Source organism: Hordeum vulgare, chromosome 1H (genome assembly GCF_904849725.1).
Source record: "Hordeum vulgare subsp. vulgare chromosome 1H, MorexV3_pseudomolecules_assembly, whole genome shotgun sequence".
NCBI lineage: Eukaryota > Viridiplantae > Streptophyta > Magnoliopsida > Poales > Poaceae > Hordeum > Hordeum vulgare.
In genome coordinates, this window is record NC_058518.1 from 494879291 (window position 1) to 494951379 (window position 72089).

General features: G+C 42.8%; 1 protein-coding gene and 2 long non-coding RNA genes across 6 annotated transcripts; 1 reads left to right on the forward strand and 2 right to left on the reverse strand.

Annotated features, from left to right (window-relative positions):
* Positions 1-8077: 8077 nt before the first annotated feature.
* LOC123418619 lies at positions 8078-8326 on the reverse strand. Its single transcript, XR_006617863.1, has 2 exons — positions 8247-8326; positions 8078-8124 (listed from the first exon to the last, which is right to left on the reverse strand). It is a non-coding gene; the product is annotated as an uncharacterized LOC123418619 (long non-coding RNA).
* A 10824-nt stretch (positions 8327-19150) lies between these two features.
* On the reverse strand, positions 19151-25945 carry LOC123449588. 4 transcript variants are annotated; one of them, XM_045126890.1, is made up of 3 exons: positions 25570-25658; positions 20118-20201; positions 19151-19963 (listed from the first exon to the last, which is right to left on the reverse strand). In XM_045126890.1, the coding sequence occupies exon 3, from the start codon at positions 19605-19607 to the stop codon at positions 19326-19328; it is 282 nt and encodes a 93-aa protein (XP_044982825.1). In that variant the 5' UTR covers positions 19608-19963; positions 20118-20201; positions 25570-25658; the 3' UTR covers positions 19151-19325. The 4 variants fall into 4 exon arrangements, with proteins under 4 accessions (XP_044982825.1, XP_044982817.1, XP_044982809.1 ...); XM_045126874.1 differs by having other exon boundaries at positions 19636-19963; positions 20087-20201; positions 25570-25945; XM_045126882.1 differs by having other exon boundaries at positions 19151-20201.
* Positions 20210-22433, forward strand: LOC123449616. Its single transcript, XR_006632030.1, has 2 exons — positions 20210-20947; positions 21236-22433. It is a non-coding gene; the product is annotated as an uncharacterized LOC123449616 (long non-coding RNA).
* Positions 25946-72089: the final 46144 nt, after the last annotated feature.

The following is a 72089-nucleotide window of genomic DNA, read 5'->3' on the forward strand; positions in this document are numbered from 1 at the left end:
TTGAGTAGACGGGATTCTGGTTGAGAGTTTATCACGAGTGATGCGAGAATAATTTAATAACCAAGACCGGTTAAGACAAGATTTTCAAGACCTCGGACGCAATGCAACTCTGGGTGAAGGACGGTTGATCGGCTCCCTGGAGAACCCAGTGGATGACCCGGGATGCTGGGGACGGCCATGACATCCTGCGGAAAGCTTCACCCAGGCTCAAAGAGACAGACGGATATTTTCAAGACCCAAGGCTTACCTGCACAGCCACAAGTCATTATGGGCTCTGGCTTGGTTGGACAACGCGGCGACTCTGGACAGGCGGTGCTAGCAGATGTAGAAGAACGGTAGGAATGGATGGGCACCAACAGGGATTCAGAGGGACCCATTGAAAGACCATGTTTTGATCATCCGGTCTTCAAACACCCTGAAGTGCGAGGACGAACCCGGAGGCAATCAAATCTTGTGGGGAACGTGTGCAAAACTCTGCAGAGTACTCAAACCTAATCGATTAGCCGTGTCCACGGTCATGGACAACTTGAGCCAAAGGAACTGAAGTTATCTGGATTTCTCAACACCAATAAATATATTTTGATGAGGGTTATTATTGACAACATGGGTACGAGAATTGGTTGGTGGAACCATCTCGTTAACAACCAACAATGTAGTAACATTTTGCTTTTAGCCCTCTCTTGATGTAGGAGAAAACTTGCTTTTCGCTAAAAACTTATAGCCCCACCTGCCATATATGCATATAATATAAATGATTACTTTTCACCCTCTCTTATGTGACTTGCCGGCATATTCAATATGCTGACCTACACGGCTGCAACGTCTTATGTTGCAGATATTTTTCTTCGACGAGTAAGAGTACGATTCAAGGTTACGGTCTACACTCAACTTGCCGTTGGTGTTTATTGGGACTCCACTCCCTTGACTGCTTCCGCTGAGATATTTAAGGTATATATCAGTTTTACACTATTTACATGTGATTGCACTTTGATATATACATTGATGTACTGTGTGTGCCAGCATACTGATCCAGGGATGGCACAGAAACACACAGGCTTGACTCGTCTTGAGTCGGGTCGCTACACCCCTCCTCTGTTTCGCCTATACTGGCTCGAATCTCGATTTCTTCAGATACTTTCAAGTAGAGAGGAAAATTTCTTGTGAAGTGCACCGTAGCTTCAAGCTTCAGTTCATCCTGATGAGCATCAAAGGGGATATTTTGTTGGTCGAGTCATGGGGGCTCCTGCTCTGCTCATGTATGTGCTCATGTATGTTCAGAGAGCAGGATCTGAGGGCGTCTTTGCTAATCTTTGCTCATGGTTTCCCTTTCTCCTTCATTTCTCAAATCTTTGCTCGCAGTCTTGTTTAAGGAGCTGCAGATTCTTGAGTTGCAAAATTATAGTTTGGCTTACACCGCTGAAAAGCAAAAAAATTGCTTCTACCGATTCATTCAGGCCTCGCAACCTTTGCAGTGTGTTCTCCCGTGAATTAAGCTTGTGATCTTTGTGCAATTTGGGTTGATCTGCTTGAAATATCGTGCAATCTTATTCTTATGCTATGTGCACACTTTGTTTTTTTAGAGGAAATTCTATACAGACTGCACACTCATGTTCTGAACATTTGACAAATGTGTATCTGTGTTCTTGCGCGGTTGGCCTGTTCCTGGGAGCCGTCACCGGCGGGCTCATCGGGCTGGCCACGGAGAGCGGCCTCTTCCGTGGCACCGGAATCGGCGCCATCACCGAGGCGCTGGTGTCCATCGAGGTCGTCGACTCCTCCATCCACCTCTGGCGCTCCCGCCGGTCCGGGATCTGGAGCATCTTGTACGTGGTAAGCACCAGAAATTGAGATGCTTGATTCAGTCCTTGGTTGGGAGCAAGTAGCTAGGAGCAGGACAGCAACTCTGCAACCGACACGCTTGCTTGCCTGCAATGGACTTCCTTTGTCAATGTATCCAGACTATCAATGCGTGTTGCTTGATTTATATGGACTACTTGTTGCTCTCTAACATTAAAAAAATGTTTCTGTACAATGTTCATCCCGAAGTCAAAACCATTGATACTAGAGTATGAGAATTGATTAGTGCAAAATAGTGGATTGATTTATTCGGGTGTCTGTTGCGCTGACTTTGACGACCTCTCAGTTTAGGGTTGAAGATCGCGGGTTACCTTTAATACTATTTATGATATCTGATTTATTCAATAATACTTATGACAATTCATTCCCTGGCCCCCATGTAGGCGCCATGCGCCCTCCGCTGCTGTTGTCGACGCCTCCACTCCCTTTTCAGCCGTGGTAGAGGACGAGAAGGTGAGGGGCGGCGCCCGTGGCCCTGGTCGCTGACGGGGCAACATGAAGGGGCAAAGGCGGCCAAGGCAAGGAAGCACGGGTATCGGCCAGCCAAAGGGTGGATGAAGCAGAGAATGACGAGAACGCAAGGATGCACATGCTTCGGTTAGCCAAGGTGCGACCGGAGCAGAGGACGATGAGGGGCTGTAGACCAGGGTTGTCGAGGGGGTCGGAAGCAGGGACGATGAGAGGCGAGGACGGAGCGGCGCGACCGCAAGCGCTACTGGTGGAGGGAGAGCATGCATCGAGGAGGCAGGGTGAGTACCCGTCGACCAGTGCCGACTGAGAGCACGCCGTTGTGACCTGTTCGCCACTGGCAGAGCCTTCTCGTGTTGCCATGTCTGACTTGGATTGAATTCGTGACGGTGTCCTTCTCCAACACAAAACAATGGATTGCTCGACCAGGGTCCAAATTGTTCATGAACTAAATGAAATAAGGAGTTTCAATACCCAACTATGCGAGCAAGGTCCAAATTATAGTACAGAAATCCTCCGAGAAAGGAAATATAGGCATTGTTCAATTCATTATATGTATGAACAACTCTTTCGGCCATTTGGACTTAATTGAATATATTTAAAATATATAATCATGCAGGTCATCTTATGATCTATGGATATTAAATTTTACGAAAAAAAGTAAAATAAGACTGCTAAAATAATGACCATTGGAATTGCTATATCTCTTACAAAAATCAATTTTTCAAGTTTTTGCCGAGAAGTTTCTGCCTTTATTTACAACTTAACTTTCAATTGTAATGATACAGATGCAAGTAGCTGTTCTTCGGAGCTGCTGGGCAGCCATTCATATGGAGGAAATTGTTTCTATTAGTACCTTTTTTTTTGCTTGGAGAGTTTGTATAGGTATTAGTCGCTACTATATATAATCATTTGTCGTATGTTTACATACCTACTTGCATTTCAAAGACGGTGCCGAGTTCAAGTAAATGTTGATGAAGAACATGATGGGAGGGGGGTCAAATACGAAATACATGATCCAAAAATCGACAATCTAACCCGATGCAACGCACGGGCACTTTTACTAGTCTATACCTACTTACTAATAAAACAAATAATGCTTCTGTCGTCCGTCATGTAATTTACCCCTGTATTTCGTATGATTTACCCCCCTATGCCATTGGCAAGTGCAGAAAACGTTTCGGTGTTATAAGTCGGTCGTTACATTTGAGTCAAGAGGTAGTTGTCCCTCATTTAAACACAAGTTCCTGCCCAACAGAACTGGTTTGCTACTTGCTCTTCCGCCCGTGGGATGTAGGTTCGAATCCTCATTTCTCCCCAAGCACGGCTGTTTCTTTTCTATATTTGCTTTGTTTTTTATTTTGGCTTTATTTAGATATACTTTAAATATTTAAATTATAAAAATCTTCTATATGTAAACTTATATTAATCCCGCATGAAAGAAATACCAAACTTGAATAGAAAAGTTCTCCATTATATACAGAAAATGTAAAATACATATTGATAATTAATACATATTTTTTCTTTCTTTTTAAATTTTTTTATCATGCGTTTATTTTATTTTAATGTGCATAGAAAATGTTTTTGATGTATATAAAAATGTAGACAAAAGTGTACAATGTGTATGAAACAAAGTAGACGTAAAAGGTATAAGTTTAGAAAAATGTTAACTGAATGCCAAACGTGTATATCAAAAATGTTCTTGAGGTATACAAAAAATATAGAATGTGTACTAAAAAGTTAGACATCAAAACTAAATATATTTTGAAAAATGTTCACCATGAAATAGAAAAATATTAAACGCATCTCTGGAAAATGTTTCTAAATGTATTTAAAAATGCACAATGTTGCTGATACAAGCTTTATGTAAACCAATGGCTTTAACTTTAATTTCATGTTGTTTTAAATAAATATAATAATTTTTAAGACCTAACAAACTTGCCCGTGGGTCACAAAGTAGATCATTTGGTATGCATGTTCTTACAAATTTACTGTTTTTGATGAAGTTGCCTAATATGTTTAGAATCAAACGACGCTATCAACAACCGAGAGAAGAGTTAAGTTGGCATGCATCTTTCTGTATCTCGTCGGAGCCGCTCGTCGGCGCAGTCGCTGGACGCAAATCTTGCTCGCCTTCCTTGGTAGCAAATTTCGTTGTCGGTCATAGCAAATAGAAACAACGATTGCAACAAAAAGTGTTGTCATCCTCGCCGACGGTTCTAGCTCACCATTGCAGGTTGCCGCATTTTGCGTCAAAATGAATGAATGTAGCAAAAATTATTGTCGGACATATTAAAATTCTATTACGGTTACAGTAAAAACGTCATTGACATTGTTGCGGGGTCGCACCTCAGTCTTGAACGTATGTAGCAAAAATTAAAAGGGTTATAGCAAAGAGTGACATCAGTTGTAGCAAAAATGTGACCTCGATTGTGCATTGTAGTAAAACATGACAGTAAAACATGACGCTGATGGAAGTTGTACACGATGCCGTTTATAGCAAATTCTGACCCTGGTTGAAGCATGTAGCAAAAACTGTGACGTTAATTTTTCCTCGGACGAGCGTTGCTCGATCCTCGCTATACTGCAATCATTATGCTCATTGTCTCATGGCCGGTCACAGCCTTCCCAAACACCGGTTGCAGTCATTCGTGAATCATGCGTCGCTATGAACCTTGGCTTATTTTAGAAAGAAAGAGAGATGTATTTTGAGAAAGTATATGTGTGAAGGAGGACGACTCAAAGCACATAATGTAGGTTGCAACGGACGTGGGACCATCAAAACACGTGGTTTCTGAGCGAGGGACACATGACGTGAGATGTACGATGCACACAATTGAACGATGCACGCTGGATCGGCTGAGCGTTCCGTTGCAACGCACGGGCATTTTTACTAGTAATAGTAAACCATAGATCGCTTCTGTCGTATGTCGTGGCATTTTTATAAAAAAGTCTCTGAGGTTTATCGAAATCAACCCGCGGTCCTCCCTGAAGCTGGGGCTCGTCTACCTGCGTGCGTGCAGAAACAAAGAGCTCGCAGGTCCTGACCGGCGACGTGAGCTTCGCAGCAGGGCTCCGGCGTGGCGAGGAGGGCAAGGAAGGTTGGATCCACATCGGAGTTCCCCGGATCCGTCCATCCCCGGTGGCTAGCAGGCGGACAACAGGCGCAGGTCGCGACGAGCAGGGCTGGGTGCTCGAGGGGCTCCTCCCCTCGATCCCAAAGGGGTTGGCTGGCGGCGGCGCGCCATGTGGCTGTGGCTGCGGGAGCGGGTGCCGTCGTGGGTGAAGCGCCCCGGCGAGGAGACGAGCGCGGGGTCGACCAGGAGCTCGGGGTCGGCCATGCTTCTTGCGGGTGAGGCTGGCAGCACGGGAACGGCGGGGATGGGGTCGGCTTAGGGCCCGGAGCAGTTGCAGCGCCGCCAAAGCCCCTTGCAGCTCACTGGTGAGACCCTCCTCGCTGCCCTTTTCTTTTCATTCCTCCATCTTCCTCCAACTCCTCTCTCTCTCTCTCTCAACCCCCTCTGGTTTGTGAGCATGATAGCCCCCGCGCAGCAGCTTCACGGGGCTCGAGCGCGTGATCCTCCAAGCTCTCCTCATGGATCTAGGGAGAGAAGCTCCTCCCATGGACCTCATGCCCAGCTCCTTCTTCCTATCTCTCTGTCATCTTGCTTCCCCCTGCTTTCCCCTACGAATCTCACGTACAAGATATGCCAGGGCCACCGCCGCCGGTCACCAAGGCCCCGATCTGGATCGACCCGGTCGCCTTCGGTCAGGACCCCGTCGCCCTCGCTCGGCGAGAATGACGCCAAGGCGCTGTTGCCGTATTGCCAGGGCCTCGAGGTTGGTTTTCATCTCATCGTTGCTGTAGGAGACTATGAAAATTTTCAGTTGATGTTGTTTGGCACCGTGGCTGGCCGCTTGTTTCTGGATTGTAAATGTTTCTGTTATTGCTCAGAACTTCATATGTAGGCAATGAATGTGAATCGCAACACATGGACGCAGAAATTTCCAAAATTGTCCATTTAGCAGATGCTGGCCGTATTGTCCTGCTCGATCTTTGTATTTTGTGTTCATACAATTCTCAATGGAGTTTTGACCTTACCTAAAAAAGGAAAAAATCTCAGATTGCCTAGATTGCCGGAAAGAGAATATCAGAAGACATATGATTGTAGTAATAGCCCACAATCGTAAGCACGTTATGCTTGGCATTTTCACAATTGTAAACTTTGACAAATATCCAAATCCTTGAGTCTGAGAGGTAACCGGACACTTATATGATCTCCTAGAACCATTGGAATTAGGAAGGAGAAAAAGAAAAACTAGATAACTCCATATGAAAATCGAGCAGGGGGTGTAATAGTGATGAGCACTGACCAGAGTATAGCAATATTCGTGTTAGGTTGTGAGCACTTTGGTTGGCATAAAAGATTGGATCTGAAATCTGACTAGGGCTTCAGTGTGTTGGTATCATCTGCTCAGCACCTAGAATCCTACTTGGATGCAAACACAACCAAAATAAATTGTAAGATTGTGAGATATTGGCAATTGTGTTGGCCTTGACCAGTTTGAGAGGAAGACCATCATCATTGTAAGATGGAGAAGAAGACCAGCAACTTAGTTAGTATTTGTGCCAATCCAATGGACGAGCAGCACACTGCACAGCTTCGGGACACTCCGCCGGCCCATCACCGTCATGGCCGGGGGTGGAGCAACTTGGAGGAACAGGAAAAGAATGATCTCTTGCTTGCTATTACCGGCGGTTTTCCCTTTCATCATCACTATCTATCTCTCTGTCTCTCTGGCATGAGCTGAAAGCCACATTCTAAATGCCATCTCCTTGTCATGACAGTGACATCAACCAATGACACATGGCCATTACAGGGACAAGTACAGGCCCGTAACGGGGATCACAGATAACCCCCCCCCCCCCCCCCCCCCGTTTGCATGTGCAAGTCGCTGACCTCTTCCGCAATTCCAGCTGCAAAAAACGATCAATTCCGATTGGTTTCAGCAACAGCGCCGCATCATGAATTCATGATCGGGTGACAATTGGCAACGGCAGCGAATTTTCTTCCCTCATGGAACTGCAGCGAGATGGCGAGAGAGCACGGAAAATTTGCAGCTTCGAGTGGTGCGCATGGTCAATGATGACGCGACGTGCAGCATACGGAACTGACCTCCACCAGTTCATCGACACAACGTAACTTCAGAGAGAAAATAGAGGTTCAGAAGCTTCTGGATGATGCAGCGGGAACGAACAGAGCCTGAAAAATGCAGACCCCACATTCTTCCGGAGGAGCGCTGCATTTCTCGGGATTACAGGTACTTAAGATGTTATTAAGCTGAGCGCTACGATCAGTTGTAGCTCTGCATTGATACCAAGCGACGAGTTATGGGGGCTTGGGAAAACATTTGAACACTATATTTCTCGAACAAACCATCCGATCGCCTTCATTACAAAAGATTTTTACATGTATTCTCTCTACAAGAGCTATGGTGACAACAACCGACAACATCACAAAAAGGAAGAAGAATGATCATTAACCACAAGACAAAAGAAGGAGGGATGGGGGGGGGGGGGCAACAGCAAAATCAGGGGAGCCATATAATGAGCAGCGGTAAAATTAGAACCAGATACATATTTTTTGGGTCCACGGTTACTTAATGTCGTCTTGTGTTTGCACCCCGTATTGTAACACCATGTAAAAATTTGGTAAACCCAAGAAAGTTTAGCTTGCCATCTGTTTTTCTTATCCAATCTTGCACGATGGAATAATGAGTCGGAGCAAGATTTAGTTCCTGCGTACAAACGGGGAGGAGGCCAGGTTAGCTATTGTGCGGCACGAGAACCAAAAGCTCTATCCTACGCTCCCAAGCCCGGCTGAGACAAATGTTGTTTAAATTACTGTCACCGTACATACCTGTGCCAACTCCTCGACTGATATGACTCGGTTGCCCTCCTGTTCAAAGTGCTGAAAAATTGTTCCAGCAATCTCCTCCCATCTGTCGAGAGCCTCGAGCTCGTAAGGGCCGATAGCTGCGACGCAGAATTCTTTGAAATCCATACTCTTGTATGCAAGTGGTTCCAACTGAGAGAGAAACAAGAACAAGGTCAGCAACTTCAACTACTAATTACACAATGTTATAACAGGGAAAACAAAAACAAACAAAATAAAATTTGGAAAAGAAGCTCAACCAGAAACAACTACATCAGGTATTAACGCATAGCTTTCAAAATTGTATTAACAAATGGAATTTGTCCAGTAATATGAATAGTAAAACAGACATGTTGACTGAACGGTTGCATAATTCATGTTATCCAGAAAAATTAATCAAAGTATGACTACAATTATGATCGGTATTGAAAAGGCAACCCGTGTCTACATGTAAGATGTCAAAGGGAAACCATTAATTCACACCAGCACAGGGTGATCAAGAACTCCCCTTGCTGTCAAACTCATAAATTCATGAGGACTTGATAGAAAACACCTAAGATGATTCATGAGGACTTGATAGAAAACACCTAAGATGATTCATGAGGACTTGATAGATTCCAATTACTCATTTGAGTCTTCTTCTGACTGTGACACTTGGTTTTACTTAGTAATCTTAAGCTCAATATTCTTTGGATTTATAACTATATTTATAGCACACGACCCGACCTTGCATGTGGCCGGTGTAATTTGTTTACTAAGAAATTAGTTTAAGAAATTTCACAGGTTTACACATGTTTACACTATTTTTGTTTAAAAAAAATGTTTGCACTTGTTTTAAAATCGTAAGGATTCTAAAAAAAATCTATCTTTACTCGAAAATTCATTTCGAAATGTACAAAAAAATCAAAACATTCTTTAAAGAAAAAACATCAGTCAAAGGATGTGTTTTTTAGAGAAATGTTCTAATTTTCATAAACATTTAAGATTCTTAAAGAAGTGTTTCAATTTTTATGTAAACCTGAACTTTTATTAGCAGTAAGGAAATTTTCATGTTTACCAGAAAAGCCCTCAAAAAAATCATTGACAAACTATTCGATGCAAAACTGCTCTTGCATCTGATGAAGAATGCTAAGTTGGCTTCTTCACGTCCAAACTTGATTATACAAAAAGCAATAATCAGTTTTACCTTATTATTGACGTCTATTAAAATGATACACAATGCAATATAAAGCTGGTTGTGCCTTTTCTTCGTCCGGTGCAACGCACGGGCATTTGTACTAGTACTAATAAAGCACGGATCGCTTTTGTCGTACGTCATTAAATTTACCCCTAAAGTTGACCAAACTTACCCACCAATGCTACCCGTAAGTGACAAAAACGATTCGTTTTTTAAACTTCGATTCAGTTGTTCTTTCTAATTCTAAAGATATCGGTTCCTCTATTTGATCTCAAGTGTGAGGCTAGCCCAGATGGTTTTGTCCTGGTCGTCCCACCTAGCTAGGAGACCCAGGTTCGATCCCCGGGGCGGCCTACAACCCTTTTTTCTTATTTTTTGCACTTCCTCTACAATTTTTTTCTCTTTTGGTTTTATTTCGATAAACTTTGCACAAATGTTAATCATGGATTAAAGAAATGTCAGCTTTGTAGACAAAAAAATTTCCATATATACAAAAAAATGTAGAGTGCGTTTGGATAATAAATAATATATTTTTTGTTATATTTTGAAAAATATTGATCATGTATTTAAAAAAACTTTAAATGTGCATAAAAATGTTTCCATTGTATGAGAAAACATATACAAAAATATATAATGTGTATGGAACAAAGTAGACATAAAAATAGAATTTTTCATAAATGTTAATCGTGTATTCGGATAATGTAAAACATTTATATAAAAACGTTCATGATGCATACAAAATATGTAAAATGTGTATTAGAAAATTGGACATCAAAACTAAATAAAGTTTCTGATTTCACACGCAAAAAAATGTATCTAATGTATAAAAAGTATGCAATGTTGTTTATACAAGCTTTACGTAAACAAATGGCTTAGCTCTGTTCTTTCATTTATATAAACTGTTTTGCTAATATATTTTTAAAAATATTGATGTTGATATGCAACCATGAACATTTGGTATACATGTACTTGCAAATTGATTATTTTCGATGGAGCTGCCTAATATGTTTGCAATCAAATTAAGACTTGACTTAGATTACAAATGCAAACACATATATCAACAACATAAAAATAATGATCTTATGCATATGCTATCATTAATTAACAAAACATACTTTGCCATCTTCATCATAATGCAGATATTTGTTGGCATCATCGAGGGGAACAGAGACCATGCAACTTGAAACATCAAGTAAGATCATGTCCATGTTTACTTATTATATGTTCATTAATAATATAAGTTCACAAGACATGGATTTAAATTGTTTGGAATACTTGTACTCAATGTTCTTTCATGCTTTTATTTCTTGATTTGTTCATTAAATATGCATCGAGTTGGTGTATACTCCCTCTCTAACTAAGTATACTGAACATATTGAATGTTTTTCTCAAAGAGAGAGAAGAAGAGAGATCTTATGACTGACCACAATCAAACACGTTTTCATTGTATGAGCATTGAGGCCATTGTTGACAACACAAATGTGATGCCATGTGGAACTGAAAAACGTGGGCCTATTAAGGTCTTGAGTCGTGGTTATTGGGTTAAGAGTGTGTGTTATTTTCTCTCCCGTTGCAACGCACGAGCTCTTTTGCTAGTTAGTACAATAGAATAAAATTCACTGCTCCTACTTTAGACACACATACACACACAAAAATATAAAAGAATCAGCTCCTCTAATTTGAGAACGGCATATGCATTTTATTATAAAAAGGATTTTTCTTCCACGTCAAGAAAACCTTCATTATCAACGCAACTCAAGTTCGCATATGAACATAGAGGCTCTCGCATGCCTCGCTTCGGGACTGTCGCTCTCCCTCGCGTTGGTGCCACGGGTCTTCTTTATCGGTTTGGCCTCCGTCTTTTCGACGATGTACATCTCGTCACTCGAATTTTTAGATCTGGAATAAGGCAGTTGCAACGGAATGACTTACGTTCATATACATATGAGACCTTGTTTGCTCTACGACTTCAACTATTTATGTGTTCAATTCAAACTCTTAACTTATACATTTAACTATTTAAGTTCAACACTTTGTTGTCAACTACTGTTTCTCCTTCCGATTAGTGGCTTCATTGTTGAAATCCATCACTTGCTCATCGTCGTGCCCCGCGCCCTCAAAGACACACCTACAGAGCTCAACCACTCAAGTGAGTAGCGAGTACTCATCTATTCTTAGGTATGTGCAAGTCTCATGTGTTTGGAGATTTTTTGTTCTTCAAGAAAACACAAACGATTACACTAGCAACATTTTAAAGGCATTATGGAATTGAGATTTCCCACATTTATCCAAGCCTTAGAGCATCTCTAGCACACCCTGCATAACATCGACCCACAAAACGCGTTTACACTTTGCGAAAAACGACTTTGTGAGTCGGCGCGGGCGAAGGTAGAGTCAGACCCCGTAAAAAAGGATATTCATAGAAGATGCTCTTTTATGGGTCGGCTACATGGAGTCTGCTCAGGCACTGCCGTGTCGACCCGCAAACTGAAAATCCCCAATAAACGAATTTGACAACGATTCTGACAAATGAGTTTAATTTCAAACGATAAAACATAGCTCGCGCGCAAATAAAAGCATAGTTTTGTAGGACGAATGCAAAAGGACTTCATGCAAAATCGGCGACCACGTCCATCATCATCTTGGTCGCTCTTCACTTTGCACCGCATCCATCGAGGTCATCGCCGCCCCCGAATCCATCGTCGGCACTTGTTCCAACTCCGGCACCGAAATCATCGGCTACATTGGTTCCAAATCCCGGTGAGAAAACATCATCGGCACTGTAACACACACCGGTCGACGCAAGCATCCTCCTCTCCGAGATGTCTCTCCTTGCCATATCATGTCATTCTTTGCTGGTTTCGTCCATGTCATTGTGGTTCAATGTCATGATCATATTCTCTTCGGCAAGAAGCTAGGACATGGCTTTGTTCTCAGTGTCACATGCGCTTCTCTCCTCAATGGCCACCTTGCGCAACTCCTCGTCCTTAAGCATTTGCCACTTCTCTTGCTTCTCTCGTGCGTTCTTCTCGGCCAACTCTTTCTTTGTCTCCAATGTCTTCGCTAGCATCAACTCATTTGATTGCACCATGGCATCTATATTGTCCCGCAAGCTCGATGCCTCGTGTTCCCTCTTGTTCTTCTCCTTTGTCTTCTTGTCACCATCGATCTTCTTGTCACCATCGAGCTTGTTCAAGTTTCTTGGACCATCATCATCTTCATCTTCATTCATGATCGTAAGTGAACCTCTCTTCGATGGGGATTCTTTGTCAATTAACTTCCACTTGTCGCGGTCTTTGAGCATATCCCAACAATGCTCTTGGATGTTTGAGACATACCCGTGCGAGCATCCATAGACACCCCAGTCCAAGCCTTGATCAAGATTTGATCTTCCAAGATCGTATAGTTCTTCGATCTCATGCTTTTTTTTGCTTGCGCTTGCTCATACACCCCCTCATCTACCTCCTCTACTTCATATTCACCACCGTGATCATCGATGCCACCCTCCATTTCATTGTAACCAAAATCAATGAACGGGCCTTGATCGATGTCGACGGCGTTGGTGTCCAACAAGTTAACGAACTTGACAACGGCATTGTTCGAACCACCGCCACATTGAGTGACATCAAGTCACGAGCTACTACAATGGCGAAAAGCGAAGCAAGAACAAGGGATCGAAGATGCATACCTTCCCGCCATTTCATCAAACACCTCGCCTGCGGTGGAAGCTGCGCCGTTGAACGACATCGTCGGGGAACATATCACTGGGGCAGATGGAGTGGACGAAGGCGTCGACCTTTTTGTAGGAACCTTCTTCCGCTTCACGCCCGGAACCTTGCTCACTGTAGCGACCCGACCTGAAACGGTCAAGTCTTTAGTGTTTCCGTACCATCACAAGATCATGCTAGTACACGCACAATACATCAATGTATATATCGGGAGTTGAATCACAACTGCTTTATTAATCGAAATCTCATATCGAGTCCTTTATTACAATAAAGTGGCTGAAGACCAACTCATGAGATAAAACTAATCGAAAACTAGTGGAAGCTTTAAAGGTAGCCGAGTCCATCTAACTCTAAGGGCATGTCACCAAGCATAGAGCGTCTCCTCACTCCTGATCCGAAAAGTACTCCGTAACATGACACTTTGCAGTCGCGTAGGTCAGCATATTGAATATGCCGGCAAGTCACAAAGGAGAACAGGTAGAAATCATCCTCTAAATCTATATGCATATAAATCTATATGCATATATGGATGGTTAAGAACACGCCAAGTGACAGCGCGTGAAGTGATCACCGAAAGTCTTCCAAAGGAGTGTTTACTAACTAGTTGCTATCATACCCTTGTCCACACCTTTGTCGTGGCCTCTGATCAACAAAAAGAACACATTCACGACAGTCCACAAAAGTATAAAAATAAGAACACACATGGGACCATGGGATAGGAGAACAAATCCTATGCACCCAATGCAGGAGTAGCTTTTAGGCCAATAGATGAAAAAATAATGGCCTACATTTGGTCACAAGTTATATTATACCAGTTTTTGCAGAGACAACCCTTCACTTTACAAAAATAAACCCGAATTACATATCTTTCTCTCCTGTTAGTAAACATTTACATTCAGTTTTTTTATGGCTCAAGCACAAAACGGTTGGATTCTGGATCGGTTTTGATTGACATATTTGTCCTGAAGAGACCTTTGAAACAAAACCAATGCTGATTATAGTCTAAAAATATGCTTTTAATTGCTTTTTAAATTCTATTCAAAACTTGATGCGCAGTCAAAGAACAAAAATGTCATTAAAAGGTTCCGAAATCGGACATCTAATTCAAAACACATGACCGTGTTTTATTTGGACAAAAAATAAATACGCAAAGAACTTTATTGGTGGAAGCTGAGAATGTGAGACATGGATGCGCGTTGATTTCTAAACAATAGAAGGTCTATTTTGCAAATGTAGCAACTATCCATCTCCATGACCACCTCATCTCCCTCTGTTCTCCATCCAATGGCTCATCTACCATCGGAGCATTGGGCATGAGTTACGTCGGTGCACTGGATACGTCCTCGAAGAGAGATCAAGTGTATGACTATGTAGAGGCAAATAGGTGGGGAGGGTGGATCCGTGTGCAATCATTATTTTAATGAAACACATTTATTCTCTCACAAGGTTTTAGTGTAGAATTAACATATCTATAACTAAAAATATTTGCCTTTTATATAGCATAAGACTAGCTAACTAGTTCGACCGATTTGAGCAATTAATTCGGTTCGCCAACTCCAGACACACGACTTCAATATACTTGTACCTACAATCACTATTCTTATCCTGACTAATTTCCTTCTACCTCATCGCATGCCACTAATTGGTTGTGCCACACACATCGATGGGCTCCGTACGGCTCGGATCATCACATAGGAGACTATCTCATCAAGGATGCGCCTAGATTTTTGGCATTGTCATGAACTATCTGCTTTCAGTCAATTGAGGGCGAGTCACCATGTCGACGTCTCGAGCGATTCATTCTTCTGCATGCTCGATCTCGACCACAAACTCGTCGTCAACTTAACCTCTTGCACATGCACCACAACCTCCGATTATCCACGATTTTGCGAGTAGTTGAATTAACAAATTTATTTTCTAATTAAAGTAAATTTATGATTATTACCTATTTTTCAGATGAAAACGGTTTGTCTTTCTTCCCAATACCAAGACTTTGCATATTACTCTTCCACTAAAGATTACCACTATTACTCATTGTCAGCATGATGTATATTTTGTAAGATAAACTATTTATGTTAAACTTTTTTACTTTATTATAATAATGATAACGGTGTCATGAAAAACATTTTTTTACGAATACAAACTTTGATATATTGTATTTAATAATATTTTAGGTACAACTAGCAAAATCAACAATTTAACACATTTACGTATTAAGGTACATAATTTCATATCGTTCGAATATTTACCATTGAAAATATATTTTTTAGGTCTAAATGAAATAAAATGTATTGTATAGAAAGGATTTTGTTTACTATGGAAAGACTGGCAAAATCTTTTGTTACAATAGTATTTTTGTAAATCTAATAAAACCAATATTTCTATATAACTCCACAATATAGCATGGACATTAATTATATATATCACGTTTGTAGAATCCTTAAATATCTAAGGAACCATCAGTAAAGTGTTTCAGAGGGTTTGAATCTGGCGAGTAACATGACAAAGATTTTAAAAGTACAAGACTATTAAAATTATGTGTAACAAATTCAATAATCCCAGATTGTATGAAGTGTCAACGGTTTTCTTTGATCTTTCTTTCACTGCTGCTTCTTGGCGGTATTCATTTCTGATCAAGTTGTGTGAATATGTAGAATTTAAACTTATGTAAACTGGAAATTTTGTACTTGATTTTTTGCTTCGATTTCCTCAAAACAAAAGCATGTGTAACTTCTGTAAACTGCGTACCCATTCCGGAAATACCTTCTAACTCGCTTGAAACCAGTCCAGTCTGCATATTCAATAAGATTTTAGTATCATATACGCTAATTTCATAAAAGGTCATGTATTATGTCTGTGTTTCAAGTCTATAGACTATAGAAGAGAAGTCTATAGAATAGAAGATTTGTTCTCTTGTAGTGTAACTTCCTTGACATGCCTCAGGTGTGTAGAAATAAATCACCTAACCGAACACAGAAAAAAGGGTAGTATCGGAATCTGAACATTAGACCAGTAATAGAAAACTGTTTTATCTTTTATGAGCATTGGAAGGGAGCTGAGTTAGACGAGCTTGGCATTGAGCTAGAAGAACTCACGGTGAATTGAACAAAGGAACCACCATCATCATCTGATAATAAATATAAAAAATACCATGTAGCAAATTAAACAGGAAATGCATTGTTAGCCAAGCTTAGACTCAAGAGAAAATATGCTTCTCCACGAAATGATGATACATAATCTAGAACTTCGGTTTACAAATGTGTTCATATGCACATGACAATTGAAAAGCATTAAACAAGGAATAATAACTAGCAAAAACTATGGGATACTCACAGCCATTTTCTTTCAGTCTGTCATTGCTCAACGAAACATGACTTTCTGAATCCTGGCTTATTATGCACTCAACCCTACAAGTACTACATTGGTTAGACATGCTAAGATGGAACCTGGTCCATATGCATGTGGATTTTTTTTTCCAACCGGGCTTTCTCCCCTTTCCATTACTTTCATAACGAAAATACAATGTTTTAGGACCAGAAAAGAGAGGGAAAGGGAAAAAAGCGAGCTCGGAGCAATATCAGGAAACCCGTCATTGACGCCTGTCGTCAGGAACATGAATCACAGAACGAAAACCTGATATCACCCTAAACTACACAGCAAGGAATACAAGTATCAGTACCACAACATCTAACACCAGACGAGGCGCACCAAAAGAACAACAGAGACCAAACTAAAAAGAAATTTCGAGCACCACCATGGACAACAGGTCACCATCATCGCAAATCAGCATCACCATTCATCCCAGATTTCTTCATCCTCAGCCTGCTCGTTTGCTTCTGCCCGCGGCGGTTGTCCAAATTAAACCAATGGCCCTTAGCATAAGTGCTAATCACAGTTCGCTAATGCGCTGTTGGAATCAAACGGATCTGAGATTTTGGTCTTGAGCGTCGCTGCATGCTCTACTAAGCAAATAGCTTAATGCAACAGAAGTTGGTAGAAGAAGCAAGCAAGCACGATATAGAATTAAAAGCGAGCAGAAGAATTTGTGCAAACATGAAACACACAAATCAAGTACTACCTCCGTCTCAAAATAAGTGTCTCAACTTTGTACTAGCTCTAGTACAAAGTTGTACTAAGCTTGAGACACTTATTTTGAGACGGAGGAAGTAATAGCGAAATGAAAAACTAGTTGTGCCAGTTTTTACTGGGTAGTTGGATAATGCATATTTCGTTTGGAGATATGCGCGTAAAAAATCAGATACGGAGTATTTCACTCATTTTGCTTTGACACATGTGATTTCTTCTTCTTTTTCTCTAACCCAATCATTGTTTGACATCAGTAATTTATTGCACTCAACATATTATATTCTTTCAGTCCAGGATCACTCATCCATACTTTTAGATTGATTCCACACTCCGTAACACTCTTATCTTTTGAAGCAATGATCCGTTTTTCAATCGGCTTTTAGATCTGGTTTCATGACATTTAATCTTTAAAACAAGATCAATTTTGGTCATGGTTTGAGCTAGTTCAAAATTCAGATATTGATACAATAATGAAACTTACATGATACACCCTGCATCCACATATATAGAGTCTAATACGTCTTTCGAGGTAGTTTTTGACCAACGATAAAATTATTATATCATCACAAACTCTTTTCAGAAATCCGAGGTATGCTTGTTTAACATGCATGTCGAATAATATTGTGGATGGACGGAGTATGCCGGATGGTACATGACATTTAAATCTTTAAAATAAGATTAATTTCGGACATGGTTTGAACAAGTTCAAATTCGAATGTTGATACAATAATGAAACTCATATGATACTCTTTTCAGTTTTTAAAGTGTTTTATCTTTTAAATGAAAAATCCAATTAAAGATCTGTTTTCATCATTAAATCCATCGCGACGAGATCTTCGAAACTAGATCTCGTATTAATATGTTTCGACGATTTATTTTTTGGATTAAAAGTTGTCATATCTATTATGCATGAATTGCCATGGTGTTTACATTAAAGTTGTCATGATATGTTTCAACTATTTTTTTTCTACCTTCAAAAGTAATTTTAACATAGCCATGATGGATTATCAAAAATTACCATGATCCATGCATTAAATTTGTCGTGGTTAATTACTAAAAATTACCATGGTCAGTTAATAAAAATTGCTGTAAAAAGTTGTTGAAAATGTAACGATAGCTTTGAATCTAGAAAAAAATAGAACATATCATGACAACTTTAACGTAAACACTATAAAATTACCGTTCGAACATCATGGTAACTTTTGGCCAAAAAATATTTCATCAAACATATCAACATGACACCTAGTTTTAAAAATCTCATTAAGACGGATTTAATAATAAAAACAGATTTTAATTAGAAGATAAAAAATTTAAAAGTCAAAAAAAAATCACTGATGCCATTTGTTTTGACGTGGCAAACTAGATGGTAATAAATGCATTTGAATCATATTGCTTGGTGTTATACATACGGGCATATAGACATTAGCTTTTCCAGAAAAAATCAATACGTAGTTTATGCAAAAAATCAATACATAGTATATGTGGGGCCAGGGGCGAGCCACATGAGGCCATTTGCCGCTTCCAACTCACTGCCATGTGGGGCCGAGCTGCAGCTGTACGACAACAAGCCCTCCTCTACGTGTGCCTGTTCTTGGGTTGTGTAGCAGGCTGTGATCTACTCCCTCGGTTTTTAAATATAAGTCTTTTAAGAATTTTTAGTAAAAAAGTACATACAGATGTATATAGACATACATTAGAGTATAGATTCGTTCATTTTACTTCGTATGTAGTCCTTTAATAGAATCTTTAAAAAGACTTATATTTAGGAACGGAGAGAGTAGTGTGAGAGTAGTTAGACAGCTAGCGAGTTGTAGTCCACCACTTTTCGGATTGTGCGGTCTCAGTTCTGGAGTAGTTTGACGTCGTCGTCAAGCCTTAAAACCTAAAGCTTATCCGAATAATCACGGCGAAAACTGGTTTCTTGCTCGCTCTGTACTCTGTACAACACGGGGCTTCAGTCAGAAGCACAACAAACGAACACGCCGATCGTACGGTGATCGGACTAAGAAAGAGCTAGTCTCGCACGCACGCGCGGCTGGACCAGGAGCAGCTCGTGATTCACTCACTGATTGATCAGTGGCACACGATGGTCTCGAAGCAGTCGATCCCGTCGAACTCCGGCGCGAGCCGCGGCAGCCGCAACGTCGGCGACTTCCCCTTGCCCGGCTGCTGCTCCGCCTCCGTCGGCGGCCCGCCCTGCTTCTTCCCCTCTTGCCCTGCTCTGGCGCCCTGGTCCTCGTCCCGCAGCTTCCTCCCCTTCCATGAGAACCGAGCCCGGCTGGTGCCGGAGCCGGCGCCGGCGGCGATGTCGGCCGGCGACGCGCTGAGGATGGAGAAGGCCAGCACCTTGTCCATGCTCGATGCTCGATGGAGAAGGCTAACACCTTGTGCAGCTCCGGTGGCCGATGCTTTTTCTTGCACGCACCCTGTATGACTTTGCTTGAATCAATCAATTGGCTTTGCTTGCTTGCTTGCTCGGATTGGTGAAGGGAGGGAGGGGACGCGACCCGGCTTATATACGGCGGAGCATGGTCATGGACATGGAGCAAGTTTTGGGCAAGTCGGTTTCTAGCGCTGGAGGAGACCAGAACATTCGTGGACGCGGTCGGGGTAGCGACCTCGTGACGCACGCGGTGGCGTGGTGGACGTTGCAACCGTCTCGCGGTTTTCCCACGTGTTTATGTCGTTTTCCTGCTGTGCTGCTTTCGGTTCTGAGATTTCAGGGGCAAGGGCAAAACTATTAATCTTTTCGATTGATTGCAAGTTATTATTACTGCATGGGGAGTCTTTTGAAAATATAAAAACATTTGAGAGGATGGACATCAGATGCTCACTCTGGAGCAGAGCAAGGGACAGAAACATCACCAGAAGAGGAGATGACTGCCTCCATTGTTCGTTGAAGGACGTCAGAGCATTATGATGGCAACGAGTATCCATTATCCGCGTATCCTATGAATAAAAACTTTATTATGATAAAAAAAATATTAGATAAAAGTTTATTCATGTATATACTATATAGAAAGGGTTAATTATGCTTTTGCCCTCAGTGGTGTTCATTTGATCAGTTTTGCCCTCAATTGCGAATCGTGCTCAGTTTTGTCACTAGTCAGTGCGCAACTACTATGACGAAGTCAAACAGGCAGTTTTGAGTTCATTTCGTCCGCCGACGTTAGTGGTAGTGGGTCCCGATCTTACACGTGGGACCGTGTGGACGTGGGTCCGGAGCTGACATGTGGGACCGTGCAACAACGTCCCCAAATCAAAGCGGCCACTCGACGCCACTCTGTCCCGTCACCGCCCACCCGTCCTACGCCGCCGCCGCCACCAGACTATGTGCGCTGGTTTTTTTTAATGAATTTGTTTTGATCATTTGAATTCTGGTCAAATCTAACTTTGATCAACATTTAAAGAAATCTAAAACATCAAAATGAAAACTAACCCTGAATGCTTCTTAGTCACTTCAAAATGAAGCTGTGGTGCGATATTTGAAAATTTCATGTTTCAAACCTCAAACCACTTCTCTTCATTTCATACGTCAATTTTTTGTCATTTGAACATATGTAGTACTTGTTTATCAACTTAAATTGTTAGTATATGACATAAGAAGACTATGTACGCTGGTTTTTAATTTTTTTAATTTTTTATGTCCATTTCAATTATGGTCAAACCTAATGTGCTAAAAAAGAGCTCCAAAGGTAGGGTAAACGGCCTCATTTCTAAGCAAGGTTTTTTTTGACCTTGTCTAAATCAGCCAAATAACTTTCCTGCACGTATATTCTATACACACACTTTTCTTTTTTTGAATTTGTTTTGCTCATTTGAATTCTGATCAAACCTAACTTTGATCAAGATTTAAACAAGTCTAAAACATCAAAATGAAAAATTAAGCCTGGATTCTTCTTAGTCACTTCAAAATGAAGTTGTGGTGAGGTATTTGAGGTGTTTGAAATTTTTATGAGAAATGTGCTAAAAGAGCTCCAAAGGTAGGGTAAACGGCCTCATTTCTAAGCAAGGTTTTTTTTGACCTTGTCTAAATCAGTCAAATAACTTTCCTACACGTATATTCTATACACACACACTGTATATTCTATACACACACTATGTGCGTTGATTTTTCTTTTTTTGAGTTTGTTTTCCTCATTTGAATTCTGGTCAAACCTAACTTTGACCAAGATTTAAACAAGTCTAAAACATCAAAATGAAAAATTAAGCCTGGATCCTTCTTAGTCACTCCTAAATAAAGTTGTGGTGAGGTATTTGAGGTGTTTGAAATTTTTATGAAAAATGTGCTAAAAGAGCTCCAAAGGTAGGGTAAACGGCCTCATTTCTAAGCAAGGTTTTTTCGACCTTGTCTAAATCAGTCAAATAACTTTCCTACAAATATATTCTATATATACAAACTATGTGCGCTGCTTTTCCTTTTTTTGAATTTTTTTTGCTCACTTAAATTCTGATCAAACTTAACTTTGATCAAGATTTAAACAAGTCTAAAGCATCAAAATAAAAAAAATCAAGCCTGGATCCTTCTTAGTCACTCCAAAATCGTTAGTATATGACATAAAAGACTATGTGCGCTGGTTTTCATTTTTATGATTTTTTTTTTCATTTTTAATGCCCATTTCAATTCTGGTCAAACCTAACTGTGACCAACATTTAAACAAGTTTAAAACGTGAAAATGAAAAAACTAACTCTGTATCCTTCTTTGCACTCCAAAATGAAGTTGTGGTGAGATTTTTGAATTTTCATGTTCATTTCCACAAAACACTTCTTTTCACTTCATACAAAAGAGTTCGAGATACTTGAAATATCACATAACACACATGGACTTGTCGTTTTAATGTATGTAGACCTTGTTTATCAACTTAGTATATGACATAAGAACACTATGTGCGCATGTTTTTGATTTTTTAAATTTTTTTATGCCCGTTTGGATTCTGGTCAAACCTAACTTTGACCAACATTTAAACAAGTTTAAAACATGAAAATGAAAAAACTAACCCTGGATCCTTCTTAGTTACTTCAAAATGAAGTTGTGGTGAGGTTTCTGAAATTTTCATGTTTATTTCACCAAAACACTTCTCTTCACTTCATACAAGAGAGTTTGAAATACTTGAGATATTACATAAGACAAATGGACTTGTCGTTTTAATATATGTAGACCTTGTTTATCAACTTAAATCGTTAGTATATGACATAAGAAGACTATGTGCGCTCGTTTTTCATTTTTCTGATTTTTTAGAATTTTTTATGGCCATTTGAATTATGGTTAAACCTAACTTTGACTCCCCAAACCCCGCTAACCCTATCGCTGAACAAGGACCGTCCATCTAACCCTAGCATCGAACAAAGACCGTCGATCTGCGAGGAGGAGGAGGGCGATCCGCGACATACAATCTAATTGGCTGTGCGATTTCCACGCCTGCATGCGGGGGAGGCGTACGTGGGCATGCATGCGGGGGAGGCGGACGTGGGCATGCATGCGCGGGAGGGGTTTCTTCCTCCGCCACCTTCTTCCTCGACTACCGCACACTGAGATCGCCGCCTTCTTTCTCGAGTATCGCGCCCGCTGACCAGCCGACCGCCTCGCGTGGCGGCGGTGCCATCCTCGACAACCGCGCCCGCTGACGAGCCGGCCACCTCGCGTGTTGCACGCTGGCACCGCCGCCTCGCCTACCGCGCACTGGCACCGCCGTGTGCAGTAATGCCGCAGTTCGACCGCCTCGGCTGTCGCGTGCATCAATGCCGCGGTTCGACCGACCCCGACGCCTCGCCTATCGTGCGCATTAAAGGTATGGTTCTGCCGCCCGACGCCTCGCCAAAGTTCGTTAATGCAGTTATCCGTTGCTTTGAGTTCATACTTTGAGTGGGGCTCGCAACTTAATACCTGTGAGATGTTCTGGATATATATCTCAAGGTGGATGATTAGAGAGTAGATGCTGATGGATAAACGGTCTACTTGTCTTGGCGTACTGCCCATTACTTTTGAGCCTCTAACTTTCTTGTAGCATGATTAGCCGCGTTTATAATTCTGTCAAATGCCCAGCTGTAATTTGTTTACCTAGCATAGTTGTTTATCGTATTTTGGGAGAGAGACATCACTAGTGAACATCATGAGACTCTGGTCCATATTACCACCATTATTTACACCTCCATCATTTACTATTTTTATTTACTTTTCCGTTGCAATCACTATCGCTATTCCTGCTTGTGTTTTTCTCCTTTGCAAACTACAAGGCCGGAGAGATTGATAAACTCTCTGAACTCATTGAGAGAAAAGTTATTTATTGTGTGTGGAGGTCCACATCTTCTGCTAGCGCCAGAGCAACGGACACCTACTTGTTGATCCTCGGAGTCCTCCTGTTCGATAAACCCTACAGTCCTTGTGTAAAGGAAATTTGCTGCTGACTACATCTCCACCTTTCACTTGAAGAAACCAACGAGGGGCGAGAAGTATATCCATCAACTCGTCATCACGCGTCGCCCGTGGTCTCCCCGCCGGAGACATCCCGTGAGAGGCCGGCCCTTCCCGTCGTCGCGCGCCCGCCACCCCTGGCCCTTCCCATCGCCGCGCAGCCGCGTTCACCACCCCCAGCCCTTCCCGTCGCCGCGCATCCGCGCTCGCCGCCCCTCATGCCTCGCCGGAGGTCCCGCTCCCACCGGAGCAGGCAACGCTGCACCAGGACGACGACCCCGACGACACACATCGGTTGCTGGCGGCGCTGGCGTAGTCGACAGAGGAGGCCCTACGGGCGGGTGTGGAGGAGGCCTTAGACGAAGCGCAGGTCGTGGCGGGGGTGGAGCAGGCCGTGGCGCTGGAGGCGGCGGCGGAGGAGGACTACTGGCTTCTGAGCAGCGACGACGACGGCGCGACGGGGGCGACGGTGGCGGTTACGCGACGGTTATCGACCCCACGGACGAGGATTACATTAGTATTTTTATATAAAATTCCGTTCGAATCGATGTAATATATCCTAAAAATGAATGGAATTTGAATTGTTCCTTTATAATTTGCTTTATACATTACACCCACGGTTCTTTGCTGGGTCCCACAAGCCACAAGAGCACCGGTCTGATCGCGTAGCGCGTTTGTACCGCCTGATCCCACCTGTAAGAGCTGAGTCAAAACGTTGACCTGACGGAGACGACAATGTTCATGGAATGAGTTGGTATGGACAAAATAGGGACAAAACTGAGCACGATTCACAACTAAGGGCAAAACTAAGCACGGAGACACCACTGAGTGCAAAAGGATAATTATCCCATATAGAAAAGCATGTAACCCAACGCATACATCGGATATGGGTGTGAGATTATATAACCCATAGTCCCATACCCATATACCCATTACTCATATAAAGTCTATGTAAACTCAAAATTATCACTAAGCCTACAATACGTCAAGAACTTTAGAACTGAAAATGCATGACTATGGGTTGTTATTTATGACTTATATAATGTTGTTTATGTAGCGACCTCGTCACGCATACGGTGGCGCGGTGGAGGTTGCAACCGTCTTGGGGTTTTCGGTTTTCGCACGTGTTTATCTTCTTTTCTTCCTATGTTGCTTCCTTTGCATGTGATAATTAACAAATCTAATACTTCCTTTGTTCATTCAAAAATATTTATCTTTATCTCTTTATCTAATTCTAATCTATACGTAATAATAAAGCGGTTATTGTTTTTTCGAAAACCCGTCACGTCATTTTTACAAAAACACCCGTGCAGTTTTATGTATTCAACCCGCAATCCTTACGTAAGTTGATCTGGAAAAAACTTTGGCAAATTAACCCCTGCATTATGTAATAATTCCGTCTGTCCTCCTTATCCAGTGGAGGAGAAGGTGGAAGGGGTGGGGGCATTTTTGGCTGGGCGCTCGTCGTCGTTGGCCGGCGGCCGACACAACCCCTCCGCCTCCGACCCTCTTGGCCTCTCTAGGTGGGCGTCAGCGCGAGTGACCGCATCTTCCCCGTCCCGCCAAGGGGCGGGCATTAGCTAAAGCGCCAGGAAAGGAGTCAACCGCTCAGAACAGAATTAAAGGATGGATGAGAGCGAACAAAATACTAGAACGGAACGAAGGTTGCCGTGGGTGCCGTGCTCGCCGGAGAGGAAGGCAACGACAAGGCCGAGCGGGCGTCGGATTAGAGGAAGAGAGGGGCATCGCATGCACTCGACGGACCCACGATTTGCCAAAGCAGACCGAGCCGGTGTAAGATCAGAGGAAGAGAGGGTCACCGCGTGCACTCCCACGATTTGCCAAAGAGCAATGGCGGGATATCACGAGGCTGGATCTCGGTGCCGCTCCCCCACACAACTTACCTTGGTATGCCCTTGCAGACCTGGACGCTGCATGCCTACTCCGGCTTCCTCTCCTGGCCCAGGTCCGGACACCGCGGTCGTGGAGTGCATCATCGGCCTGAAGAGGTGCCCCCAAGAGGGAACATCAGCGGTGCGAGGGAGGAGCTTACCGCGCGCATCCATGGCTCACTGTCAAGGGCTGGTTGTTTGTGGAGAAGAAGGGAACAGAGAAGGGGGGGAGGGGGAGTACGCGGGCTGGAGCACGAGCGTGTGTATGTGTGTGGCCTGGAGCACGACCAAGCACCATGGACGGGGCGGAGAAGAGGACTAGAGTAGCGGTGTTTTGGATAAGGGCCACATAGTGGGATAAGCTCTCGATGGAGATTTTTGTGTGTTGTTGCTTTGCTTTTTTAATGGCCGCGCCCACAGCTGGTGGGTGTTGTTATGTGTTCTAGCACAGATTAAAAAATTTGAATGAGCACAGATTCTTATTACTTTCTACTCCCTCCGTTCCTAAATATAAGTCTTTGTAAAGATTTCACTAGTGGACTGCATACGAATATATATAGACATACTTTAGAGTATAGATTCAATTATTTTGCTTCGTATGTAGACCCTTAGTGAAATCGCTTAAAAGACTTATATTTAGGAACAGAGGGAGTATATTTTAACATAGTACACTCAAAGTCCCTACGAGAATACATTCACACTAAGAAACACACATCCCATTCCTATGAACATCTTCAAGGGACTAAACTTGCGCATCATTTTTAGATCGAAGAATTTGCGAGAGACGGCTTCGTAGTCGACGAAAACGTCTCCTTTCATTGAAATACATTAACATAGAATAAATCCAAAAAAATACGAGTGAAAGCACATCGTCAAAAAACCTGAAATAAATCGAGAGAAATGCAAGCACCAATGTCAAATCTGGGGCTTAAGTTGTGATGGAGAGGAGATATCACGGTCCTCCTAATCATCCAACCACATGATTATCGTTACTTTTTGTTCTTAGTCGTTACTGTCACACCTTGGTGTTCATGCCTACCACATTTTATGAAACATTACAAGGTACAATAATTAAAAGTGAGTGAATTATTGAAAATAAATATTTCTTAAGGGAGAAGATATTTTGAGCTCATCACGACTTGTCGATACTTCAAGTATTCCTCAACTTTGGATGTCACCGGTGTCGTTCTTTTGTGGGAAGAGTGTCACCGATATCATTGGTGATATTGTGAGGAGAGAGGGAGGGATGAAGAGTAGAGAGAATGCGACATCGATGCATCTTGCTCGCGTCCTGTTTCGTCCGCACGCTAGCTGGAAGATTTGCTGATAACTAAGATATTCGTAAACTTTGATGTCACTGATGTCGTTGGTGAGATAGGGAGGAAAGGGGGATGGATGAAGAGTGGAGAGAATGTGATAATAGTGCAACTTGCACGTGTCCTGTTTTGCCCCGCACACTAGGTGGAAGGGGCACTCCCCTCCTTTTTACCATCTTTCTCGCAGCTGTGCGTACCGTAAGTCTGATCTCCAATGAGTCTCGATAATGATGTCCACGGAAGTGGCCATTGTGGCGTTGGGGGGGGGGGGGCGCTCCTACTCTTAGCGGCAACATGTCAACAAAAAAGCGCCAAACATTGTAAACTCTTTACGTTTCAACCATCATGTTTTTCATATTAAACCCCGGAGTTACCTATTATCGATCAAGTCAATAAGTCGGCTTGGGACTCAATTAGCGGAGTATGAGGATGATGACATGAGAAGAAGAGAGTGAGTAATGCTACATTAAGGAAGAAATATGAAGTCATATGTGGGATAATTATGTGGTGCACAATTAAACAGTTCAGTACATAATTAAAGGAGGTTGCATATCTGCGCATATTCGGATACAATAAGTGGTGTGTCGACGGAAGACTTCATTGATGAATGCAAAAAAAGCTCGTTGTCTGGGATACTAAAGAAACTCTTTGAGAGACAAGAATAATAGTAGGACGAAACAGACGAAAATAAGTGAACGCGTGTGACACGTAACAATGTCTCCCGTTGCGATACATGAGCATTTGTGCTAGTAATACTAAAGTATCTATTGAATCTGTCAGAATACCCGTTGCGGCATTTTTACAAAAACGTCTTCCTCTTTCATGGTAATTGAACCCGCAGTCCTGTTTTTATTTGAGATAACGTTTCACTTTTACAAAAAGCAACCCCTATCCAATCCAGCCCGTGTTCATCCCCTTCATCTTATCCACTCCCAGGCGACCGCCGACAGCTCTCTCCGGCCTCTGCCGGGGCCTAGCCTGCCGACAACAGTAGCACCAGCAAGGGACAGGAAGAGCGGCCGAATTTTCTCGAAGAGGGGTGCCAAGATGATGGCCAACATTGACTACCATGTGATTACTAAGTGTTGCAAATTCTCAAGTGTGTTGTCGCAGGTCACACATGGACTTTTCGTAGAAATCTCACAATGAGTACCATCTTCTGAGACAGCTAAATTATTTGTACACAACTTTTTTTATTTTTTTACAAATAACCATTTGAAGCAATTTTGTTATTTTATTGCTACATATTTGATATATTGTCTTGGGTACTATTTTTAGGCAATGTAAACAAATTTTGTTATATTAAGAAAAATATTTCTAATAAATTTCTAATATTTATCATTATGATTTTGTAGTATAAACGGAAGTATATTATATATCGCAAGATACTTTTTTTACCATGAATTTTCTACGAAAATCTCTTGTTTCTATTTGTTAAAAGTTCACAAAACCCAACACTACTCCACAATATATATATGTGCATGTATTATATGTATAGCTCTTGTAGAATCCTAAAATATTCAAAGAATAATTGATGGTGCATATAGAAGTCTTGGAGTCTAGAAAATAACTTGGCAAAGGTTTGTAAAGTAGAAGACAATTAAGTTTATGTGCAACTAATTAGATAATTCTAGATTATATGAAGTGTTAATGCATGTACTTTCATTCTTCACTTCTAGCCGCTTGCTGGTGGTGTCCATTTCTTGGTCCAATTGTGCGCATATATAACATTTAAACTTTTGTAAATTCCAAACATTTGCAGTTGAATTTTGCTTTGATTTAATTCAAAATAGAACTTGTGTAAGCCGTGTACCCAATCCGGAGATACCTTCTAACTCACTTGATGCCAATCCGCTCCTCCAAGGCTAACCCTAACCCGATTCATAAGATTTTTGTATCATGGCTAGGTTAATTTTATAAAAAAAAAAGACACGTACTACCTCCGCACCAAATTAAAGTTCTTGCTTTATCTTTACTCTTTAGTTAAACTTAAGTTTTACCAAGTCTATAGAAAAAGTGTGGAGACATCTGGTTTTCTCTTTTTCATTTTTCTTAGAATATGGATATAGTTTACGAGGTTTGGTAGGGAAGGGGGAGCAGGATAAGGGGAAAATGTCGAAAACTCACAAAATAATGTTTGAGTTATGTGGAAGAGTATAGTTGTTGTTTTTGAGCAAAGCGAGGCTGAGCTCGTGCGGCTCGGCACGAGAAGGCTAGTTTTGCCACTCGTGAATATTTACTAAACATCCACCACCTCGGCAGCCGTTCGATCTCGCGTAGTCGTCCGATCCGCTCCCGGACTTAATTCCTGAAACGACGATCGAGTTGCAGAAACAATCGCTTTGTTGCAAAAAATAAAATTTGGATCTATTAATTCCTGAAACAACGGTCGAGTTTCAGAAATAATTGATTTGTTGCAGATTTTTTTCCTGCGCCTTTTTGCACCATAGGTACTCGTGCGGAAGATTTTTTTTTTTGCAACAAAGGTCATGTTGCAAAAAACGTTTGCAACATAGGTTAGGTTGCAATTTTTTTTTCGTCATAGATAATGTTGTGTCCTATTCCTGCAACAAGACATTCGTTGCAAAAAAAATCTTGCAACACACATGATGTTGCAGAAAAAAATTCTTCCTCCGCCTGCTCCCGGCGGTGGGCTTCCTCCTCTTGTTCCCGGCGACGGGCTTCCTCCTCCTGCTCCCGGCGACGAGCTTCCTCCTCATGCTCCCCGCAGCGGCGCTTGGACCGCCTCCTCGCGAAGAAGACGAGCGCCACCACGACCGCAGCCGCGACTCCGACGACAATCGGAGGGCGTCCCCCCGCCCCACGACGACGAGGAGGAGGACGACATGGACGGACGCCGGCGGGGGGATGGATATCGTCGGCGAGGTGGGGATCTGGCGATCCGACAAGGTGGGGATCTGGCGATCCAGCAAGGTGGGGATCCGGCGCGGGGCTGGATCTTGTCGGCGAGGTGGGGATCCGGCGAGCTGGCGAGGACCGAAGGCGACGGCGGTTCGTCGGACTCCGGCAGGCTCGTCCCCGGTAGCAGAGGAGCCACGACGAGGAACCTGGAGTGCTCCAGCTTCAGCCCTCGTTCCTGAAACAATGCTCCAGTTTCAGGAACGGGCGCAACCAGGTCGTTGTCGCGTGCTACGTCAACAAAAGTCGTTCCCCGGCAGTGGTGCCACAGATCCTTCTGTCGTCTCTTGAGCTCGCGTTGGTTTTTCCCTTGAAGAGGAAAGGGTGATGCAGCACAAGAGCAGTAAGTATTTCCCTCAGTTTGAGAACCAAGGTATCGATCCAGTAGGAGGGTCTCGTCAAGTCTAGAGTACCTGCGCAAACACAAACAAGCTTGCACCCAACGATTCAAAGGGGTTGTCAATCCCTTCAAGATTGTTTGCAAAGTGAGATTTGAAGACGGAAAGTGCAACGAAGTAAAAAGTGTAAGGCTGGAAATATGGTGTGTAGTAGACCCGGGGGCCAAAGTGTTCACTAGAGGCTTATCTCAAAATAGCAAATATCACGGTGGGTAAACAAATTATTGTCGAGCAATTGATAGAACCGCGCAGAGTCATGATGATATCTAAGGCAATGATAATACATATAGGCATCACGTCCGAGACAAGTAGACCGATACTTTCTGCATCTACTACTATTACTCCACACATCGACCGCTATCCAGCATGCATCTAGTGTATTGAGTTCATGACGAACAGAGTAACGCCTTAAGCAAGATGACATGATGTAGAGGGATAATCTCAAACCAATGATGAAAACCCCATCTTTTTACCCTTGATGGCAACAACACGATGCGTGCCTCGCTACCCCTTGTGTCATTGGGTGAGGTCACCGCACGGTATGAACCCCAAACCAAGCACTTCTCCCATTGCAAGAATCATAGATCTACTTGGCCAAACAAAACCCACAACTCAAAGAGAATTACAAGGATATGAAATCATGCATAAGAGAGATCACAAGAAACTCAAATAAGATTCATAGATAATCTCATCATAAATCCACAATTCGTCGGATCTCGACAAACACACCGCAAAAGAAGATTACATCGTATAGATCTCCATGAAGATCATGGAGAACTTTGTATTGAAGATCCAAGAGAGAGAAGAAGCCATCTAGTTAGTAGCTATGGACCCGTAGGTCTATGGTAAACTACTCACGCATCATCGGAGAGGTCATGGTGTTGATGAAGAAGCCTTCCGTATCCGAATCCCCCTCCGGCAGGGCACCAAAACGTGCCCCAGATGGGATCTTGCGGAGACAGAAGCTTGCGGCGGCGGAAAAGTACTTTCGATGATCTCCTGATTTTTTTGGAATTTTTAGGGAATTTATAGGCGCAACCCCTAGGGCAGAGGGCGACCAGGGGGCCCACAAGCCTATGGGCCGCGGCCTCTCCCCCTGGCCGCGGGGTGGGGGCTTGTGGGGCCCCTGGGGGCCCCTCTGCCTTGGCTCTCAAGTCTCCTGATCTTCTTCCGTTACGGAAAAATTCTTTTCGGGGATTTTATTCCGTTTGGACTCCATTCCAAAATCTCCTCTAAAAGGGGTCAAAAACATGGAAAAAACAGGAACTGGCACTTGGCACTGAGTTAATAAGTTAGTCTCAAAAAATATATAGAAGACATGCAAAACATCCAAAGTTTGACAAGATAATAACATGAAACCATCAAAAATTATAGATACATTGGAGACGTATCAAGCATCCCCAAGCTTAATTCCTGCTTGTCCTCGAGTAGGGAAGTGATAAAGAATGAATTTTTGATGTGGAATGCTACCTAGCATAGTTGTCCTTTGCAACTTATTTCACGTGACATGAATGTTCAGATCCGTAAGATTCAAAACAATAGTTTTCTATTGACGTGAAAACAGTAATACTTCAAGCAAACTAGCAAAGTAATCATGAACTTTCAAAATAACAAGGCGAAATAAAGTTATCCCTACAAAATCATATACTCCCTCCATCACGGTTTACTCGGCGCGGTTGAGATTTCTCTGCGACCAAGGTGCTCGCGGATTGGGCAAAAAAATAGGATCTCTTGTTACTCCCTGCGCCTAATTACCGGAGAGATTAACTCTTAGTTAACTCCACGTCCAATGAACGTTTGGTAGCCCATGCAACCGTCATTTAATAAGGCAGTAGTACTCCGAGTAGTACGCCCAAGCGCACTCCTTCCTTTCTTCTTTTCTTCTTTCCCGTGCGTACACACTTGCATGTAGCCATAATTAATCGGGGATTAGACCCGGCGCCCACCAGCCCTAATCAACCGGGCATTAAACGGCGCCTAAATCATCTCGCATCTGAAACTGCATGGGCTTAAAAACGCGCCCAGTAAACCGTGATGGAGGGAGTAGTCTGGCTATGCTCCATCATCCCCACACAACTAACGTAAATCATGCACAACCCCGTAATTGGCCAAGTAATTGTTTTCACACTCTTACTTTCTCAAACTTTTTTTAACTATCACGCAATTAATGAGCGCGAGCCATGGATATAGCACTATAGGTGGAATAGAGTGTGGTGGTGGTTGTGAGACAAAAAAGGAGGAGATGGTCACACTGACTCGGTGTATCAATAGGCTATGGAGATGCCCACTAATAGATATCAGTGTGAATGAGTAGGGATTGCCATACAAGAGATGCACTAGAGCTATAAGTATGTGAAAGCTCAAAAGGAAAACTACTGGGTGTGCATCCAACTTGCTTGCTCACGAAGACCTAGGGCAATTTTGAGGAAGCCCATCATTGGAATATACAAGCCAAGTTATATAATGAAGATTCCCACTAGCATATGGTAGTGACAAAGCAAGAAGCTCTAAATCATGAAGAACGTGGTTCTATTATGAAGCACAAGTGTGAGAAAGATAGTAGCATTGTCCCTTCTCTCTTTTTCTCTTTTTTTCATTTGGGCTCTTAGGCTCTCTTTTTTTCTCTTTTTTTGGGGCTCTTTGGCCTCTTTTTTTTTATTTCCTCACATGGGACAATGCTCTAATAATGATGATCGTCACACTTTTATTTACTCACAGCTCAAAGCTCACAATGATGATGACTCTATAGGAAATGCCTCCGACAGTGTACCGGGATGTGCAACGATCTAGCATGGCGTATGACATTGAAAACATCTTGCTAGCTATCTTACGATCATGCAATGGTAATATGAGAGTGACGACACAAGTCATGAGACGGAACGATGGGAGTTGCATGGCAATATATCTCGGAATGGTTATGAAAATGCCATAGTAGGTAGGTATGGTGGCTGTTTTGAGGAAGGCATATGGTGGGTTTGTGCACCGGCGAGAATTGCGCGGCACTAAAGAGGCTAGCAATCGTGGAAGGTGAAAGTGCATCTATACCATGGACTCACATTAGTCATGAAGAACTCACATACTTGTTGCGAAAGTTTTTATTAGTAATCAAAACAAAATGCCAAACGCATACTCCGAGGGGAAGGGTTGGTAGGTGTTAACCATCGCGCGATCCCGACCTCAACACAAAGGATGACAATCAATAGACCAATTATGTTCCGACTTCCTAACATAGCGGTTCACCATACATGCATGCTACGTGAATCACTAACTTCAACACAAGTATTTCTAGATTCACAACACCCTACTAACATAGCCTTAATATTAGCAAATCCACGTCTCAAAACTAATTGAGAGGAATCAAGACTTCTCTTTCTACTCAATGCACATGAAGATGGAGGTTTTTGCATCCTCTTTGGGTACCTATCACATTTGGGACTACTTTCATAGCATAAGCCAACTACCAAATCACGCACCGCCGTGCTCTAAAAGATATAAGTTAAGCACATAGAGCAAAAGTATCTAGCTTAAAAGATATAAGTGAAGCACTATGAGCATTCTAGCAAAATCACGATGAGTGCATGTCTCTCTCTCTCAAAAAGGTGTGCAGCAAGGATGATTGTGACACAACAAAAATAAAAGACTCCTACGATACAAGACGCTCCAAGCAAAACACATATCATGTGGTGAATAAAAATATAGCTCCAAGTAATGTTACCAATGGATTGAAGACGAAAGAGGGGATGCCTTCCTGGGGCATCCCAAAGCTTAGGATTTTTGGTGTCCTTGAATTTTGCTTGGGATTCCTTGGTCATCCCCAAGCTTGAGCTCTTTCCACTCCTTATCTCATCATCCATGAGAACATCACCCAAAACTTGAAAACTTCACAACACAAAACTTAAACAGAAACTCGTGATAACATTAGCACAAGAAAGCAAACTACCACTTCTTTTGGTACTGTAGCAAACTTGAATTCCATCTATATTGGTGTTGGGCTACTGTATTCTCACTTTTCCATGCCTAGTACCCCCCGATACTAACCATAGTTTCATCAAAACAAGCAACCAACTCAACAAAAACAGAATCAGTCAAAAACAGACTAGTCTGTAGCAATCTATATACTTCATATACTTATGGTACCTTACAAAATCTGAAAAATTACGACTGTATGGGCAAAAGGCATATCAACCAGCAGCAAAAGGAATCAACTCAAAATCTCTTTCTGAATAAAAAAGAAAAATCATCTCGTGAGCGAAAAGTTTCTGTCTTTTTCCAGCAGGATCAAACAACCATTACCAAGACTAGTCATAAAGGTTTTGCTTGGCTCAAACACAAAAAGAAACACAAAAAACACAATCACAACAGAATTGTGATGGTGTGGACGCAACAAAACAGGAAGAAAAAGATAAATTCATTGGGCTGCCTCCCAACAAGCGCTATTGTTTTAACGCCCTTAGCTAGGCATAAATGCGATAGAATCACGTATCATCGTCTTTGGTGCTCAAACCATAAGTAGCGTGATCACTTATCATCTTAAGATTTTCATCTTTCTTGGTAGATGATTCACCACTATTTTTGGGAACAAAAACAGACTTGGTGACCTTATTATGGGCAAAGTTTGGAGTATTCTGCACAATGGCAAAAGCGGAACCCAAGTTGGTTATAACATCCTATAGTTTGCCAATCCTAGCGGAATCATGACCTAGTTTTTCGTTAACTATGGGTTCCTTCTCCTTTAAGTTTTTCAAAACCATTCCCACCTTGGATCCGTACTGAGTGATTTGACTGTGGATCTTTTTATCCAAATTCTCAATGAGTTCTATCGTAGCAACTTTATTTTCAATGACGTCCAGCCTACGCATCACATGTTCCAGAGTTAAGGTAGTTCCATTAACCATGAGTGGGGGTGAGCCTACCAAATTTATGACAGCTCCGAAAGAATCAACGGTGTGGCTACCCAAGAAATTTACACCTACGATGGTGTCAAGAATATACCTATTCCAAGGAGAAACACCCACATAAAAAACTACGAAGCAGGACGGTAGTGGATTGCTTATGAGTAGATCTACTCTGTGTTGGAAATATGCCCTAGAGGCAATAATAAATTAGTTATTATTATATTTCTTAGTTCATGATAATCGTTTATTATCCATGCTATAATTGTATTAATTGGAAACACAATACTTGTGTGGATACATAGACAAAACATTGTCCCTAGTAAGCCTCTAGTTGACTAGCTCGTTGATCAAAGATGGTCAAGGTTTCCTGGCCATAGGCCAGTGTTGTCACTTGATAACGGGATCACATCATTAGGAGAATCATGTGATGGACTAGACCCAAACTAATAGACGTAGCATGTTGATCGTGTCATTTTGTTGCTACTGTTTTCTGCGTGTCAAGTATTTGTTCCTATGACCATGAGATCATATAACTCACGGACACCGGAGGAATGCTTTGTGTGTATCAAACGTCGCAACGTAACTGGGTGACTATAAAGATGCTCTACAGGTATCTCCGAAGGTGTTCGTTGAGTTAGTATGGATCGAGACTGGGATTTGTCACTTTGTGTGACGGAGAGGTATCTCGGGGCCCACTCGGTAATACAACATCACACACAAGCCTTGCAAGCAATGTGACTTAGTGTAAGTTGCGGGATCTTGTATTACAGAACGAGTAAAGAGACTTGCCGGTAAACGAGATTGAAATAGGTATGCGGATACTGACGATCGACTCTTGGGCAAGTAACATACCGAAGGACAAAGGGAATGACATACGGGATTATATGAATCCTTGGCACTGAGGTTCGAACGATAAGATCTTCGTAGAATATGTAGGATCCAATATGGGCATCCAGGTCCCGCTATTGGATATTGACCGAGGAGTCTCTCGGGTCATGTCTACATAGTTCTCGAACCCGCAGGATCTGCACACTTAAGGTTCGATGTTGTTTTATGCGTATTTGAGTTATATGGTTGGTTACCGAATGTTGTTCGGAGTCCCGGATGAGATCACGGACGTCACGAGGGTTTCCGGAATGGTCCGTAAACGAAGATTGATATATAGGATGACCTCATTTGATTACAGGAAGGTTTTCGGAGTTACCGGGAATGTACCGGGAGTGACGAATGGGTTCCGGGAGTTCACCGGGGGGGGGGGGGCACCCACCCCGGGGAAGCCCATAGGTGTTTAGGGTGCCGCACCAGCCCTTAGTGGGCTGGTGGGACAGCCCAAGAGAGGCCTATGCGCATTGGGAAGAAAATCAAAGAGGAAAGAAAAAAAAAGAAGAAGGTGGGAAAGGGAAGAAGGACTCCACCTTCCAAACCAAGTGGATTTCGGTTTGGGAGGGGGAGACCTTCCCCCTTGGCTCGGTCGACTCCCTTGGGAGTCCTTGGACCCTAAGGCAAGTATCCCCCCTCCTCCTCCTATATATAGTGGGGTTTTAGGGCTGATTAGAGACAACTTTGTCATGGCAGCCCGACCACATATCTTCATGGTTTTACCTCTAGATCGCGTTTCTGCGGAGCTCGGGCGGAGCCCTGCTGAGACAAGATCATCACCAACCTCCGGAGCACCGTCACGCTGCCGGAGAACTCTTCTACCTCTCCGTCTCTCTTGCTGGATCAAGAAGGCCGAGATCATCGTCGAGCTGTACGTGTGCTGAACGCGGAGGTGCCGTCCGTTCGGCACTAGATCGTGGGACTGCTCGCGGGATAGTTCGCGGGGCGGATCGAGGGACGTGAAGACGTTCCACTACATCAACCGCATTCACTAACGCTTCTGCTGTACGGTCTACAAGGGTACGTAGATCACACATCCCCTCTCGTAGATGGACATCACCATGATAGGTCTTCGTGCGCGTAGGAAATTTTTTGTTTCCCATGCGAGGTTCCCCATCAGTGGCATCATGAGCTAGGTTCATGCGTAGATGTCTTCTCGAGTAGAACACAAAAGTTTTTGTGGGCGGTGATGTGCGTTTTGCTGCCCTCCTTAGTCTTTTCTTGATTCCGCGGTATTGTTGGATCGAAGCGGCTCGGACCGACATTACTCGTACACTTACGAGAGATTGGTTTCATCACTACGAGTAACTCCGTTGCTCAAAGATGACCGGCGAGTGTCGGTTTCTCCAACTTTAGTTGAATCGGATTTGACCGAGGAGGTCCTTGGATAAAGTTAAATAGGAATTCATATATCTCCGTTGTGGTGTTTGCGTAAGTAAGATGCGATCCTACTAGATACCCATGGTCACCACGTAAAACATGCAACAACAAAATTAGAGGACGTCTAACTTGTTTTTGCAGGGTATGCTTGTGATGTGATATGGCCAACGATGTGATGTGATATATTGGATGTATGAGATGATCATGTTGTAATAGATAATATCGACTTGCACGTCGATGGTAGGGCAACCGGCAGGAGCCATAGGATTGTCTTTATACTAACGTTTGTGCTTGCAGATGCGTTTACTATTTTGCTAGGATGTAGCTTTAGTAGTAATAGCATGAGTAGCACGACAACTCCGATGGCGACACGTTGATGGATATCATGATGATGGAGATCATGGTGTGACGCCGGTGACAAGAAGATCGTGCCGGTGCTTTGGTGATGGAGATCAAGAAGCACGTGATGATGGCCATATCATGTCACTTATGAATTGCATGTGATGTTAATCCTTTTATGCACCTTATTTTGCTTAGAACGACGGTAGCATTATGAGGTGATCTCTCACTAGAATTTCAAGACGAAATTGTGTTCTCCCCGATTGTGCACCGTTGCTACAGTTCGTCGTTTCGAGACACCACGTGATGATCGGGTGTGATAGACTCAACGTTCACATACAACGGGTGCAAAACAGTTGCGCACGCGGAACACTCGGGCTAAGCTTGACGAGCCTAGCATGTGCAGACATGGCCTCGGAACACATGAGACCGAAAGGTCGAGCATGAATCGTATAGTTGATATGATTAGCATAGAGATGCTTACCACTGAAACTATTCTCGACTCACGTGATGATCGGACTTGAGATAGTGGATTTGGATCATGTACCACTCAAATGACTAGAGAGATGTACTTTTTGAGTGGGAGTTCTTAAGTAATATGATTAATTGAACTAATTGTCATGAACATAGTCTAATGGTCTTTGCGAATTAGGATGTAGCTTGCGCTATAGCTCTACTGTTTTTATATGTTCCTAGAGAAAAGTTAGTTGAAAGTTGATAGTAGCAAACTTTGCAGACTGAGTCTGTAAAACCAAGGATTGTCCTCGTTGCTGCGCAGAAGGCTTATCTCCTTAATGCATCACTCGGTGTGCTGCACCTCGAGCGTCGTCTGTGGATGCTGTGAACATCCGACATACACGTTTCTGATGACTACACGATAGTTCAGTGCAAAATACTTAATGGCTTAGAAGCAAGGCGCCGAAGACGTTTTGAAACGTCGCGGAACATAAGTGATGTTCTAAAGAGATGAAATTGCGATTTCATGCTTGTGCCCTTGTTAAGAGGTACAAGACCTCCGACAAGATTCTTTGTCCACAAAGTAAAGGAGAAAAGCTCAATCGTTGAGCGTGTGCTCAGATTGTCTGAGTACGACAATCGCTTGAATCAAGTGGGAGTTAATCTTCCAGATGAGATAGTGATGGTTCTCCAGGGTCACTGCCACCAAGCTGTGAGAGCTTCGTGATGAACTATAGCATATCAAGGATAGATACGATGATCTTTGAGTGATTCGCGATGTTTGACACTGCGAAAGTAGAAATCAAGAAGGAACATCAATAGTTGATGGTTAGTAAAACCACTAAGTTTCGAGAAAGGCAAGGGATAGAAGGGATACTTCGTGAAACGGCAAAAAGTTGCTGCACTAATGAAGAGACCCAAGATTAAACCCAAACCTGAGACTAAGTGCTTCTGTAATGAGGGGAACAGTCACTGAGGCGGAGCAACTCTAGATACTTGGTAGATAAGAAGGCTGGAAAAAGTCGAAAGAAGTGTATTTGATATACATGATGTTGATGTGTACTTTACTAGTACTCCTAGTAGCATGAGGGTATTGGATACCGGTTCGGTTGCTAAGTGATTAGTAACACGAAATGATAGCTACGGCGTAAACGGAGACTAGCTAAAGGCAAGGTGACGATACATGTTGGAAGTGTTTCCAAGATTGATATGATCAAAACGTCGCACGCTCCCTCTACCATCGGGATTGGTGTTAAACCTAAATAATTGTTATTTGGTGCTTGCGTTAAGCATGAACATGATTGGATCGTGTTTATTGCAATACGATTATTCATTTAAAGATAATAATGGTTACTCTGTTTGCTTGAATAATCACCTTCAATGGTTTATTGAATCTCGATCATAGTGTTACACATGTTCATAATATTGGTGCCAAAAGATACGAGGTAATGATGATAGTACCACTTACTAGTGGCACTGCCGCTTGAGTCATTTTAGTATAAATTGCATGAAGAGACTCCATGCTGATGGATCTTCATACTCACTTGATTTTGAATCACTAGTGACATGCAAATCATACCACATGAGCAAGGCCTTATTTTCATTGATATGAAACAAGATAGTAACTTGTTGGAAGTGATACATTTTGATGTATGCAGTCCAATGGGTGCTGAGGCACACAGTGGATATCATTATGTTCTTACTTCAATGACGATTTGAGTAGATGCAAGAGTATTTACTTAATGAATCACAAGTCTGAAATGTTGAAAAGTTCAATTCCGTTTTAGAGTGAAGTTCGTCGTAACAAGAGGATAAACTGTCTATGATATGATCATAGAAATGAATATCTGAGTTACGAGTTTCGGTACGCAGTGAAGACAATGTGGAAATTGTTTCGCAGTTCATGCCACCTGGAACATCATAGTGTGATGATGTGTCTGAACGTCATAGCCACACACTGTTTGGTATGGTGCATGCTATGATGTCTCTTATCGAATTACCACTATCGTTTATGGGTTATGCATTAAAGACAACTGCATTCACTTTAAATAGGGCACCGCGTATTTCCGTTGAGATGACACAGTATAGACTGAGGTTTAGAGAAATCTAAACTGTCGTTTCTTGAAAGTTTGGGGCTTCGACACTTATGTGAAAAAATTTCAGTCTGATAAGCTCGAATCCAAAGCGGATAAATGCATCTTCATAGGATATCCAAAACAGTTGGGTACATCCCCTATCTCGGATCCGAAAGCAAAGTGTTTGTTTCTAGAAACGGATCCTTTCTCGAGGAAAGGTTTCTCTCGAAAGAATTGAGTGGGAGGGTAGTAGAACTTGATGAGGTTATTGAACCATCACTTCAACCAGTGTGTAGCAGGGCGCAGGAAGTTGTTCCTGTGGCGCCTACACCAATTGAAGTGGAAGCTGATGATGGTGACCATCGAGCATCGGATCAAGTTACTACAAGTCTCGTAGGTTGACAAGGTCGCGTACTACTGCAGAGTGGTACGGTAACCCTATCTTGGAGGTCATGTTGTTAAGCAACAATGAACTTACGAGTTATGGAGAAAGCGATGGTGGGCCCAGATTCCGACAAATGGCTGGAAGCCATGAAATCCGAGAGAGGATCCATGTATAAAAACAAAGTGTAGACTTTGGAATAATTACTTGATGGTCATAGGACTATTGAGTAAAAATGGATCTCTAAAAGAAGACAGACGATGATGGTGATAAGTCACTATTAAGAAAAGCTCGACTTGACGCAAAGATGTTTTCGACAAGATCAAACAGTTGTCTATGATGAGACTTTCTCACTTGTAGCGAAGCTAAAGGTCTGTTAGAATTATGTTAGTTGTTGATGCATTATTTATGAAATATTGCATGTAGGATGTCAAAACATTGTTTCCTCGACGGTTTCCTTGAGCAAACATTGTATGTGATACAACCAGAAGGTTTTGTCGATCCTAAAGATACTAGCAAGTATGCAAGATCCAGTGATCCTTCAATGGACTGGTGCAAGCATCTCGGAGTTGGAATATACACTTTGATGAGATGATCAAAGATTTTGGGTTTGTACAAAGTTTATGAGAAACTTGTATTTCCAAAGAAGTGAGTGGGAGCACTATAGAATTTCTGATAAGTATATGTGGGTGACATATTGTGGATCAAAATTAATGTAGAATTTCTGTAAAGCATACAAGGTTGTTTGAAAGAAGTTTTCAAAGGAATACCTGGATTGCGCTACTGGAACGTTGAGCATCAAAGATCTATGGAGATAGATCAAAAGCGCTTAATGAAAGTTTCAATAAGATGCATGCCTTGACAAGTTTTTGAAAGAGTTCAAAATAGATCAGCAAAGAAGGAGTTCTTGGTTGCGTTGTGAGGTGTGAATTTGAGTAAGACTCAAAACCCGACCACGGCAGAATAAAGAGAATAGACGAAGGTCGTCTTCTATGCATTAGCCTTAGAATCTAAAGTATGCCATGTTGTGTACCGCACCTGATGTGTGCCTTGACTCAAAGTCTGTTGAGAGGTACAGAGAGTGATCCATGATTGAATCACTAGCAGCGGTCAAAATTTATCCTTAGTAACTAATGGACTAAGGAATTTTCCTCGATTATGGAGGTGGTTGAAGAGTTCGTCGTAAAGGGTTACGTCGATGCAAGCTTTGACACTAATCCCAATAACTATAAGTAGTGAAACGGATTCGTATAGTAGAGTAGATATTTGGAATATTTCCGAATAGTACATAGTAGCAGCATCTATAAGATGACATAAAGATTTGTAAAGAACGCACGGATCTGAAAGTTTCAGAACCGTTGACTAAAACCTCTCTCACGAGCAAGACGTGATCAGACCCCATAACTATATGGGTGTTGGATTCGTTGGAATCACATGGTGATGTGAACTAGATTATTGACTCTAGTGCAAGTGGGAGACTGTTGGAAATATGCCCTAGAGGCAATAATAAATTAGTTATTATTATATTTCTTAGTTCATGATAATCGTTTATTCATGATAATCATTAGGAGAATCATGTGATGGACTAGACCCAAACTAATAGACGTAGCATGTTGATCGTGTCATTTTGTTGCTACTGTTTTCTGCGTGTCAAGTATTTGTTCCTATGACCATGAGATCATATAACTCACGGACACCAGAGGAATGCTTTGTGTGTATCAAACGTCGCAACGTAACTGGGTGACTATAAAGATGCTCTACAGGTATCTCCGAAGGTGTTCGTTGAGTTAGTATGGATCGAGACTGGGATTTGTCACTCCGTGTGACGGAGAGGTATCTCGGGGCCCACTCGGTAATACAACATCACACACAAGCCTTGCAAGCAATGTGACTTAGTGTAAGTTGCGGGATCTTGTATTATAGAACGAGTAAAGAGACTTGCCGGTAAACGAGATTGAAATAGGTATGCGGATACTGACGATCGACTCTCGGGCAAGTAACATACCGAAGGACAAAGGGAATGACATACGGGATTATATGAATCCTTGGCACTAAGGTTCAAACGATAAGATCTTCGTAGAATATGTAGGATCCAATATGGGCATCCAGGTCCCGCTATTGGATATTGACCGAGGAGTCTCTCGGGTCATGTCTACATAGTTCTCGAACCCGCAGGGTCTGCACACTTAAGGTTCGACGTTGTTTTATGCGTATTTGAGTTATATGGTTGGTTACCGAATGTTGTTCGGAGTCCCGGATGATATCACGGACGTCACGAGGGTTTCCGGAATGGTCCGGAAACGAAGATTGATATATAGGATGACCTCATTTGATTACCGGAAGGTTTTCGGAGTTACCGGGAATGTACCGGGAATGACGAATGGGTTCCGGGAGTTCACCGGGGGGGCACCCACCCCGGGGAAGCCCATAGGTGTTTAGGGTGCCCCACCAGCCCTTAGTGGGCTGGTGGGACAGCCCAAGAGAGGCCTATGCGCATTGGGAAGAAAATCAAAGAGGAAAGGAAAAAAAAAGAAGGAGGTGGGAAAGGGAAGAAGGACTCCACCTTCCAAACCAAGTGGATTTCGGTTTGGGAGGGGGAGACCTTCCCCCTTGGCTCGGCCGACTCCCTTGGGAGTCCTTGGGCCCTAAGGCAAGTATCCCCCCTCCTCCTCCTATATATAGTGGGGTTTTAGGGCTGATGAGAGACAACTTTGCCACGGCAGCCCGACCACATATCTCCACGGTTTTACCTCTAGATCGCGTTTCTGCGGAGCTCGGGCGGAGCCCTGCTGAGACAAGATCATCACCAACCTCCGCAGCGCCGTCACGCTGCCGGAGAACTCTTCTACCTCTCCGTCTCTCTTGCTGGATCAAGAAGGCCGAGATCATCGTCGAGTTGTACGTGTGCTGAACGCGGAGGTGCCGTCCGTTCGGCACTAGATCGTGGGACTGCTCGCGGGATAGTTCGCAGGACGGATCGAGGGACGTGAAGACGTTCCACTACATCAACCGCGTTCACTAACGCTTCTGCTGTACGGTCTACAAGGGTACGTAGATCACACATCCCCTCTCGTAGATGGACATCACCATGATAGGTCTTCGTGCGTGTAGGAAATTTTTTGTTTCCCATGCGAGGTTCCCCATCACTCTGAGCATTGCAAATCCTATACCAAGCGTCCTTTAAGTTTTCTTCCTCAATTTGTTTGAAATTGAGGACTTCGATCTCGGGAGTATCGTTCGAAGTGGTGGATCTAGCCATGACTTCAACGTCGCTTTGAGCGTCATGGAGCATATGAGATGTTCGAGGAGTTGAAGTTTATCTTTCAGAAGAACGCCCGGATCGAGAGGTATGAGACCTCCCATAAATTCTATGCTTGTAAGATGGAGGACAATTCGTTTGTCAGTGAACATGTGCTCAAAATGTGTGGGTACTCAAACCGTCTAGCTGAGCTGGGGATTGAACTCCCGCAAGAGGCTATCACTGACAGAATTCTTCAATCACTGCCACCAAGCTATAAGGGCTTCGTGTTGAACTATAACATGCAAGGGATGAACAAGTCACCCGGCGAGTTATTCGCGATGCTGAAAGTCGCAGAGTTAGAACTCTGTAAAGAGCATCAAGTGTTTATGGTGAATAAGACCACTAGTTTCAAGAGAAACGACAAAGGAAAGAAGGGCAATTCGAAGAAGAGCGGCAAGCCTGTTGCCAATCTGACAAAGAAACCCAAAGCTGGACCTAAGCCTAAAACGAAGTGCTATTATTGCAAGGGTATGGGTCACTGGAAGCGCAACTGCCCCAAGTATCTGGCTGATAAGAAGGCGGCCAAAGAAAAATCATGTATATTTGATATACATGTTATTGACGTGTACTTAACCAGCTCTCGTAGTAGTGCATGGGTATTTGATACCGGTTCTGTTGCTCATATTTGCAACTCGAAACAGGAACTGCGAAATAAGCGAAGGCTGGCGAAGGATGAAGTGACGATGCGCGTGGGAAATGGTTCCAAGGTTGATGCAATCGCCGTCGGCACAGTTTCACTTCAGTTACCCTCAGGATTAGTTATGAACTTAAAATAATTTTTATTTAGTACCTGCGTTAAGCATGAACATTATATCTGGATCTTGTTTATTGCGAGACAGTTACTCGTTTAAGTCAGAGAATAATGGTTGTTCTATTTCTATGAGTAATATCTTTATGGTCATGTACCCAATGTGAGAGGATTGTTCATATTGAATCTTGATAGTGATAATACACATATACATAACATTGAGACCAAAAGAGTTAGAGTTAACAATGATAGCGCCATGTTTTTATGGCACTGCCGCTTATGTCATATTGGTGTAAAGCGCATGAAGAAACTCCATACCGATGGACTTTTGGAGTCACTTGACTTTGATTCACTTGACACGTGCGAACCATGCCTCATGGGTAAGATGACTAAAACTCCATTCTTTGGAACAATGGAGCGTGCAAGTGACTTATTGCAAATCATACAAACCGATGTGTGTGGTCCGATGAGTGTGGAGGCACGCGGCGGATATCGTTATTTTCTCACCTTCACTGACGATTTGAGTAGATATGGTTATGTCTACTTGATGAAGCACAAGTCTAAAACATTTGAAAGGTTCAAGCAATTTCAGAGTGAAGTTGAAAATCATCGTAACAAGAAGATCAAGTTCCTACGATCTGATCGTGGGGGTGAATATCTGAGTTTCGAGTTTGGCGCTCACTTAAGACAATGTGGAATTGTTTCATAGTTGACACCGCCTGGAACACCATAGCGTAATGGTGTGTCCGAACGTCATAATTGTACTTTATTAGAGATGGTGCGATCTATGATGTTTCTTACCGATTTGCCGTTATCGTTTTGCGGTTATGCATTAGAAACAGCTGCATTCACTTTAAATAGGGCACCATCAAAATCCGTTGAGACGACACCATACGAACTGTGGTATGGCAAAAGACCAAAGTTGTCGTTTCTTAAAGTTTGGGGATGTGATGCTTATGTCAAAAAGCTTCAGCCTGAAAAGCTGGAACCCAAAGCGGAAAAGTGTGTCTTCATAGGTTACCCAAAAGAGACAGTTGGGTATACCTTCTATCTCAAATCCGAGCGCAAAGTGTTTGTTGCTAAGAACGGAGCTTTTCTCGAGAAGGAGTTTCTCTCGAGAGAATTGAGTGGGAGGAACATAGAACTTGATGAGGTTGTCGAACCTCTCATCCCTCTGGATGGTGGCGCGAGGCAAGGGGAAACCCGTGTCGTTGCGACGCCGGTTGAGGAGGAAGTTAATGATGATGATCATGAAACTCCAGATCAAGTTCCTGTCGACCCTCGCAGGTCGACGAGACCGCGTACTACTCCAGTGTGGTACGGTAATCCCGTCTTATCAATTATGTTGTTGGACAACAGTGAGCCTGCGAATTATGAAGAAGCAATGGTGGGCCCAGATTCCAACGAATGGCTGGAGGCCATCAAGTCCCAGATAGGATCTTTGATAGTACTACCTGAAGGCCATAAGGCTATTCAGAACAAATAGATCTTTAAGAAGAAGACGGACGATGACGGTAATGTGACCGTTTATAAAGCTCGACTTGTGGCAAAGAGTTGATCACAAGTTCAAGGGATTGACTACGATGAGACATTCTCACCCGTAGCGATGCTTAAGTCCATCCGAATCGTGTTAGCAATAGTGCTTTTTTCGATTATGAAATCTGGCAGATGGATGTCAAAACAGCGTTCCTTAACGGTTTCCTTAAGGAAGAGTTGTATATGATGCAACCCGAAGGTTTTGTCGATCCTAAAAATGTTAACAAAGTGTGCAAGCTCTAGCAATCCATTTATGGACTAGTGCAAGCATCTCGGAGTTGGAATAAACGCTTTGATGAGGTGATCAAAGCATTTGGGTTTATACAAGTGGTTGGAGAATCTTGTATTTACAAGAAAGTGAATGGGAGCTCTGTGGCGTTCCTAATACTATATGTGGATGACATATTACTGATTGGAAATGGCGTGGAGTTTTTGGAGAGCATAAAGGATTACTTGAATAAAATTTTGTCTATGAAGGACCTAGGAGAAGCTGCTTACATTCTAGGCATTAAGATCTATAGGGATAGATCAAAATGCCTGATAGGACTTTCACAAAGCACATACCTTGATAAAGTTTTGAAGAGGTTCAAAATGGAACAGTCCAAGAAGGGGTTCTTGCTAGTTTTACAAGGTACGAGATTGAGTAAGACTCATTGCCCAGCAACTGATAAAGATAGAGAGCATATGAGCACCGTCCCTTATGCTTGAGCCATAGGTTCTATCATGTATGCAATGTTGTGCACTAGACCGGACGTTAGCTTGGCCATAAGTATGGTAGGCAGGTTCCAGAGTAATCCAGGAGTGGATCACTGGACGGCGGTCAAGAATATCCTGAAGTACCTCAAAAGGACCAAGGAGATGTTTCTCGTATATGGAGGCGACAAAGAGCTCGCCGTAAAAGGTTACATCGATGCAAGCTTTGACACAGATCTGGACGACTCTAAGTCGCAGACCGGATACGTATTTATTCTTAATGGGGGTGCGGTAAGCTGGTGCAGTTCCAAGCATAGCGTCGTAGCTGATTCTACATGTGAAGCGGAGTACATGGCTGCCTCAGAGGCAGCTAAGGAAGGTGTCTGGATGAAGCAGCTCATGACGGATCTTGGAGTGGTGCCGAGCGCACTAAATCCAATAACCCTGTTTTGTGACAACACAGGTGCCATTGCCTTAGCAAAGGAACCACGGTTTCACAAGAAGACCAGACACATCAAACGACGCTTCAACCTCATCCGCGACTACGTCGAGGAGGAGGACGTGAATATATGCAAATTGCACACGGATCTGAATGTGGCAGACTGATGACCCACAAGTATAGGGGATCAATCATAGTCCTTTCGATAAGTAAGAGTGTCGAACCCAACGAGGAGCAGAAGGCTTTGATAAACGGATTTCAGCAAGGTAATAACTGCAAGCACTGAAAGTAGCGGTAACAAGTGATTGTGTAGCGAGGTGAAACGTAGCAAGCAAAGAGTAATAAGTAACAAGTAGTAGCAACGGTGCAGCAAGTGGCCCAATCCCTTTTGTAGCAAGGGACAAGCCTGAACAAAGTCTTATAGGAGGAAAAACGTTCCCGAGGACACACGGGAATTTCTGTCATGCTAGTTTCATCATGTTCATATGATTCGCGTTCGTTACTTTGATAGTTTGATATGTGGGTGGACCGGCGCTTGGGTACTGCCCTTACTTTGACAAGCATCCCACTTATGATTAACCTCTCTCGCAAGCATCCGCAACTACAAAAGAAGAATTAAGACAAAGTCTAACCATAGCATTAAACTAGTGGATCCAAGTCAGCCCCTCACAAAGCAACGCATAGACTGGGGTTTAAGCTTCTGTCACGCCAGCAACCCATCATCTACTTACTACATCCCAATGCCTTCCTCTAGGACAAAATATGGTGAAGTGTTATGTAGTCGACGTTCACATGACACCACTAGAGGAAAAACAACATACATCATATCAAAATACCGAACGAATATCAAATTTACATGACTATTATCAGCATGACTTATCCCATGTCCTCAGGAACAAAAGTAACTACTCACAAGACATAATCATAATCATGATCAGAGGTGTAATGAATAGCATCAAGGATCTGAACATAAACTCTTCCACCAGGTAATCCAACTAGCATCAACTACAAAGAGTAATCAACACTACTAGCAACCTTACAAGTACCAATCGGAATTGCGAGACAAAGATTGGTTACAAGAGATGAACTACGGTTTGGAGAGAAGATGGTGCTGATGAAGATGTTGACGAAGATGCCTCCCCTCCGACAAGAGGAGTGTTGGTGATGACGATGGCGACGATTTCCCCCTCTGGGAGGGAAGTTTCCCCAGCAGGATCGTCCTGCCGGAGCTCTAGATTGGATCTGCTCAAGTTCCGCCTCATGGCAGTAGAGAAACCACGAAAAAGCTCCCGATTGATTTTTTCCAGACCAAAACCCTTCATATAGCAAAAGAGGGGGGCTAGTGGGCCGTCAGGCAGCCCACAAGCTTGCCCTGCGCCACCAGGGGGGTGGTGGCGGTGGTCAAGCTTGTGGAGCCCTGGTGGCCCCCCTCCGGTAGTTCTTTCGCCCAGTATTTTTTATATATTCCCAAAAAATTCCACGTAAATTTTCAGGGCATTTGGAGATGTGCAGAATAGTGGACTAGGATTTGCTCCTTTTCCACTCCAGAATTCCAGCTGCCTAAATTCTCCCTCTTCAAATAAACCTTGCAAAATAAGAGAGAAAAGGCATAAATATGGTACCACAAGTAATATTACAGCCCAAAAAGCAATAAATATCAACATGAAAGCATGATGCGAAATGGACGTATCAACTCCCCCAAGCTTAGACCTCGCTTGTCCTCAAGCGAAAACCAAGTTCCATAAACATGTCCACATGTTGAGGGACGAAGGTGTTGATAAAACATAATACGGACATGAGGGCATCATGATCACACATAGAATAACAATATATCATAAAGATTCTTATGGGAAAGTAACAATTCCTTCACAAAGCAAAAACCTTACCGAGAAGTAACCAACAATAGTCCATAGGCATTGACGCAATTGCAATTTATCACAACATCAGAAAGAGTCAAATAAGAGCTTGTAAGGCAAACCCACATACTCAATCATCTCTTTTGTTTCCACAATTGTTACAACTCACGTGGTACTCATGGTGTCAAAGTTTCAGCTGGACACAGAGGAAGATAGGGGCTTATAGTTTTGCCTCCCAACCATTTACCTCAAGGGTAAAGTCAACAACAATAAAGCATAAGTACTCAACTCCAAGTTGAAGTATGAATATAGATCTTTCCCAAGCATGTGACGGTAGCCAAGACAAAGGCAAAAAAAGGGAATTGGTGATGATCACCATGACTCTTACAAGGGCAAAAAGTAAAGGTACAAGATAGGACCTTCGCAGAGGGAAGCAGAGGTTGTCATGCGCTTTTGAGGTTTGAATGTGTGTCCTCTTAGTGCGGAGGAACGTCACTTTATATTGCCTCCTGTGATAAAGAACTTTATTATGCAGTATGTCGCTTTTATGTCTGCCTCATCACAGGTTCGTACAAAGCTTATTTTCCACACACTAATAGATAATACATATTAGAGAGCAATTTTTATTGCTTGCACCGATGACAACTTACTTGAAGGATCTTATTCAATCCATAGGTAGGTATGGTGGACTCTCATGGCAAAACTGGGTTGGAGGTTTATGGATGCACAAGTAGTATCTCTACTTGGTGTGGGAGTTTTGGCTAATATGAGGTGGAAGCAATCGTCACATGCTAAGGGATCTCTAATCATATAACATTGTTTGGAACCAAGCAAACACAATTCATTATGTTGTCTTCCTTGTCCAACATCTACTCCTAAGCATGTAATAGTTTGGTGAGTGCTCACAATTGCAAAAAGTGTCTAAGATGATATATTTATATGTGAACCTCTCTTTCCTTATTACTTCTTATTAGTTGCAACAGTGACTGAGGTCTATCTTGATTTATTCTCAACAAGTTTCAATCATCATACATGTCATAAGTGAAGTTATCACTTTTCATAAGATCGTCTCATGATCTTTCATGCTATCGTTCTTTTCATACTTTTGATCATGACACAAAGCAAAGCCCTTAAATAAGACACTCTTTATTATATAGCTCGTAAGCTCGAATACATCGGGGGAGAGACAAAAGCAAAAGACTCAAACTAAACACTAAAGACTTATTCCTCTAAAAGAAGAAATAAAATTTGAAAAAGAAAGAACTAAAACAAAGGTAAAAGCAAAAGATATAAAGGTGATACGATACCAGGGCAACTCCCCCAAGCTTGGCAGAAGCCAAGGGGATTGCCCATACCAATGCTTAGTTGTCTTCCTTTGGTGGTGATGGTGGTGTTGTTGGAGCAGTCTTGAGCTTGTCTAATTTCCACTTGAGAAAAAAATTGCTCCCTTAGATCGTCATTTTCCTCCTCAAGTTTCAAAACTCTATGGCAAAGCTCCTGCTTACTCTCCTGCAAGAAACGAGAAGGGATAAACAAGGTCTTAGGCTTCTTCCTATGGTCAGCGAGGCTTGACTTCTTGAACTCCACATGGGTGTTTGCAGGTTGAGGTAGAGGAGCCTCCTCTTCATCGGAACTTGTTTGCTCCTTCCCTTTGGGCTCATAGTCCTCTTCCTCATCAGTGGTCCAGTCATATGGTTCCAAGTCTACATTAATCCTAGAATTAGCACGATCATCGGCCACATAGATCTCTTCTTCTGAATCTTGAGAAGACATCTTGACCTAAATCTGCGGTAGACAACAAGCTTGAAACGAAAATAAAGGAAAACTACGCGATACGGAAATCAAAACCTTCGAGCGACTATATATTGATTTTTTTCTGGGCCAGAAGGAGTCCTCCGCAAGAAAACGGAGTCCGGGAGGCACACGAGGTGCCCACAAGCTTGCCCTCCGTCACCAGGGGGTAGGGGCGGTGGCGGGGCTTGTGGCTGCCTCGTTCGCTCTCCGGACTGCTTTTTATTTTTATAATTTTCCAAAAATTCCAAAACGGAAGAAATTTCCTATTGGAAAAGTATCGGAGTCCAATTTCTTACCAAAACAGATACATCTTCGTTTTCAAGGTCTGAAATAGGCTGATAAACATCCCTTATGTATTCTGGAGTTTTAACATTGATGATATTGGTCTCAACATTTATGGGAGTACCAGAGATGTAATGCTTGATTCTTTGCCCATTTACCACTCTAGGAAAATTTCCTTCCGTGTTATTGATTTTGATGCCACCGGAACGATATACTTCCTCGACAACATAGGGACCTTCCCATTTAGAGAGAAGCTTGCCTGCAAAGAATCTCAAACAAGAATTGTATAGCAAGACATAATCACCTACATTGAACTCTCGTTAGTGTATTCGTTTGTCGTGCCATCTCTTAACCTTTTTGAAAGTGTGTTATATCGACTAGAGGGGGGTGAATAGGAGATTTTTAGAATTTCATCACTGAGGAAATTCCTTTTGAGGAAATTCCTCACTGATGACTAACTTACAGCGAAAACAGTTAAGGATCAGACGTGCAAACGTTCACAGCAGCAGTATTAGAGAGTGAAGAATGTAAAAACAGATTGCATAGTAAGTAGGCACGCAGAATACAGATGATGATTAACTATTGTGAAGAATTTGGGCTTGAGGAAATTCAGAGAAAGTCTTCAGCAAATTCTTCAAACAGTCATAGTGAAAGTGATCAACACATAATACAGAGAAAGTAAAGAGTTGAGGAATTAGAACCCGATTCTTGGTGAAGACTTTTGTTGATGACCCAGTTCCAACTGCTGTGACAGTTGTACATCTGGTTTGGAGCGGCTTGGTATTGAAACCAAAGGACACCCAGTCGCGGGACACACATTCCCTACCGTATTCTCCTTGAGCTAAGGACACACAATCCTCGCCCAACACTCGTGGTAAGTCTTCAGGGCAGACTTCCAAACCCTCACAAACTTGGTCACCCGGCGATCCACAATTGACTGCTGGATTGCTCTAGACCATGACGCCTAACCGTCTGGAGGATGCACAGTCCTCAAAGGTAAAAGGCTTCAGTCCCACACAGGAACAACTTCTTCAGTGATGCTCAATTACTAGGTTTGGTTTGTGGTTTGGGTGTATGGGGTATTTCCTCACTGATGATTTACTCTCGAAAGCTCTGAGGAATTTGGGTTGCTCTTATGACAAGTGTCAGTTTCTAACGGAGCAGCCAACCAGCTAGTGGTTGTGGGGGGTGGCTATTTATAGCCTGGGAGCATCCTGACATGATTTGACACTAATGCCCTTAAATAATATGACCGTTGGAGTGGATAAGACCAATGACTTGGCGTAGTTATCGAAACGGTCGGAACCCTCAACTATGAGAGTCCTCATGTCACTCATATTACTCACTTGAGGCTTTTGGTAGGATTAGGCTTGGGTTGAGCATCATCAGGAAATTCATTCCATAGAGTTACTTTGACCCCCTTTAACAGTACGGCGTTCCTATTCATCAAATGCGAAGAAAGTAAAACAGAAAACGTAATTATTCACGCTTCAATTTCTTCAGAATGATTTTCTTCAGGAACCACCAATCTTCTCAATATCAATATCTTCATGAGGAATATCAATTTCATCGCAGATTCCTCGCGATTCATTTCTTCAGCTTCAGACCAATTTCTTCAACTGAAGACATATATTTTTAGCGGTCAGTATTCTTCAAATATCTCAAACTCCTCAATGACTTATAGATCTTGTGTACACTTACAAACACATTAGATACTTAACCTATAAGTCTTCAAACCACCAAAATCACTAAGGGGCACTAGATGCACTTACAATCTCCCCCTTTTTGGTGGTTGATGACAATTATGTTAAGTCTTCAACAGGGAATAAAAATATGAAGTGTAAATACTCATTTGAGGAATTTGAAAGCAAGATTCAGAGAGACTCCCCCTGAAGATGTGCATACCTTGATGATTTTGCTTTTATAGCAAATGCACATTGATGATTTATATCATGGAGATCTCCCCCTGAGTCTTGTAAATCATGCATACATGTAACATATCATATGAAGAAAATCAAGATGCATGATGGCAAATGGTATCTCACGAATTCCAGCATGTGTGCATTAAAACTTTGAGGAATAAGCATGCGAAGAAAAACGTTCAAAAGCGTAAGAGTACCATCGGGCTTAAGTTACAACTCATTACATAAAAACTTCAGAAGAGCCGAGAGTTTGAAACTTAATATAGTTTATAAGCCCCAAAAATATCCCGCTTGAAGACTAACTCTCGAGTTTCTCCCCCTTTGTCATCAAGTGACAAAAAAGGGGACAAACTGAGGACTAACGCCCGTGAAGACTTCATTTCTTGGCGGTCGAGGAAGAGCCGTGATGCTTCTTCGGAGTAGTCTTCTTCCTGGGGCCGGTTGCAGTGTCGAGCTGTTCCTCATTAGATTCAGCAGTGCGGAATGAAGAAAAGGAGCTATCTTCAAGGTCTGGCACTGGAACCCTCAACTGTGAGAGTCCTCATGTCACTCATATTCCTCATTTGAGGCTTTTGGTAGGATTAGGCTTGGGTTGAGCATCATGGGACATTCATTCCATAGTGTAACTTCGACCCCCTTTAACAGTACGGTGTTCCTATTACTCGAATGCGAAGAAAGTAAAACAGAAAGTGTAAATCTTCATGCTTCAATTCTTCAGAGTGATTTTCTTCAGGAACCACCGGACTTCTCAATATCAATATTTTCATGAGGAATATCAATTTCATCGCAGATTCCTCGCGATTCATTTCTTCAGCTTCAGACCAATCTCTTCAACTGAAGACATATATTTTTAGGGGTCGATATTCTTCAAATATCTCAAACTCCTCAATGACTTATAGATCCTGTGTACACTCACAAACACATTAGATATTAACCTATAAGTCTTCAAACCACCAAAATCACTAAGGGGCACTAGATGCACTTACAATCTCCCCCTTTTTGGTGGTTGATGACAATTAGGTTAAGTCTTCAACAGGGATCAAAAATATGAAGTGTAAATACTCATTTGAGGAATTTCAAATCAAGATTCAGAGAGACTCCCCCTGAAGATGTGCATATCTTGAGGATTTTGCTTTTTACAGCAAATGCACATTGATGACTTATATCATGGAGATCTCCCCCTGAGTCTTGTAAATCATGCATACATGTAACATATCATATGAAGAATATGAAGATGCATGATGAAAAATGGTATCTGACGAATTCCAGCATGCGTGCATTAAAACTTGAGGAATAAGCATGCGAAGAAAAACGTTCAAAAGTGTCAGAGTACCATCGGGCTTAAGTTACAACTCATTACATAAAAACTTCAGAAGAGCCAAGAGTTTGTAACTTAAATATAGTTCATAAGCCCCAAAAATATCCCACTTGAAGACTAACTCTCAAGTTTCTCCCCCTTTGTCATCAAGTGACAAAAAGGGACAAACTGAGGACTAACGCCCGTGAAGACTTCACTTCTTGGCGGTTGATGAAGAGTCGTGCTGCTTCTTGGGAGTAGTATTCTTCCTTGGACCGGTAGCAGTGTCGAGCTGTTCTTCATCAGTTTCGGCAGTGCGGAATGAAGAAAATGAGCTATCTTCAAGGTCTGGCACTGGAATAGGCCTGAACTTCTTCTTGGGAGGCCACGACCAGTCAAAGTCCTGCTCAAAGTTCATTTCTTCAAGCTCAGTCTGAGTCTTCAGATGTGCAAGTGTAGCCCAGGTGCGATCAAAAACCTCATGCAGATAGTGATGATTAAGCTTCACAGAGTTCTGAGTCTCAGTGAGGGTTTTCACAATGGCACCAAACTGGCGTTTGACCCATTTGTGCTTGCGATCCACCTTTTGGTGAAGACTGAGGAGGAGCTCTCTCGTATTCAGCACGCGAGGAGGAATTGGGCTTGCCGGACGAGTCTCGGTATCGTCCCATGAGGAATAAGCTTCTGGTTCTTTAAACTGGCCATCAAGGGGCCTGCTGCCTTCTTCAATCACAGATTTTCCTTTTCCTTCAATGGGCTCGAAAGTCTTCTTGTTGACCCGGATACGAGGCATATAACCAACATGGTTTTCGAAATCAGCGTGGAAGTTGATGCCTGTCCTAGTCCTGATGAATCTCATGATCCACGGGGCATATATCTTGTGATCATAAGGGCACATGGCATTGTCATCCAAAGTCCTCAAGAAGAAATCATGAATATTGATAGGAATACCATGAATGATGTTGAACAGGATATTCTTCATGAGGCCTACAACATCTTCTTCATCGTCATGGCCTTTGATTGGCGCGAGCACACTGCAGAGGATTCTGTAGACAGAGCGAGGTGTGTACTTGAGATCATGGACGAGGAATGTGGTTCTTGAGGGTTTTCCTGCAGCCAAAGGCTTCATGAGGACTTCCATCATTCCATTTGGCAGCTCACGCTCACCATAAAGCTTCACTGCCCCATCTGAGGGAATTGGTACGGGCAGTTCTCTGAGGAGTTCAGAAGCAGGAGCCTTGTAGTGAGTGTTTTGGGTCATCCAATCAAACACCCAAGTGTTGATGTCTTCAGGGTTGCCAGATATATGAAGAGTGGCATAGAACTGAAGAATAAGCTCACTATTCCAGTCTGATATGTCTGAGCACATAGGGAGCAAACCTGCATCGTGGAGTACACTGAGGACTGGTTCCATGCAAGGTATTGCTTCAAGCTCAACATGAGGAATGTGCCGGTGCTGGAATATCTTGTTGCATCCACAGAGCACATAGGCATAGTAATTCATCTGAGTCCTTGTCCAAAACTTCAGATGCCTCATTTGAGGCTTGTCATAGGGATTCTCTCCGATGAAATACATGCGTTCTTCAAAGAAATCTTCTTTCTGAAACTTTGGACGCTTGGAGAATGGCTGGCGCTGAACTGGCTTAAGATTCTGCTGAGGAATGAGAGGGGAGACAACCATGGCAGTCTCTGGGTTGAGCACAATGAATTCATTGTCTTGGGCGGGTACATTTTCTTCAGCTTTTTCCTCAAGTTGAGGAATTTCATCAGCTGGTACTTCTTGCTGGGGAGATGATGCTTGTTCTGGCTAAGCTTCAGGCTGAGGAATTTCTGCTTCTTTCTCAGCTTGAGGAGTTGGGTCAGCCTGTTCCTCATCTTGAGGAGTCAGCTCAGAATGTACATTTTCCTCAGCTTGTTTTTCTTCAGCTGGCTTTGTGGCAGAAGGAGTCTGAGCAGCTGCTGCAGCTGATGCTTGAGTGGTCTCTTTCTGAGGAATGAGGGGTTGAGGACTGTCATGAATCTGGATTTCCTCATCAGTGTGTTCCTCAGAGGCGACATCCTTCATTTCCTCATCAGCCCTTGTAGTTGGGTCATCAATGACGACCATCTCATATGAGGGGGCGGCATTTAGAGGTACTGGATCCAGAGGAGCAGTTTCTTCAGTTTCTTTGAGGCGCTTTGCCTCTGCCATTTCTACTGCTGAGGAGGCTTTTCTCTTCTTTGCTTCCTTTTCAGCAGCCCTTGTCTTCTTCGCGTCTGATGCAGACGGGATTATATTCTTCACCTTTGAAGCTTTTGGTGAAGGTGTTCTTTCCGCAGATTCTTCAGCTGGTAGTGAGGAACCAGCTGGAACAGAGTCATCAGCCTGCTTTGATGAAGCAGCTGGATCAGGAGCAGTCTCATCAGTGGTTGCAATTTCATCAGTTGCAGTCTTCGTGATGATTTCTTCAATGGTCGGTTCATCAGCACGGCGCTCCTGGTGTTCTTCCTCAGCTTGAGGAGTTTCCTCCTCATCAGGAGATGTATCTGTTGGTTGTTCAACCAGGGGCTGAGGAGTTGGTGCTGGGGGTGGGTTTCTTTTGTTGTAGTCATCAACAACACTAGTGGCTAGCTTGATGAAATTGCTCTTGATGCTTTTGCGATATGACAGCTTGGCATACTTGTTAGTCAGTACTTGCAGCTCTGCCTGAGTGGACACCAGTGCATCAGGAGTCAGCTTGAGGAGATTCTGCTTGAGGAATTTCTCCTTTTTGGCCTTTGCAACCTTTGCCTGCCTGGCCTGCTGTTCTTTCCACTTGGCTTCATTTATGAAGGTGGCCACCATGTGGCTGATGCCAGGAGGAAGTTTCAAATCATCAATGGGTGTGTTTGGATCCTCATACCATACATTGATGTAGTCGAGGAGGACTTTGGGGTCCATGGCCAGAGGAATAGCACTGCCTGATGCTTGTGCTACCCTTTCTTGCTTGTTTCTGATGATGGCTTGCAGGGTTTCATCATCATAATCATCACTTCCCTTTGATGCAGATGGGACTGCGATGATTTTGCTCGGGCTGGGCAGAGGTGCACGTTCAGTAGTTGCCAAAGTCTTCACAAGTGGTGTTGAAGACTTTGTCTCTGAGCTAGTTGCAGCTGGGAGTGAGGAGCTGGAGCTGGCGGTCGTAGGCTTCACGACATGCTTCTGTGCTGGTTTTTCTTGAGGTCTTGGAGATGGAGCTGAGAATCTTGGTGCAGAGGAGATTGGTGCTCAGGGTTTTGGCGCTGATGGTTTTGGTGTTGAAGGTTTTGGAACTGAGGGTTTTGGAGTTGAGGGTTTTGTGACACAAGCCTGAACAGACTTCTCTTGAGGCTTTGGAGCCCTTTGCTTTGTTGGCACAGACTGCGTGTGAGGAATTTCTGAGCCTGAGGTTTCTGCCGCTAAGGAATTAGCAACACCGGAGGCAGCAGCTGAGGATTCATTAAATTTCCTCACTACAGCTTCTGCTTGCTTCTTGAGCTTGGCCAGATGCTTTTCTTTCTCATCTGGGTAGTTATCAATTGTCTTAAAAACTTGAGGGATGTGCTACTTGATGATCCTCAAGTGGGGCCCTTCTGCCAGGAGGCTTCAAAGCGAATTTCTTCGCATATTTTGGAGTCACAAACCTGTACTCCTTCCATTCCTTCGCCCATCTGCGTTCAATCTTCTGCAGCCTTATCTTTCTCTTGGCCATTGTCTCATGTTCTTCATCAGGCGTACAATAGTCCAAGTATATGTCCTCAGGGATATCAACAGTTGTGTTCTGCTCCAGTTTCTTTCCTCCCTTTTGTTTTCTCTCTTCCTCCATTTTCTTCAGTTGAGGACTTTGTTGACGATTTTGAAATCTTGAGGATTCTGATGAGCCTTGAAGAGTTTTTTCCAGAAACGCTGCAAATGAGTTAATGTGATGAGAACCAAGAGATTCATCAGCTAACATGTGTGTACCTGTGAACAGCGTATAGTTGCGAGGAATTTCGAGAGGTCATATGCGTTCTCAGATTTAAGAAAATGAAAAAGTTTGACAGTTTGAGGAATATAACCAGTGGTTGAGGAATTTGCCTAAGCATACTGTTCTTGGGTTCCAGAGTTGTACAGATCCAAAAATTCGCACAATTGAGGAATCTCGTGAAAATCTTAGATGCTTAGCTAGTTCATCAATGATTGTGGTGATAGGTAGTGTTTGAGGAATCATGTGCGCATCGTATCTTGAGGAAAAACAGATTTCACATAGAAGATGTAAAATTTCAGATCTAATCTGCTGTAAAAATGGGATATATTTACCCTGGAAAGTGCGTACGAAGAACACATAAACTAGTGTTGGAGAGGCTCTTCGTTCGAGTGTCCAATGCACCCTAACTTGGCGGCAGAGGACGTCTACGGCGGCAGAGGACAAAGATGGTCCGACTCCGGCGTGATCCTGGCGACGAAAAGGTCGAGGCAGTGAAGCTCTTCCTTACCGACGACAAGACTACTAGCGGTGGCGCTAGGGTTCTGTGGAGTGTGCTATGGCAGGAGAGCGATGAGGCGAAGAAGAGGATACCGAGGGGGATAAGGACATATTTATAGCCCGAAAGTTACTGTTTGGCGCGAAAGTTTTGGACCAAATAGCCCCTGCCTCTACGTCTCCGCAGGACACGTGTAGCTCCCGTACGATGCGGTGTAGATAGTAGAGATCGTGGTTATCCGATCGTGGGAAGTGGGGGTTCAGTTACTGTGCCTTTAAAGAAAACAATTTTTGAAGATTTGAGGATTTTCATTACAAAATCATCAACTCACAAGGATGCAGTGAGGATTTTGAACAAAGTTTCAAATAGAACGCATATGAATAATTGAATAGACTGGATAAGTATAGAATAGAGGGAAAGTAGGGTCTGATCACATTCACTTAGCAGAAACATCAACTTGAAGAAATAGCCATAAGTGAATGCTGTTGAGGACTAGAAATCACAGTCTACCTAGGCAAATGAAAGTCATCAAGTGTTTTTAAAGATTTTGTAATAGATCATCACAATGAAGAACAACTGTTTTGAAGGAAAAATGCATTGTGAGAAAATTGATCATTTGAAGAAAATCAACTTGAGGAATTTCACATTGGGCGGTGGCGTTACCCACCATATAAGAATGTTGATTACAGACGCCGCGTACAATTGTCGTAGGGCCCTGAGAATCAATTTCTTCGTTAATTTCTTCACATTCAGAGTGACTTTCTTCATCAGTTGAAGAAAATCGTTTCATCATGTGTTGCACATCTAAGTCATCAACTTTGTATAAGTGTTAGGATGTGTGCATATTTTTACAAAACATTTGAAGACTCTAGGATATTTAGCTCACACCGCAACTTGCAAAACCTTTTCTCATCCAAGGGCTTTGTGAAGATATCTGCGAGTTGATCATCGGTCTTCACATGGTCGATGAGGATATTGCCCTTGAGGACCTGGTCCCGAAGAAAATGATGACGAATCTGGATGTGCTTGGTCTTTGAGTGCTGTACTGGGTTGTATGCAATATTGATAGCACTCTCATTGTCACAATAGAGAGGTACATTCTTCATGTTGATGCCGTAGTCCTTGAGGGTTTGCTTCATCCATAGCAATTGAGCACAGCAAGAACCAGCAGCAATGTACTCAGCTTCGGCAGTGGAGAGTGATACGTAGTTCTGCTTCTTTGAGGACCAGCAAACTAGTGATCTTCCGAGGAAATGGCATGTGCCAGATGTTGACTTGCGATCCACACGGTCACCAGCATAGTCTGAATCAGAATACCCTACCAGATGAAGATTGGAGCCCTTGGGATACCATAATCCTAGTGTTGGTGTGTGAGCTAAGTATCGAAAAATATGTTTCACAGCCTTATGGTGTGATTTCTTCGGTTTTGCTTGAAAACGTGCACACATGCAAACACTAAGCATTATATCTGGCCTAGATGCACATAGATACAATAAAGAGCCAATCATAGAACGATATACCTGCTGATCGAAATGTTTACCATTTTCATCAATGCCGAGGTGACCGTTGGTAGGCATCGGAGTCTTGGCACCTTTGCATTCATGCATGTCGAATTTCCTCAGAACATCCTTGAGGTATTTCTCCTGTGATATGAAGATTCCATTGCTTTGTTGACGATTTTGAAGACCTAAGAAGAATTTCAGCTCCCCCATCATGGACATCTGATATTCTTCACTCATCATGTAGGCAAATTCATCACTGTATCTTTTGTCAGTACAGCCAAATATAATATCATCGACATATATTTGACACACAAATAGCTCATTATCATAAGATTTAGTGAAAAGAGTTGGATCGAGTGAACCAGGTTTGAAGCCTTTCTTCATGAGGAATTCCTTCAATGTATCATACCATGCCCGAGGGGCTTGCTTGAGGCCATACAGAGCCTTTTTGAGTCTGAAGACTTTGTCTGGGTTCTTTGGATCCTCAAAACCTGGGGGCTGAGCAACATATACTTCTTCCTCAAGCTTACCATTGAGGAATGCACTTTTCACATCCATTTGATATAAGGTGATGTTATGATGATTAACATAAGCAAGTAATATTCGAATAGCTTCAAGTCTAGCAATAGGTGCAAAAGTTTCATCGAAATCTATTCCTTCAACCTGGGTGTAGCCTTGGGCTACAAGTCGTGCCTTGTTCCTCACTACTTGACCGTCCTCATCCTGCTTGTTTCGGAAAATCCACTTGGTGCCGATGATGTTGTGCTTGCGAGGATCTGGTCGTTTGACGAGCTCCCATACGTCATTCAACTTGAATTGAAGAAGTTCGTCTTGCATAACTTGGATCCACTCCGGTTCCAGAAAAGCCTCAGCAACTTTTGAGGGTTCTATGATGGATACAAAGGAGAAATGCCCACAAAAGTTAACTAAGTGTGAAGCTTTTGAGCGAGTGAGAGGACCTGGCGCGTTGATGTCGTTGAGGATTTTGTCAAGTTCAACTTCGTTTGCAATCCTCGGATTAGCTAGTTGAGGATTTTGTCTGGGCTGAGGAAGTGGTGCAGTTGCAATTTCCTGAGGAGCATCTTCTTGGTTTTTATCAGCGATGGGGATCGTTTCTTCATCAATTTCCTCAGATGGAACAATGTCTTCAGTAGGCTTGAGCTTTATTGCTTCCTCAGGAGACAGCTTATCTGGATCAGAAAGCAATTACTCTCTTTGCGAGCCATTAGTTTCATCGAACTGCACATCTACAGTCTCAACAACTTTGTTGTGATAGTTGTTGAAGACTCTGTAAGTGTGCGAGTCCTTTCCATAACCGAGCATAAAACCTTCATGTGCCTTAGGTGCAAATTTTGAGCTATGGCGAGGATCTCTAATCCAGCATTTTGCACCGAAGACTTTGAAATAACTTACATTGGGTTTCTTGTCAGTGAGGAGTTCATATGAGGTTTTCTTGAGGAATTTGTGAAGATATACCCTGTTGATGATATTGCACGCAGTGTTGATTGCTTCAGGCCAAAAGCGACGAGGAGTCTGATATTCTTCAAGCATGGTTCTCGCCATTTCAACCAGAGTCCTGTCCTTCCTTTCAACGACACCATTCTGCTGAGGAGTATAAGGAGCATATAATTCGTAAGTAATACCAAGTTCATCAAGATAATCATCAAGACCAGTGTTTTTGAACTCGGTTCCATTATCACTCCTGATATGTTTGATCTTGATGCCGAAGTTCGTCGAGGCCCTTGAAGAAAATCGTTTGAAGATTTCCCGCACTTCAGTTTTATACACTATAATATGCACCCAAGTGTATCTGGAATAATCATCAACTATGACAAAGCCATATAGAGATGCTGCATTGGTTAGTGTAACATAGTGAGTAGGTCCAAATAAATCCATATGAAGCAATTCGAATTGGACGTGTAGTGGTCATGATGGTTTTGGAGGGATGCTTGGATCTGGTCATCTTCCCAGATTCACAAGCACCGCAGAGATGATCCTTGAGGAATTTGACTGATTCGATGCCGATGACATGCTTCTTCTTCGCGAGCGTGTGCAAATTCCTCATGCCTGCATGACCTAGTCTTCGGTGCCACAGCCATCCTTCTAAGGTTTTTGCTAGTAAGCAAGTGGCTGGTTGAGGACCTGTAGAGAAATCAACAATGTACAAATCCCCTCTTCTTACACCTTCGAAGACTTTGGATCTGTCAGATTCCATGATGACTACACATCTATATCTACCAAAGATAACAATCATATCCATATCACAAAGCATTGAGACTGACATAAGGTTAAAACCAAAGGATTCAACAAGCATCACTTTGTCCATATGCCTATCCTTGGAAATAGCAACTTTGCCAAGTCCCAATACCTTGGTTTTACCTTTATCAGCATATGTGATTTGCTTCAGAGGTGATGGAGTTAGTGGCATATTCATCAGTAAGCTTTTATCACCAGTCATGTGATGTGTGCAGACACTATCGAGAACCCACTCAGTATTTTTGGGTTTGTCATCATGTAGATGAATTAGTACAGCTTACCATCTCATATGCTTCAGATTTGAAGAATATGATTCTAATTTCATCAGATCAGTAATTTCATCATAACAGAAATGTAAGGATGTGTGAAATATTTCTATTTCATCAATCATTAGCTTGCGTCCTATCAAGCATTTCCTCAGGTCTCCAGCAAATTCTTCAGATGATGATTTTCATCTGGAGACCTGTCCTGCAGAAGTGATTAGTTTGATTTTTTCACCACCCATATTTGAAGGGGTGGCAAAGCGTTCATCATCCTGCGAGCACCATATGAGAAAGGTGGCATTGAAGCTAATGCACTTCTCTTAACAGTAGGGGGATTAAAGTACTCATATGAATATGCAGAGACTGATTTGAGGATTTATGAACATAATGATTTGAGGAGTAACGCTCATATTCATATTCCTTATAGTTTCCCTGCATGTTAGACGCATAAGCACGGGTACGAGCATAATTTTGACCAGTTGAGGATTTTGATCCTCTTGAAGACTTTGGTCCTCCTGAGGAATTTGATCTGGGGTTCAGGTTCTTCAGTGGTGGTGTCATGATGACATTCACCTGAAGATTTTCAATACAGCTTTTGGGAACCCAGATTTTCCTCACAGGAGGGCCATTCCTGCAGTTAGTTCCAACATATCGAGCAAATACTTCACCAGATTGATTTTTGAACAGTTTATAGTTGGAATCAAATGACTCATCTGAGGAATAGGATAGTTCACATGAAAAGCCAGTTAGATTAGATGGATCAAAAGGAGGCCCAGTGGCAGCAACCCATGAGGTTTTGGGATACTACTCACGTTTCCAATAAGATCCATCAGCATTTAGTTTCCTCTCAAAGGCAATTCCTTCTTTCCTCGGGTTCCTGTTCAATATCTGCTTTTTGAGCACATCACAAAGGATTTGATGTCCTTTGAGGCTTTTGTACATGCCTGTTACGTACAATTCCTTCAACCCTGCATTTTCATCAGTGACATTTGTGTTTTCCTCAAATGAGGAAATAGACACAACAGGTGCAGTTGAAGAATTTGTAGCAATGGTAGCATTTGAAGATTCTGGTGAAGAATTAGCAGTTTCGCGTTCAATGCATTTAAGACATGGAGGAATAAATTCAACTTGACTAGCGCTGATCTGTTGAGCTAGTAATGAATCATTTTCCATACGAAGATCATCATGAGACATCCTCAGTTTCTCAAGATCAAGCTTTCTTTGAAGAAATTCATAGAAAAGCTTCTCATGATCAATGAGGAGTGTATCATAACGATCCTGAAGATTATCAAATCTAGACTGAAGACTTTTCATGTCATCAGTGAGGATTTGAGTAAGGTTCATTTCATCATTCAACAGATCATCACTTTTGTCTAGCAGTTTCTGAAGATTTTCTAAAGCAGTTTGTTGTTTAGTGGCAATAATAGCAAGTTTACTATAACTGGCTTTCTTATAACCATTAGATTCACAGTCACTTGAGTCAGAGGAGGAGGCATTATTTGATACCTTTGAACCTTTTGCCAAGAAGCAATAAGTTGGAGCGATGTCATGAGCATAGTCATCAGTATGGATGGTGCAATCATTTTCTTCAAGGTTGAAGATTGACTTGCTGACGAAAGTGGTTGCTAGTGCAAGACTAGCCTGTCCTGATTCTGAGTCTTCATCAGAACCCTCTTCATCACATTCCTCTGATTCTGCCTCGGAGTCCATTTCCTTGCCAATAAGTGCCCGAGCCTTTCTGAAACTGGTCTTCTTGTGCGATGAGGGTTTTGAAGATGAGGATTTTGAAGATTTCTTCTTCTTCTTCGAGTCATCAGAACTGTCATCCTTGTATTTCTTCTTCTTTGATTCCTTTCCCCAACGGGGACAATCAGCAATGTAATGACCTGATTTCTTGCACTTGTGACAGGTTCATTTCTTGTAGTCCTCAGATGCAGATTCTGATTTCCTCATGTCTCTTCTTGAAGATTTACCGAATTGGCCTCGTCATGTAAATCTCTGGAATTTCCTCACAAGCATTGCAAGCTCCTGTCCAAATTCTTCAGGATCACAAATGCTGTCGTCTGTGTCTTCGTCTTCAGATGAGGAAATTGCTCTAGCCTTCAGTGCACGTGGTCTGGAATAGCTTGGTCCATATAGATCTCTCTTTTCTTCTAGCTAGAATTCATGAGTATTTAGCCTTTCAAGTATATCAGCTGGATCAAGCATCTTGTAATCTGGTCTTTCTTGAATCATCAGAACTAAAGTATCAAATGAAGAATCCAAAGATCTCAACAGTTTCTTCACAACTTCGTGATCAGTGATGTCTCGAGCTCCCAGTGCTTGCAGTTCATTCGATATGTCAGTGAGGCGATCAAAAGTGTCTTGGCAGCTTTCATTGTCATGTCTCTTGAAGCGATTGAAGAGATTGCAAAGAATATCAACACGAGAGTCACGTTGGGTTGATACTCCTTCATTTACCTTGCACAGTCTCTCCCAGATCAGTGTTGCAGAGCCCAAGGCACTTACTCTTCCAAACTGGCCAGGGCTCAGATGACCACAGATGATGTTCTTCGCTTGAGAATCGAGTTGCTTGAATTTCTTCACATCAGCGCAGTGACACTGGCAGAGATGATGGGGACTCCATTTTCCATAATATACCAGAGATCATTATCAATAGCCTGTAAATGCATTTGCATTTTGTTCTTCCAGAAGGGAAAGTTCTTTCCTTCGTAGGTAGGACATGCTGCAGTCACTTTAAACATGCCTGCAGTCGACATAACTAAAACTCCAGGTGGTTAAACCAAAATCACACAGAACAAGGGAGTACCTTGCTCTGATACCAATTGAAAGTACGTTATATCGACTAGAGGGGGGTGAATAGGAGATTTTTAGAATGTCATCACTGAGGAAATTCCTTTTGAGGAAATTCCTCACTCATGACTAACTTACAACGGAAACAGTTAAGGATCAGACGTGCAAACGTTCACAGCAGCAGTATTACAAAGTGAAGAATGTGAAAACAGATTGCACAGTAAGCATGCACGCAGAATACAGATGATGATTAACTATTGTGAAGAATTTGGGGTTGAGGAAATTGAGAGAAAGTCTTCACCAAATTCTTCAAACAGTCACAGTGAAAGTCATCAACACATAATACAGAGAAAGTAAAGAGTTGAGGAATTAGAACCCGATTCTTGGTGAAGACTGTTGTTGATGACCCAGTTCCAACTGCTGTGACAGTTGTACATCTGGTTTGGAGCGGATTGGTATTGAAACCAGAGGACACCCAGTCCCGGGACAGACAGTCCCTACCGTATTATCCTTGAGCTAAGGACACACAGTCCTCGCCCAACACTCGTGGTAAGTCTTCAGGGTAGACTTCCAAACCCTCACAAACTTGGTCACCCGGCGATCCACAATTGACTGCTGGATTGCTCTAGACCATGACGCCTAACCGTCTGGAGGATGCACAGTCCTCAAAGGTAAAAGGCTTCAGTCCCACACAGGAACAACTTCTTCAGTGATGCTCAATCACTAGGTTTGGTTTGTGGTTTGGGTGTATGGGGTATTTCCTCACTGATGATTTACTCTCGAAAGCTCTGAGGAATTTGGGTTGCTCTTATGACAAGTGTCAGTTTCTAACGGAGCAGCCAACCAGCTAGTGGTTGTGGGGGGTGGCTATTTATAGCCTTGGAGCATCCCGACATGATTTGACACTAATGCCCTTAAATAATATGGCCGTTGGAGTGGATAAGACCAATGACTTGGCGTAGTTATCAAAACGGTCGGAACCCTCAACTGTGAGAGTCCTCGTGTCACTCATATTCCTCACTTGAGGCTTTTGGTAGGATTAGGCTTGGGTTGAGCATCATGAGGAAATTCATTCCATAGAGTTACTTTGACCCCCTTTAACAGTACGGTGTTCCTATTCATCAAATGCGAAGAAAGTAAAACAGAAAACGTAAATCTTCACGCTTCAATTTCTTCAGAACGGTTTTCTTCAGGAACCACCGATCTTCTCAATATCAATATCTTCATGAGGAATATCAATTTCATCGCAGATTTCTCGCGATTCATTTCTTCAGCTTCAGACCAATTTCTTCAACTGAAGACATATATTTTTAGGGGTCGATATTCTTCAAATATCTCAAACTCCTCAATGACTTATAGATCTTGTGTACACTTACAAACACATTAGATACTTAACCTATAAGCCTTCAAACCACCAAAATCACTAAGGGGCACTAGATGCACTTACACTTTTCCTTGAACAACCTGGCATTCTCGTATGCCTGGGCTCTCCATTAATCTAACGAGCTGATATCAAACAACCGCTTCTCACCGGCAAGTTTGAAATCAAAGTTGAGCTCTTTGATTGCCCAATAAGCTTTGAGTTCCAGCTCAAGAGGTAAATGGCAGGCCTTACCGTAAACCATTTTATACGATGACATGCCCATGGGATTCTTATAAGCAGTCCTATAATCCCATAGTGCATTGTCAAGTTTGCTAGACCAGTTCTTTCGAGATCTATTGACGGTCTTTTGTAAGATCAACTTGATCTCCCTATTACTCAACTCCACTTACTTGGATAGTTTGATATGTGGGTGGACTGGCGCTTGGGTACTGCCCTTACTTGGACAAGCATCCCACTTATGATTAACCTCTCTCGCAAGCATCCGCAACTACAAAAGAAGAATTAAGACAAAGTCTAACCATATCATTAAACTAGTGGATCCAAATCAGTCCCTCACGAAGCAACACATAGACTGGGGTTTAAGCTTCTATCACTCCAGCAACCCATCATCTACTTACTACTTCCCAATGCCTTCCTCTAGTCCCAAATATGGTGAAGTGCTATGTAGTCGACGTTCACATAACACCACTAGAGGAAAAACAACATACAACATATCAAAATACCGAATGAATATCAAATTTACATGACTATTATCAGCATGACTTATCCCATGTCCTCAGGAACAGAAGTAACTACTCACAAGACATAATCATAATCATGATTAGAGGTGTAATGAATAGCATCAAGGATCTGAACATAAACTCTTCCACCAAGTAATCCAACTAGCATCAACTACAAAGAGTAATTAACACTATTAGCAACCTTACAAGTACCAATCGGAGTTGCGAGACGAAGATTGGTTACAAGAGATGAACTAGGGATTGGAGAGGAGATGGTGCTGATGAAGATGTTGATGAAAATGCCTCCCCTCCGACGAGAGTAGTGTTGGTGATGACGATGGCGATGATTTCCCCCTCCGGAAGGGAAGTTTCCCCGGCAGGATCGTCATGCCGAAGCTCTAGATTGGATGTGCTCAAGTTCCGCCTCGTGGCGGCGGCGAAACCACGAAAAAGCTCCCGATTGATTTTTTTTCCAAGACCAAAACCCTTCATATAGCAAAAGAGGGGGGCTAGTGGGCCGTCAGGCAGCCCACAAGCTTGCCCTGCGCCACCAGGGGGGTGGCAGTGGGCAAGCTTGTGGAGCCTTGGTGGCCCCCTCCGGTAGTTCTTTCGCCCAGTATTTTTTATATATTCCCAAAACATTCCACGTAAATTTTCAGGGCATTTGGAGATGTGCAGAATAGTGGACTAGGATTTGCTCCTTTTCTAGTCCAGAATTCCAGCTGCCTGAATTCTCCCTCTTCAAATAAACCTTGCAAAATAAGAGAGAAAAGGCATAAATATGGTACCACAAGTAATATGACAGCCCAAAAAGCAATAAATATCAACATGAAAGCATGATGCAAAATGGACGTATCACACACCCGCTGACTAAGCCTCTTCCGCGGGCAAAGCATGATCAACACCAGAACTGTATGGGTGTTAGATTTATTATAATGTAATTCGCATGGCGATGTGAGGACTATATTATTGACTCTAATGCAAGTGGGAGACTGTTGGAATTATGCCCTAGAGGCAATGATAAATAAGTTATTATTATGATTCTTGTATCAGGATAATCGTTTATTATCCATGCTATAATTGTATTGAATGAAGACTTAGATGCATGTGTGGATACATGGACAAAACACTGTCCCTAGCAAGCCTCTAGTTGGCTAGCCAATTTATCAAGGATAGTCAGGGTCTTCTGACTATGTACAAGGTGTTGTTGCTTAATAAACTGGATCACATCATTGCGTGAATCATGTAATGGACTAGACCCAAACTAATAGATGTAACATGTTCGTCGTGTCATTTTGTTGCTACTGTTTTGTGTGTGTCAAGTATTTATTCCTATGACCATGAGATCATATAACTCACTGACACCGGAGGAATGCTTTGTGTGTATCAAATGTCACAACGTAACTGGGTGACTATAAAGATGCTCTACAGGTATCTCCGAAGATGTCCGTTGAGTTAGTATGGATCAAGACTGGGATTTGTCACTCCGTGTGACGGAGAGGTATCTCGGGGCCCACTCGGTAATACAACATCACACACAGGCCTTGCAAGCAATGCGACTTATTGTACGTCACAGGATCTTGTATTACGGAACGAGCAAAAAGACTTGCCGGTAAACGAGATTGAAATAGGTATGCGGATACTGACGATCGAATCTCGAGCAAGTAACATACCGAAGGACAAAGGGAATGACATACGGGATTATATGAATCCTTGGCACTGAGCTTCAAACGATAAGATCTTCGTAGAATATGTAGGATCCAATATGGGCATCCAGGTCCCGCTGTTGGATATTGATCGAGGAGTCCCTCGGGTCATGTCTACATAGTTCTCAAACCCGCAGGGTCTGCACACTTAAGGTTCGGCGTTGTTTTATGCGTATTTGAGTTATATGGTTGGTTACCGAATGTTGTTCGGAGTCCCGGATGAGATCACGGACATCACGAGGGTTTCCAGAATAGTCCGGAGACGAAGATTGATATATAGGATGGCCTCATTTGATTACCAGAAAGTTTTCGGCATTACCGGGAATGTACCGGGAGTGACGAATGGGTTCCGGATGTTCACGGGGGGGGGGGGGGGGGGGCAGCCCACCCCGGGGAAGCCCATAGGCCTTAGGGGTGCCTCACCAGCCCTTAGTGGGCTGGTGGGCACTCCCAAGAAGGCCCGTGCGCAGGAGATAAGAAAAATCAAAGAGAAAATTAAAAAAAGGGGGAAGTGGGAAGGAAGGGAAGGACTCCACCTTCCAATCCTAGTTGGACTAGCAGGAGGATTCCTCTCCCCCCCCCTTCGGCCGACCCCCTTGGGGCTCCTTGAGCCTCAAGGCAAGGCCCCTTCCCTCCCTCCTATATATACTGAGGTATTAGGGCTGATTTGAGACAACTTTGCCACGGCAGCCCGACCACATACCTCCACAGTTTTTCCTCTAGATCGCGTTTCTGCGGAGCTCGGGCGGAGCCCTGCTGAGATTAGATCACCACCAACCTCCGGAGCACCGTCACGCTGCCGGAGAACTCAACTACCTCTCCGTCTCTCTTGTTGTATCAAGAAGGCCGAGATCATCGTCGAGCTATACGTGTGTTGAACGCGGAGGTGTCGTCCGTTCGGCACTAGCTCGGAGCGGATCGTGGGACGGATCGCGGGACGGTTCGTGGGACGGTTCGCGGGGCGGATCGAGGGACGTGAGGACGTTCCACTACATCAACCGCGTTTATTAACGCTTCCTGCTGTGCGATCTACAAGGGTACGTAGATCGGAAATCCCCTCTCGTAGATGGACATCACCATGATAGGTCTTCGTGCGCGTAGGAATTTTTTTGTTTCCCATGCGATTTTCCCCAACACACGATGCATGCCTCGGTACCCTTTCTGTCACTGGGTGAGGGTACCGCATGGTATGAACCCAAAACCAAGCACTTCTCCCATTGCAAGAATCATAGATCGAGTTGGCCAAACAAAACCCACAACTCGAAGAGAATTACAAGGATATGAAATCATGCATAAGAGAGATCAGAAGAAACTCAAATAAGATTCATAGATAATCTGACCATAAATCCACAATTCATTGGATCTCGACAAACACACCGCAAAAGAAGATTATATCGGATAGATCTCCATGAAGATCATGGAGAACTTTGTATTGAAGATCCAAGAGAGAGAAGAAGTCATTTAGTTACTAGCTATGGACCCGTAGGTCTATGATGAACTACTCACGCATCATCGGAGAGGTCATGGTGTTGATGAAGAAGCATACCGTATCTGAATCCCCCCTCGGCAGGGCACCAGAACGTGCCCAAGATGGGATCTTGCGGAGACAGAAGCTTGCGGTGGCGGAAAAGTACTTTTGATGATCTCCTGATTTTTTGGGGATTTTTAGGAAATATATAGGCGCAACCCCTAGGGCAGAGGGCGTCCAGGGGGCCACAAGCCTGTGGGCCGCGGCCTCCCCCTAGCCGCGGGGTGGGGGCTTCTGGGGCCCCTCTGACTTGGCTCTCAAGTCTCCTAATCTTCTTCCGTTATGGAAAAAATTCTTTTCGGGGATTTTATTCCGTTTGGACTCCGTTTCAAAATCTCCTCTGAAAGGGGTCAAAAACATGGAAAAAATAGGAAACTGGCACTTGGCACTGAATTAATAAGTTAGTCCCAAAAAATATAAAAAAGGCATGCAAAACATCCAAAGTTTAACAAGATAATTGCATGAAACCATAAAAAATTATAGATACGTTGGAGACGTATCACCGCGCGGGCACGATTTCCTCCGTCAGATGAAGGCAAGATCAATGGACGAGGAGGCGACGGATAAATCAACTGGATCAGCCGGTGGGATGTAATCTTTTACCTTAGAATAAACAATATAATAAGAATTATGAATATATGTATACATGAAATGTTATCAATAAACATTTGAATGCATCCAAAACAAAAAATATATATGGAAAAAATATCGATGTTACCTTTCAAAAAATAGCATTCCTCGATGCAAAGCCGCTTATTGTGAGGTCGATGTCAATTTCTTCTCGGTGCATAATGTTGTGAAACCATTTAAACTCTTTTGAGTCATTCTTGATCTCAAATAGTTACTCTTGAAAACTTTTGACTTGGAAAGCTTCTTTCAACCAATGCGACGGTTACATGCACAATAAATAAGATGATATAGGCACAAGAGGCATTGGAATAAAAATTGATTTTGCTCACATGCTCGAAAATCACCATAGCAGACATTGCCACACGTGATAATTAAGCTGAATT

What these genes read in the sequence shown, in the direction of transcription:
- LOC123449588 (XM_045126867.1), bottom strand. Translation starts at nt 25,731, where the DNA reads ATGGATGCGCGCGGTAAGCTCCTCCCTCGCACCGCTGATGTTCCCTCT. An exon ending in GTCTGCAAGGGCATACCAAG is followed by an intron (nt 20,202 to 25,569) that starts GTAAGTTGTGTG and finishes TTTTATTCATAG; the next exon opens with GATACGCGGATAATGGATAC.